Consider the following 72,089-nt stretch of genomic DNA (forward strand, 5'->3'; position numbering starts at 1 on the left):
AAATACCACACTGTTATGGCTTCTCATTAATATGTGTAAGTTCATGAGTAATTAAATGACCTCTTCTTACAAAGGATTTATCACAAATATCACAATGATATGGTTTATCTCCTGTATGAATGGATTTGTGTCTAGTAAGGTTAGATTTTTTAGAGAATGATTTACCACATATACCACACTGATATGGCCCCTCATTAGTATGGGTAACTTCATGAGAAGTTAAATCACTTCTTCCTACAAAGGATTTATCACAATATTGCAGTGATATGGTTTATCTCCTGTATGAATTGATTTGTGATAAGTAAGAATACTCTTACGAGAGAATGATTTACCACAAATATCACAATGATATGGTTTCTCTCCTGTATGAATGGATTTGTGTCTAGTAAGGTTAGATTTTTTAGAGAATGATTTACCACAAATATCACACTGATATGGCCTCTCATTAGTATGGGTAACTTCATGAGAAGTTAAGTCACTTCTTCCTACAAAGGATTTATCACAGATATTACAGTGATGTGGCTTATCTCCTGTATGAATTGATTGTGATAAGTAAGAATACTCTTACGAGAGAATGATTTACCACAAATATCACAAGAATATGGTTTCTCTCCTGTATGAGTGTATTTGTGAGTGGTAAGGTTACCTTTTAGAGAGAATGATTTACCACATATATCGCACTGATATGGCCTCTTGTTAGTATGTGTAAGTTTATGAGCAGTTAAATTACTTCTTACTACGAAGGATTTATCACAGATATCACATTGATATGGTTTCTCTCCTGTATGAATGGATTTGTGTCTAGTAAGGTTAGATTTTTTAGAGAATGATTTACCACAAATATCACACTGATATGGCCTCTCATTAGTATGGGTAACTTCATGAGAAGTTAAGTCACTTCTTCCTACAAAGGATTTATCACAGATATTACAGTGATATGGTTTCTCTCCTGTATGAGTGTATTTATGGTCAGTAAGGCTACTCCTATGAGAGAATGATTTACCACAAATATCACAAGAATATGGTTTCTCTCCTGTATGAGTGTATTTGTGAGTGGTAAGGTTACCTTTTAGAGAGAATGATTTACCACATATATCGCACTGATATGGCCTCTCATTAGTATGTGTAAGTTTATGAGCAGTTAAATTACTTCTTACTGCGAAGGATTTATCACAGATATCACACTGATATGGTTCTCTCCTGTATGAATGGATTTGTGATGAGTAAGGTGACTTTTTTGAGAGAATGATTTACCACAAATATCACAAGAATATGGTTTATCTCCTGTATGAATGGATTTGTGATAAGTAAGGCCACGCCTCTGAGAGAATGTTTTACCACAAATATCACACTGATATGGCCTCTCATTAGTATGTGTAAGTTTATGAGAAGTTAAGTCACTTCTTCCTACAAAGGATTTATCACAGATATTACAGTGATATGGTTTATCTCCTGTATGAATTGATTTGTGATAAGTAAGGCTATTCTTATGAGAGAATGATTTACCACAAATATCACAAGAATATGGTTTCTCTCCAGTATGAATGTATTTGTGATAACTTAAGCCACTCCTATGAGAGAATGATTTACCACAGATATCACAATGATATGGTTTCTCTCCTGTATGAGTGTATTTGTGAGAAGTAAGACTACTTTTCTGCATAAAAGACTTTCCACATATCTCACAGCGATATTTCTTTCCTCCTGCATGGATACGTTTGTGAGCAGCGAGATTTCCCTTACTAGATAAAGACTTTTTACAGATATCACATTGGTGTGATAATTTTTCTCTTTCTTTTGGCATCTCTTCAGGATTCATTATTGTTCTCCAGTACACAAGCACAAAATGTATTTTTTTGTTTCTTCTTTATATATTCTTGGTTGATTCAAAAAGTTCTACAGCTATAATTACAGCTGATCTGATCTTTGTGAATATCTGAAGCTAATACAAACACATTTGCAGATTTTTCCAAGTTCAAGCAGAAGGTCCGATACTTTTGTAAATATTCCTGGCAATGGAATAAAGCAAATGTTGCTATTAATTCTCAAGAAATATTTTCAGTTATTTACCAGAGATTTGTTATAGAAACAGGGTTATATATATTATTTATAATATCTTCCATTAGTCTTCAAGTGATGATCAATATTCATGATGTATCTGATGTAAAAACTCCTTTATACCACAAACATTTCATATTCTGAAATGACACAGAAACAGTAGAAGATATAGGAAAGACTTAAAAGCAGAGATTCAACAATAGAAAATATAACTACATTTTCATAATCATAAACTGTGGATATAAACTTTTACCCCAATAATTAGTCTTTAAAATTATTTTGTTATTAAAATTATATGATACAACCTTGTGTAATGTCCACATATGCACAGCCTTCAGCTCGTCCACCTTCAAGTATTATGTAAAATGCTAAACTACAAAATACTGGCCAATAACATTCTACTGTCTTAGGAAACATAAGTCACTGTTGTTTAGCCCTAGGTCACACCCGACTGAGCAGATCTATTTAGGAAATTAGTGTTCATGAGTGTCATGACCTTTAGAACAGATCAAACATAAACATCACTATAATTTAGTCACTAACTCACCACACACACACACATCTTATATACACACGCTGACATAGAACCAACATTGAACCATTTATTCGCAATATTACCGAATCTGGAACTTAACTATGGTCTGTCTATAACACTTATTCAGCATTACCTGACACCTTTGGGTCTCAATAACACCATTATCTTTTATAACCTCAACTTCTCGCTATATATATATATATATATATATACTGGGCTGCCCCTGTGACACCCTCTATGCTGATCATCTTACAGCTGAATCAATACCAGCAAGAGAAAAGAAATTTCAGGTGTGTAAACAGGGTCTGCAATTAGTGGGCCTTAGAGTTAATTTAGCAGAGACCAAAGTCTTAATAACTTAGTAAGCAGACAAATCCTACAGGGAAATGGCCCTGCTTGAAATATGGAAAAGGAATATGAAGAAACTCGATAAGGTGTATCCAGTGCAAGATATGGATACATAAGATGTGCAGCAATATTAGAGGAACGTCAACACGAAAAATAGTAGATGTACATGTGCAATAAATACAAGAAAATAGATGCTGTCAAATGTGGAGTGGAGAGCGAGTGCTAACTTAGAAATAGTTGGTAGAATGTAACAAGTTAGGGAGCAAAAGACTTGCTTAAGTGGGGTTTTGTCTCTGAAGACCTTATTTTGAGAATTTCCTACCATTGTTATATTTTAACATTTTCTCAGTGACTAGGAAATATATTTTCCACACATTCACTCTCACATGGTTACCATCTACTCAATGGCTCCATCGCATATTCACTAGATAACCACCATCATTAGCATTTAATGAACAAACTTATCCCTTCGTTTATCTCTCATCACTGTATCTTAGCATCTAACACCAAGTATTTTCTATATTAAATAATATCAACAAATTATATAACTTCAAAACAAACATTTATTGTAGATCAGTTTGGAGAAATGTGTAACTTTTATCATACATTGATCGAGTGTGAATTCTATGCTGTATCAGCAATTGTATAGGCTCATAAGGGACACGTTTGGATAGGGTTGCCAGATTAGAAAACCATATATACGGGACACTTTTAAAATATATATAAATATAAATTTATAAATGCCTACACACCCAATATATTATATAAAAGCAGAGAGATAAGTTAAAAACATAAAGCAAGTATTTTAATGGGTTCTGAGGTCAAAATTATTTAATACAAGCTAAAAAAAAATTGGTGCAGCATCATTCATTTTTCTCAAGCAGAGATAAATAAATACCTGGCCAGGTACAGGTGTAGATAGTCTGAACGAATACCCGGCTATTAAAAATCGCCTTAAATGTTCCATGTTTTTTGTGTGTATGTGTGCATGTATGCTGTCAACAAAGTTTTCTTTGTGGTTTATCATGTAATGCCGAGAACCCAATGTTTGTATATCTTTCTAAGCCGTCCAAGAATCACTGTACATAACTGAGCCAGGTTTGATGTATTTTTCAATTGGTGGAAGCAATGTCGCTTTGTCACGCTTCTGACCAGTCACAGGAACAACAAAGCAACGTTTTCTAATCCACTCAATTCCAGCGAACAACCAAACATATGGGACACTTTAATTAGAATATACAATCTATAAATGGAATTAATTGATTATATGTATGAGAGCAATCAAGACGATTGCAACGGGAAAAAAGAAAGAAAAACGCGGGAAACGAGATGGAGAAGTGTATATATATATATATATATATATAGCAACGATTTGCCTCACCACATATATATGTATATATACACATGCATACATTGGTACAGGACATAAAAAAAAACGTTGAACACAATGAAAAACGAAAACAAAAACATAGAAACGAGACATACAACATAAAGAATATTCCCCTTCTTTAGTGGTCCCTGTTCATATATATATATATATATATATATATATATATATATATAATAATATAGGGTGAAATTAATTAATTTGAAATAATCATTAATTTCACCAAGTAGATTTCGGCATGTAAAAGCCCCATTCAAGGAAGGTTTAAGTAATACTAAGTAATTAAGGTTTAGCAACGATTTGCCTCACCACACACCGAATTTAGAAATAGCAGTCAAAAGAGTTTTGGCTATTCTTTCTACTTAAAAGGGAGATCCCAGTAAAACCACAGCAAAACTCTTTTGACTGCTATTTCTAAATTCGGTGTGTGGTGAGGCAAATCGTTGCTAAACCCTTAATTACTTAGTATTACTTAAACCTTCCTTGAATGGGGCTTTTACATGCCGAAATCTACTTGGTGAAATTAATGATTATTTCAAATAATTAATTTCACCCTATATTTTTATATATATATATATATATATATATATATATATATATATATATATATATATATATATATATATATATATATATGTATATATATATATATGAAACAGGGACCACTAAAGAAGGGGAATATTCTTTATGTTGTATGTCTCGTTTCTATGTTTTTGTTTTCGTTTTTCATTGTGTTCAACGTTTTTTTTTTTATGTCCTGTACCAATGTATGCATGTGTATATATACATATATATGTAGGTATGTATATATAGGTATGTATATATCCATATATTTATATTATAATATATATATATATCATATCATATACCATACCATATATCATATCATATACCATATCATATACCATATCATATATCATATCATATCTTACCTGTTATTGCAATTATAAAGGAATCTTTTCAATTAAAAATCATTAATTGCGCCAAATTCATTTCCCGACAACGGAAACGGAAGCAAAACCTGAATTTCCCTCTCCAACAAATAAAACCACAAAACTCAGTAGCGGTTGCTATGGTGATCGTGGTCGCGGTGGATGAAAATCTTAAACCCGTTTAACAACTTAAAAGAAAATTCCTCAATAAATGACGTCAAATGTATTTACTTATTCGTTTCGCTTCCAAGGACACCCGTGCCTAGTTTTGTATCTTCCCCGGATTGTTTTGGTTTCGTCAGAAATCCAGCTCGATTTTCTCCCTCTTACGGTTTCATTTGTAGTGATGCTACTGTGTAGGGTTCGGCGCGCATGCGCAGAATGGGACTACTTCCGGGTGGCCACCGGAAGTCTTCCCCATGCGCATGTGCGGGAAAACATCTCTCGAGCCCGCGAACCTCAAATCTCTCTCTTCGGCTCAAGACGGCACTGCGATCGGTCACGGTTTTCCTGGCTCTGACAGCCACACACCAGCTTCAACCAACTCCAACCAACCTCAACGACCAACACCACCAATATATCAGAGGCTGTCTATTCCCCCATCAGACAACGTACAACCATGAATCAATAAACCAAGTTGTCTGTTCACCTTTAACCTGAGTTTCGTCTGTTTGTTTTCTACAAGAATTTTTGTATGTGACTAGAAAGGATCTCGACACCCTGCCAGTGCTTCGATGATAGATCCTTTCACGTTACACATTCATTCGTTACAGAACTGCGATCTACTGGCATTCCGTCGGTCATAATAATAATAATAATGATAATGAAATTATTGTATACAGTGCTCAGGTGCACCACAACTTGTCAAACGTGCGTATAAAGCATATGCAGTAATGTACAAATGTCTGGAAGCGAACAATGTATGAGTCAGATACATGCTTACGTGTGTGTATGGAGGGGAGAAAATTATTAACCATCTTACAAACAATAACTCTGAGCACCTTTTCAAACTCCACCCGTCTAACACCCGTGAACATGTTTACAAAGTCAGAAAACAGAACAGCTCCTTCCATGACTTTCGGAAACATTTTTTTCACGCTGAGAGTTGCTGAAGCATGGAACAAACTGCCAGCATCAGTTGTTAGTTGTCGGAGCACTGCATCCTTCAAAACTTCCATCCTTTCTGAGATTCGCCAACACTACACCTGATCTTTCTCCCCTCCATACACACACAAGCATGTATCTGACTCATACATTGTTCGCTTCCCAGACATTTGTACATTACTGCTTATGCTTTATACACACTTTTAACAAATTGTGGTGCACCTGAGACCGTATGCAATAATTTCATTATTATTATTATTACTTGGGAAATATTCCGTTTGCTGTATAGAAACGGGCAAGTGTCTTCTTCCAGTGAAAGCTATTGATATCTCTTCATGACAGACAGACAGACAAATGTGTGTGAAAAAGCCACTAATGGTAATAAGATATTTGAAACAGAAGGGCAGCTGTTTTCCATGCTAGCATGGCAAACTATATGTATGTATATATCATCATCATCATCATCATCATCATCATTTAGCGTCCGCTTTCCATGCTAGCATGGGTTGGACGGTTCAGCTGGGGTCTGTGAAGCCAGAAGGCTGCATCAGGCCCAGTCTGATCTGGCAGTGTTTCTACGGCTGGATGCCTTTCCTAACGCCAACCACTCCGTGAGTGTAGTGGGTGCTTTTTACGTGCCAGACGGAGCTGGAAAACGGCGACGGACAGATGGTGCTTTTTATGTGCCACTGGCATGGGGACCAGGCGAGGCTGGCAACGGCCACAAACGGATAGTGCTACGTGCCACCGGCATGGGGGCCAGGCGAAGCTGGCAACGGCCATCAACGGATGGTGCATTTTACGTTCCCCCGGCAAGGAGGCCAGTCGGGGCGGCGCTGGCAACGGCCACAATCGGATGGTTCGCTTACTTGTCACCGGCACTGGTATCACAGCTGCAATTTCCATTGATGTTGATTATATATATATAATAATAATATTAGGGAGTAAATCCAAACTTACAGGGAAAAATTAGATTTAGGATTAAATCTAATTTTATAGTATAAATATATATATATAATAAATTAGAGATAAAATCACTATTAGGCAAATCAAACAGTGAAAATCATAAACCAATACATGAAAATTTATAAGTATAAATTATTAATTTAAATATTTTTAAAAATTTTACTTTAAATTTAAATAATTTGAATTTTGAATTTCATATTTAATATATTTTTTATTAATTAAATTTATTTCTATGTTTTGGTTTATGATTTTCACTGTTTGATTTGCCTAATTGTGGTTTTATCTCTAATTTAATATATATATATATATATATATATATGGAATTTAACATAAAATATAAATTACTAAGTAGACAAGAACACAAGGAGACGACACAAAAAAAGTATATATATATGTATATATATACATATATATATATGTGTGTGTGTATATATATATATATGTATATATATACATATATATATATATACATATATATATATATATACATATACATATATATATATATATACATATATATATATATATATATATATATATATATATATATATATATATATATATACATATATATATGTGTGTGTGTGTGTGTATATATACATACATACTAGCAAACGCACCCGTCCTTTGCATGGTTTAAGTTGCTTTTGTGGTATTTTTTTCACCAAATAATTGAACTACCGAGAAGATTTATGTGTAGCATGGTAATCTGTTTCCGATTAACCTAGGAACGGATTAAGTATTAAGCATTTTATTGTTATCGCCCCTTCATCATATTTCGAAAAGTCCCCTTGAATCGATAAAAAATCACTCTTTTTGCCATAGCGACCACATCTGTATAGCTTGCGAATTTTAACCATCGCGGGTCACATCCTCACCATGCATTTAGTATCCCTGCCAATTTTCAGCTCGATCCTAGCCTCAGTTTGGCCGCCATTAAACGTCAAAGCAAAATGTGCATACAATTTTCGTCCAAGGACCGTTTTATAGATATAGAAAAATTATATATACACATCGATCAACATCAATAGAAATTGCAGCTGTGATACCAGTGCCCGGTGGCACATAAGAGAACCATCCGAACGTGGCCGTTGCCAGCTCCGCCCCAATTGGCCTCGTGCCGGTGGCACGTAAAAAGCACCATCCGATCATGGCCGTTGCTAGCCTCGCCTGGCACGTAAAAAGCACCCACTACACTCACAGAGTGGTTGGCGTTAGGAAGGGCATCCAGCCGTAGAAACATTGCCAGATCAGACTGGGCCTGGTGCAGCCTTCTGGCTTCCCAGACCCCTGTTGAACCGTCCAACCCATGCTAGCATGGAAAGTGGACGCTAAACAATGATGATGATGATGATACACACACAGTAAGCAAGGAGGGATAGTCAATTCAGGTGTTTGCCACAAGAAACACTCAATGGTCAGTGGCTATTTGACATAAACCTTCTCGATAGTTCAATTATTTGGTGAAAAAAATACCACAAAAGCAACTTAAACCGTGCAAAGGACAGGTGCATTTGCTAGTATGTATATATATACACACACACACACACACACATATATATATATATATCATCATCATCATCATCATCATCGTTTATATATATATATATTATATATATATATATTAGAGATAAAGCCACTATTAGGCAAATCAAACAGTGAAAATCATAAATCAATACATAGAAATAAAATTAATTAATACAAAATATATAAAATATAAAATTCAAAATTCAAATATTTAAATTTAAAGTAAAATTTTTTTTAATATTTAAATTAATAGTTTATACTTATAAATTTCTATGTTTTGGTTTATGTTTTTCACTGTTTGATTTGCCTAATAGTGGTTTTATCTCTAATTTAATATATATATATTTATACTATAAAATTAGATTTAATCCTAAATCTAATAAAGAATCTCGTGGAAACTCGGGTTTCAAACAAACAGAAAATCTGTAAAACTTTCTACCATTTGTAGAGTATAAGTGAATGGAAAATAGAATAAAACATTGCCTTGGAGAAGAGTTGAATACTGGACTGGAAGCATTCCGTCGGTTACGACGAGGGTTCCGGTTGATCCGAATCAACGGAACAGCCTGCTCGTGAAATTAACGTGCAAGTGGCTGAGCACTCCACAGACACGTGTACCCTTAACGTAGTTCTCAGGGATATTCAGCGTGACACAGAGAGTGACAAGGCCGGCCCCTTGAAATGGATGGAAGCACTCCATCGGTTACGACGACGAGGGTTCCGGTTGATCCGAATCAACGGAACAGCCTGCTCGTGAAATTGACGTGCAAGTGGCTGAGCACTCCACAGACACGTGTACCCTTAACATAGTTCTCGGGGATATTCAGCGTGACACAGAGAGTGACAAGGCCAGCCCTTTGAAATACAGGTACAACAGAAACAGGAAATAAGAGTGAGAGAAAGTTGTGGTGAAAGAGTACAGCAGGGATCACCACCATCCCCTGCCGGAGCCTCGGGTGGAAGCACTCAGTCGGTTACGACGATGAGGGTTCCGGTTGATCCGAATCAACGGAACAGCCTGCTCGTGAAATTAACGTGCAAGTGGCTGAGCACTCCACAGACACGTGTACCTTTAACATAGTTCTCGGGGATATTCAGCGTGACAAGGCCGGCCCTTTGAAATACAGGTACAACAGAAACAGGAAGTAAGAGTGAGAGAAAATTGTGGTGAAAGAGTACAGCAGTGATCACCACCATCCCCTACCGGAGCCTCGTGGAGCTTTAGGTGTTTTTGCTCAATAAACACTCACTTACAATTATACTCATTTAGTATCATCAATATCATCAGTTGGCTTCCATGTTCCATGCTAGCATGGATTGGATAGTTTGACAGGATCCAATGGGCCCAAAGACTGCGTGTCACTCCAGGGTCTACTTTGCCTTTGTTTCTGTACATCGTTGCTCTCCCTAATGTTAACAACTCTACACAGTGTGCAGTGGAGGCGCAATGGCCCAGTGGTTAGGGCAGCGGACTCGCGGTCATAGGATCGCGGTTTCGATACCATTTGTAGAGTATAAATGAATGAAAAATGGAATAAAACATTGCCTTGGAGAAGAGTTGAATACTATCAACATGCTAGGCCATCATAAGACTGGTTTTATCGAAAACGATAAACACATTGAGTGCAGTTTGTATGCTAACAAAGAAGATATGCTTATACAGATAGACAGATGAGGCTACACTTATTTATAGATGCTCACACACGTCTAATGATGCATATGCATAGACACACAATCCTCAAACACTCACCTGATACATAAATGGATGGAAGCATTCCGTCGGTTCCGACGACGAGGGTTCCGGTTGATCCAAATCAACGGAACAGCCTGCTCATGAAATTAACGTGTAAGTGGCTGAGCACTCCACAGACACGTGTACCCTTAACGTAGTTCTCGGGGATATTCAGCGTGACACAGAGAGTGACAAGGCCGGCCCCTTTGAAATACAGGTACAACAGAAACAGGAAGAAAGAGTGAGAGAAAGTTGTGGTGAAAGAGTACAGCAGGGATCACCACCATCCCCTGCCGGAGCCTCGTGGAGCCTTAGGTGTTTTCGCTCAATAAACACTCACAACGAAACCGCGAGTCTGCTGCCCTAACCACTGGGCCATTGCGCCTCCACTATGCATGAATATACTCATACACACATACATACACATAGATATATAAACATACTTTTCAAGGCGGTGATCTGGCAGAAGCGTTAGCACGCCGGGCGAAATGCTCAGTGGTATTTCGTCTGCCTTTACGTTCGGAGTTCAAATTCCACCGAGGTCGACTTTGCCTTTCATCCTTTCGGGGTCGATTAAATAACCACTGGTTCGATATAATCGACTTAATCCGTGTGTCTGTCCTTGTTTGTCCCCTCCGTATTTAGCCCCTTGTGGGTAGTAAAGAAATAGGTATTTCGTCTGCTGTTACGTTCTGAGTTCAAATTCCGCTCAGGTCGACTTTGCCTTTCATCCTTTCGGGGTCGATAAATTAAGTACCGGTTACGCACTGGGATCGATATAATCGACTTAATCCGTGTGTCTGTCCTTGTTTGTCCCCTCTATGTTTAGCCCCTTGTGGGTAGTAAAGAAATAGCTATTTCGTCTGCCTTTACGTTCGGAGTTCAAATTCCACCGAGGTCGACTTTGCCTTTCATCCTTTCGGGGTCGATAAATTAAGTACCGGTTACGCACTGGGATCGATATAATCGACTTAATCCCTTTGTCTGTCCTTGTTTGTCCCCTCTGTGTTTAGCCCCTTGTGGGTAGTAAAGAAATAGGTATTTCGTCTGCCTTTACGTTCGGAGTTCAAATTCCACCGAGGTCGACTTTGCCTTTCATCCTTTCGGGGTCGATAATTAAGTACCGGTTACGCACTGGGATCGATATAATCGACTTAATCCCTTTGTCTGTCCTTGTTTGTCCCCTCTGTGTTTAGCCCCTTGTGGGTAGTAAAGAAATAGGTATTTCGTCTGCCTTTAAGTTCGGAGTTCAAATTCCACCGAGGTCGACTTTGCCTTTCATCCTTTCGGGGTCGATAAATTAAGTACCGTTTACGCACTGGGATCGATATAATCGACTTAATCCCTTTGTCTGTCCTTGTTTGTCCCCTCTGTGTTTAGCCCCTTGTGGGTAGTAAAGAAATAGGTATTTCGTCTGCTGTTACGTTCTGAGTTCAAATTCCGCTGAGGTCGACTTTGCCTTTCATCCTTTCGGGGTCGATTAAATAACCACTGGTTCGATATAATCGACTTAATCCGTGTGTCTGTCCTTGTTTGTCCCCTCTGTGTTTAGCCCCTTGTGGGTAGTAAAGAAATAGGTATTTCGTCTGCTGTTACGTTCGGAGTTTAAATTCCGCCGAGGTCAACTTTGCCTTTCATCCATTCAGGGTCGATAAATTAAGTACCGATTACGCACTGGAGTCGATGTAATCGACTTAATCCGTTTGTCTATCCTTGTTTGTCCCCTCTATGTTTAGCCCCTTGTGGGTAGTAAAGAAATAGGTATTTCGTCTGTTGTTACGTTCTGAGTTCAAATTCCGCTGAGGTCGACTTTGCCTTTCATCCTTTCGGGGTCGATAAATTAAGTACCGGTTACGCACTGGGATCGATATAATCGACTTAATCCGTGTGTCTGTCCTTGTTTGTCCCCTCTATGTTTAGCCCCTTGTGGGTAGTAAAGAAATAGGTATTTCGTCTGCCTTTACGTTCGGAGTTCAAATTCCACCGAGGTCGACTTTGCCTTTCATCCTTTCGGGGTCGATAAATTAAGTACCGGTTACGCACTGGGATCGATATAATCGACTTAATCCCTTTGTCTGTCCTTGTTTGTCCCCTCTGTGTTTAGCCCCTTGTGGGTAGTAAAGAAATAGGTATTTCGTCTGCCTTTACGTTCGGAGTTCAAATTCCACCGAGGTCGACTTTGCCTTTCATCCTTTCGGGGTCGATAAATTAAGTACCGGTTACGCACTGGGATCGATATAATCGACTTAATCCCTTTGTCTGTCCTTGTTTGTCCCCCTTGTGTTTAGCCCCTTGTGGGTAGTAAAAAATAGGTATTTCGTCTGCCTTTACGTTCGGAGTTCAAATTCCACCGAGGTCGACTTTGCCTTTCATCCTTTCGGGGTCGATAAATTAAGTACCGGTTACGCACTGGGATCGATATAATCGACTTAATCCGTGTGTCTGTCCTTGTTTGTCCCCTCTGTGTTTAGCACCCTGTGGGTAGTAAAGAAATAGGTATTTCGTCTGCTGTACGTTCTGAGTTCAAATTCCGCTGAGGTCGACGTTGTCTTTCATCCTTTCGGGGTCGATTAAATAACCACTGGTTCGATATAATCGACTTAATCCGTGTGTCTGTCCTTGTTTGTCCCCTCTGTGTTTAGCCCCTTGTGGGTAGTAAAGAAATAGGTATTTCGTCTGCTGTTACGTTCTGAGTTCAAATTCCACCGAGGTCGACTTTGCCTTTCATCCTTTCGGGGTCGATAAATAAAGTACCAGTTTCCCACTGGAGTCGATGTAATCGACTTAATTCCTTTGTCTGCCCTTGTTTGTCCCCTCTACGTTTAGCCCCTTGTGGGAGTAAAGAAATAGGTATTTCGTCTGTCGTTACGTTCTGGAGTTCAAATTCCGCTCAGGTCGACTTTGCCTTTCATCCTTTCGGGGTCGATTAAATAACCACTGGTTCGATATAATCGACTTAATCCGTGTGTCTGTCCTTTTTGTCCCCTCTGTGTTTAGCCCCTTGTGGTAGTAAAGAAATAGGTATTTCGTCTGCTGTTACGTTCTGAGTTCAAATTCCACCGAGGTCGACTTTGCCTTTCATCCTTTCGGGGTCGATAAATTAAGTACCGGTTACGCACTGGGATCGATATAATCGACTTAATCCGTGTGTCTGTCCTTGTTTGTCCCCTCTGTGTTTAGCCCCTTGTGGGTAGTAAAGAAATAGGTATTTCGTCTGCTGTTACGTTCTGAGTTCAAATTCCGCCGAGGTCGACTTTGCCTTTCATCCTTTCGGGGTCGATTAAATAACCACTGGTTCGATATAATCGACTTAATCCGTGTGTCTGTCCTTGTTTGTCCCCTCCGTATTTAGCCCCTTGTGGGTAGTAAAGAAATAGGTATTTCGTCTGCTGTTACGTTCTGAGTTCAAATTCCGCCGAGGTCGACTTTGCCTTTCATCCTTTCGGGGTCGATAAATTAAGTACCGGTTACGCACTGGGATCGATATAATCGACTTAATCCGTTTATCTGTCCTTGTTTGTCCCCTCTGTGTTTAGCACCTTGTGGGTAGTAAAGAAATAGGTATTTCGTCTGCTGTTACGTTCTGAGTTCAAATTCCGCTCAGGTCGACTTTGCCTTTCATCCTTTCGGGGTCGATTAAATAACCACTGGTTCGATATAATCGACTTAATCCGTGTGTCTGTCCTTGTTTGTCCCCTCTGTGTTTAGCCCCTTGTGGGTAGTAAGAAATAGGTATTTCGTCTGCTGTTACGTTCTGAGTTCAAATTCCGCTGAGGTCGACTTTGCCTTTCATCCTTTCGGGGTCGATTAAATAACCACTGGTTCGATATAATCGACTTAATCCGTGTGTCTGTCCTTGTTTTCCCCTCTGTTTTTAGCCCCTTGTGGGTAGTAAAGAAATAGGTATTTCGTCTGTTGTTACGTTCTGAGTTCAAATTCCGCCGAGGTCGACTTTGCCTTTCATCCTTTCGGGGTCGATAAATTAAGTACCGGTTACGCACTGCGATCGATATAATCGACTTAATCCGTTTATCTGTCCTTGTTTGTCCCCTCTGTGTTTAGCACCTTGTGGGTAGTAAAGAAATAGGTATTTCGTCTGCTGTTACGTTCTGAGTTCAAATTCCGCTGAGGTCGACTTTGCCTTTCATCCTTTCGGGGTCGATTAAATAACCACTGGTTCGATATAATCGACTTAATCCGTGTGTCTGTCCTTGTTTGTCCCCTCTGTGTTTAGCCCCTTGTGGGTAGTAAAGAAATAGGTATTTCGTCTGTTGTTACGTTCTGAGTTCAAATTCCGCCGAGGTCGACTTTGCCTTTCATCCTTTCGGGGTCGATAAATTAAGTACCGGTTACGCACTGGGATCGATATAATCGACTTAATCCTTTGTCTGTCCTTGTTTGTCCCCTCTGTGTTTAGCCCCTTGTGGTAGTAAAGAAATAGGTATTTCGTCTGCTGTTACGTTCTGAGTTCAAATTCCGCTGAGGTCGACGTTGCCTTTCATCCTTTCGGGGTCGATTAAATAACCACTGGTTCGATATAATCGACTTAATCCGTGTGTCTGTCCTTGTTTGTCCCCTCTGTGTTTAGCCCCTTGTGGTAGTAAAGAAATAGGTATTTCGTCTGCTGTTACGTTCTGAGTTCAAATTCCACCGAGGTCGACTTTGCCTTTCATCCTTTCGGGGTCGATAAATAAAGTACCAGTTTCCCACTGGAGTCGATGTAATCGACTTAATTCCTTTGTCTGCCCTTGTTTGTCCCCTCTACGTTTAGCCCCTTGTGGGCAGTAACGAAATAGGTATTTCGTCTGTCGTTACGTTCTGAGTTCAAATTCCGCTCAGGTCGACTTTGCCTTTCATCCTTTCGGGGTCGATTAAATAACCACTGGTTCGATATAATCGACTTAATCTGTGTCTGTCCTTGTTTGTCCCCTCTGTGTTTAGCCCCTTGTGGGTAGTAAAGAAATAGGTATTTCGTCTGCTGTTACGTTCTGAGTTCAAATTCCACCGAGGTCGACTTTGCCTTTCATCCTTTCGGGGTCGATAAATTAAGTACCGGTTACGCACTGCGATCGATATAATCGACTTAATCCGTGTGTCTGTCCTTGTTTGTCCCCTCTGTGTTTAGCCCCTTGTGGGTAGTAAAGAAATAGGTATTTCGTCTGCTGTTACGTTCTGAGTTCAAATTCCGCCGAGGTCGACTTTGCCTTTCATCCTTTCGGGGTCGATTAAATAACCACTGGTTCGATATAATCGACTTAATCCGTGTGTCTGTCCTTGTTTGTCCCCTCCGTATTTAGCCCCTTGTGGGTAGTAAAGAAATAGGTATTTCGTCTGCTGTTACGTTCTGAGTTCAAATTCCGCCGAGGTCGACTTTGCCTTTCATCCTTTCGGGGTCGATAATTAAGTACCGGTTACGCACTGGGATCGATATAATCGACTTAATCCGTTTATCTGTCCTTGTTTGTCCCCTCTGTGTTTAGCACCTTGTGGGTAGTAAAGAAATAGGTATTTCGTCTGCTGTTACGTTCTGAGTTCAAATTCCGCTGAGGTCGACTTTGCCTTTCATCCTTTCGGGGTCGATTAAATAACCACTGGTTCGATATAATCGACTTAATCCGTGTGTCTGTCCTTGTTTGTCCCCTCTGTGTTTAGCCCCTTGTGGGTAGTAAAGAAATAGGTATTTCGTCTGCTGTTACGTTCTGAGTTCAAATTCCGCTGAGGTCGACTTTGCCTTTCATCCTTTCGGGGTCGATTAAATAACCACTGGTTCGATATAATCGACTTAATCCGTGTGTCTGTCCTTGTTTGTCCCCTCTGTGTTTAGCCCCTTGTGGGTTAAAGAAATAGGTATTTCGTCTGTCGTTACGTTCTGAGTTCAAATTCCGCTCAGGTCGACTTTGCCTTTCATCCTTTCGGGGTCGATTAAATAACCACTGGTTCGATATAATCGACTTAATCCGTGTGTCTGTCCTTGTTTGTCCCCTCTGTGTTTAGCCCCTTGTGGGTAGTAAAGAAATAGGTATTTCGTCTGCTGTTACGTTCTGAGTTCAAATTCCACCGAGGTCGACTTTGCCTTTCATCCTTTCGGGGTCGATAAATTAAGTACCGGTTACGCACTGGGATCGATATAATCGACTTAATCCGTGTGTCTGTCCTTGTTTGTCCCCTCTGTGTTTAGCCCCTTGTGGGTAGTAAAGAAATAGGTATTTCGTCTGCTGTTACGTTCTGAGTTCAAATTCCGCCGAGGTCGACTTTGCCTTTCATCCTTTCGGGGTCGATTAAATAACCACTGGTTCGATATAATCGACTTAATCCGTGTGTCTGTCCTTGTTTGTCCCCTCCGTATTTAGCCCCTTGTGGGTAGTAAAGAAATAGGTATTTCGTCTGCTGTTACGTTCTGAGTTCAAATTCCGCCGAGGTCGACTTTGCCTTTCATCCTTTCGGGGTCGATAAATTAAGTACCGGTTACGCACTGGGATCGATATAATCGACTTAATCCGTTTATCTGTCCTTGTTTGTCCCCTCTGTGTTTAGCCCCTTGTGGGTAGTAAAGAAATAGGTATTTCGTCTGCTGTTACGTTCTGAGTTCAAATTCCGCTGAGGTCGACTTTGCCTTTCATCCTTTCGGGGTCGATTAAATAACCACTGGTTCGATATAATCGACTTAATCCGTGTGTCTGTCCTTGTTTGTCCCCTCTGTGTTTAGCCCCTTGTGGGTAGTAAAGAAATAGGTATTTCGTCTGCTGTTACGTTCTGAGTTCAAATTCCGCTGAGGTCGACTTTGCCTTTCATCCTTTCGGGGTCGATTAAATAACCACTGGTTCGATATAATCGACTTAATCCGTGTGTCTGTCCTTGTTTGTCCCCTCTGTGTTTAGCCCCTTGTGGGTAGTAAAGAAATAGGTATTTCGTCTGTTGTTACGTTCTGAGTTCAATTCCGCCGAGGTCGACTTTGCCTTTCATCCTTTCGGGGTCGATAAATTAAGTACCGGTTACGCACTGCGATCGATATAATCGACTTAATCCCGTTATCTGTCCTTGTTTGTCCCCTCTGTGTTTAGCACCTTGTGGGTAGTAAAGAAATAGGTATTTCGTCTGCTGTTACGTTCTGAGTTCAAATTCCGCTGAGGTCGACTTTGCCTTTCATCCTTTCGGGGTCGATTAAATAACCACTGGTTCGATATAATCGACTTAATCCGTGTGTCGTCCTTGTTTGTCCCCTCTGTGTTTAGCCCCTTGTGGGTAGTAAAGAAATAGGTATTTCGTCTGTTGTTACGTTCTGAGTTCAAATTCCGCCGAGGTCGACTTTGCCTTTCATCCTTTCGGGGTCGATAAATTAAGTACCGGTTACGCACTGGGATCGATATAATCGACTTAATCCCTTTGTCTGTCCTTGTTTGTCCCCTCTGTGTTTAGCCCCTTGTGGGTAGTAAAGAAATAGGTATTTCGTCTGCTGTTACGTTCTGAGTTCAAATTCCGCTGAGGTCGACGTTGCCTTTCATCCTTTCGGGGTCGATTAAATAACCACTGGTTCGATATAATCGACTTAATCCGTGTGTCTGTCCTTGTTTGTCCCCTCTGTGTTTAGCCCCTTGTGGTAGTAAAGAAATAGGTATTTCGTCTGCTGTTACGTTCTGAGTTCAAATTCCACCGAGGTCGACTTTGCCTTTCATCCTTTCGGGGTCGATAAATAAAGTACCAGTTTCCCACTGGAGTCGATGTAATCGACTTAATTCCTTTGTCTGCCCTTGTTTGTCCCCTCTACGTTTAGCCCCTTGTGGGCAGTAACGAAATAGGTATTTCGTCTGTCGTTACGTTCTGAGTTCAAATTCCGCTCAGGTCGACTTTGCCTTTCATCCTTTCGGGGTCGATTAAATAACCACTGGTTCGATATAATCGACTTAATCCGTGTGTCTGTCCTTGTTTGTCCCCTCTGTGTTTAGCCCCTTGTGGGTAGTAAAGAAATAGGTATTTCGTCTGCTGTTACGTTCTGAGTTCAAATTCCACCGAGGTCGACTTTGCCTTTCATCCTTTCGGGGTCGATAAATTAAGTACCGGTTACGCACTGCGATCGATATAATCGACTTAATCCGTGTGTCTGTCCTTGTTTGTCCCCTCTGTGTTTAGCCCCTTGTGGGTAGTAAAGAAATAGGTATTTCGTCTGCTGTTACGTTCTGAGTTCAAATTCCGCCGAGGTCGACTTTGCCTTTCATCCTTTCGGGGTCGATTAAATAACCACTGGTTCGATATAATCGACTTAATCCGTGTGTCTGTCCTTGTTTGTCCCCTCCGTATTTAGCCCCTTGTGGGTAGTAAAGAAATAGGTATTTCGTCTGCTGTTACGTTCTGAGTTCAAATTCCGCCGAGGTCGACTTTGCCTTTCATCCTTTCGGGGTCGATAAATTAAGTACCGGTTACGCACTGGGATCGATATAATCGACTTAATCCGTTTATCTGTCCTTGTTTGTCCCCTCTGTGTTTAGCACCTTGTGGGTAGTAAAGAAATAGGTATTTCGTCTGCTGTTACGTTCTGAGTTCAAATTCCGCTGAGGTCGACTTTGCCTTTCATCCTTTCGGGGTCGATTAAATAACCACTGGTTCGATATAATCGACTTAATCCGTGTGTCTGTCCTTGTTTGTCCCCTCTGTGTTTAGCCCCTTGTGGGTAGTAAAGAAATAGGTATTTCGTCTGCTGTTACGTTCTGAGTTCAAATTCCGCTGAGGTCGACTTTGCCTTCTCATCCTTTCGGGGTCGATTAATAACCACTGGTTCGATATAATCGACTTAATCCGTGTGTCTGTCCTTGTTTGTCCCCTCTGTGTTTAGCCCCTTGTGGGTAGTAAAGAAATAGGTATTTCGTCTGTTGTTACGTTCTGAGTTCAAATTCCGCCGAGGTCGACTTTGCCTTTCATCCTTTCGGGGTCGATAAATTAAGTACCGGTTACGCACTGGGATCGATATAATCGACTTAATCCGTTTATCTGTCCTTGTTTGTCCCCTCTGTGTTTAGCACCTTGTGGGTAGTAAAGAAATAGGTATTTCGTCTGCTGTTACGTTCTGAGTTCAAATTCCGCTGAGGTCGACTTTGCCTTTCATCCTTTCGGGGTCGATTAAATAACCACTGGTTCGATATAATCGACTTAATCCGTGTGTCTGTCCTTGTTTGTCCCCTCTGTGTTTAGCCCCTTGTGGGTAGTAAAGAAATAGGTATTTCGTCTGCTGTTACGTTCTGAGTTCAAATTCCGCCGAGGTCAACTTTGCCTTTCATCCATTCAGGGTCGATAAATTAAGTACCGATTACGCACTGGAGTCGATGTAATCGACTTAATCCGTTTGTCTATCCTTGTTTGTCCCCTCTATGTTTAGCCCCTTGTGGGTAGTAAAGAAATAGGTATTTCGTCTGTTGTTACGTTCTGAGTTCAAATTCCGCCGAGGTCGACTTTGCCTTTCATCCTTTCGGGGTCGATAAATTAAGTACCGGTTACGCACTGGGATCGATATAATCGACTTAATCCGTGTGTCTGTCCTTGTTTGTCCCCTCTGTGTTTAGCACCTTGTGGGTAGTAAGAAATAGGTATTATTTCGTCTGCTGTTACGTTCTGAGTTCAAATTCCACCAAGGTCGACTTTGCCTTTCATCCTTTCGGGGTCGATTAAATAACCACTGGTTCGATATAATCGACTTAATCCGTGTGTCTGTCCTTGTTTGTCCCCTCTGTGTTTAGCCCCTTGTGGGTAGTAAAGAAATAGGTATTTCGTCTGCTGTTACGTTCTGAGTTCAAATTCCACCGAGGTCGACTTTGCCTTTCATCCTTTCGGGGTCGATAAATTAAGTACCGGTTATGCACTGGAGTCGATGTAATCGACTTAATCCGTTTGTCTATCCTTGTTTGTCCCCTCTATGTTTAGCCCCTTGTGGGTAGTAAAGAAAGAGGTATTTCGTCTGCTGTTACGTTCTGAGTTCAAATTCCACCGAGGTCGACTTTGCCTTTCATCCTTTCGGGGTCGATAAATTAAGTACTGGTTACGCACTGGAGTCGATGTAATTGACTTAATCCGTTTGTCTATCCTTGTTTGTCCCCTCTATGTTTAGCCCCTTGTGGGTAGTAAAGAAATAGGTATTTCGTCTGCTGTTACGTTCTGAGTTCAAATTCTGCCGAGGTCGACTTTGCCCTTCATCCTTTCGGGGTCGATAAATTAAGTACCGTTATGCACTGGGATCGATAAAATCAACTTAATCCGTTTGTCTGTCCTTGTTTGTCCCCTCTGTGTTTAGCCCCTTGTGGTAGTAGAGAAATATATACTTTTCAGTTAAATAAATATATATACATATATAGGTGTGTGTGTGTAGTATAAGATATGGGATTATCACATAAATCTCCTTTAACAGATCTCACAGTAATCCAAAACGAAGAAGTGTAATGCAGAGTGTCTATGCATAATATCCAGAGGATCTATTTGATGAAATTATTTCATGAGGTGTATAAAAACCATGTGGAGGCACATGGCCTAGTGGTTAGAGCAGCGGATTCGCGGTCGAGGGATCTGGGGTTCGAATCTCAGACCGGGTGATGAGTGTGTTTATGAGCGAAACACATAAGCTCCATGCGGCTCCGACAGAAGGTAATGGTGAACTTCTGCTGACTCTTTCGCCACAACTTTCTCTCGCTCTTTCCTCCGCCATCTTGCAGCTCACCTGTGACGGAGCAGCATCCCGTCCAGGTGGGGAACCTATATGCCAAGGAAACCGGGAAACCGGCCCTTATGAGCTAGGCATGGCTCGAGAAGGAACCTCCTACTCATAGATTATTTGTGGAGGCACATGGCCTAGTAGTTAAAGCAGCGGACTCATGGTCGAGGGATAGAAGGTTCTAATCTCAGACCGGACGATGTGTGTTTATGAGTGAAACACCTAAGCTCCAAGTGGCTCCGGCAGAAGGTAATGGTGAACTTCTGCTGACTCTTTTGCCACAACTTTCTCTCACTCTTTCCTCCTCCATCTTGCAGCTCACCTGTGACGGAGCAGCATCCCGTCCAGGTGGGGAACCTATATGCCAAGGAAACCGGCCTTTCTGAGCCAAGCATGGCTCGAGAAGGAACAAACAATAAAAACCATAGAAAGTCATGAGGAAGGAGAGGTGAATGTATTTATTTAACCACTTGACATCTTACGATGGATTACACTTGTTTCATAGCCTTTTTCATGTAGTAATAATTTCAGTCTGGAATAAAGTACATTTTACATATTTGCATAAATATGCATTACACAATTGTATGTACATATAAGAATGCATCATCTATGTACCACCAAAATCAAATACAGCTTGGACCAAAAGTCGTGCACCAAGGTTGAAATTCACATTATATACTTTTTTACTTTACATTTTTTGTTACTTTTTTTACTTGTTTCAGTCATTTGACTGCGGCCAAGCTGGAGCACTGCCTTTTAGTAGAGCAAATCGACCCCAGGTCTTATTCTTTGTAAGTCTATTACTTATTCTATCGGTCTCTTTTGCTGAACCGCTAAGTAACGGGGGCGTAAACACACCAGTATCAGTTGTCAAGCGATGCTGGGAGGACAAACACAGACACACAAACATACATGCACACATATATATACACATATATATATATATATATATATACGACAGGCTTCTTTCAGTTTCCATCTACCAAATCCACTCACAAGGCTTTGGTCGGTCCAAGGCTATAGTAGAAGACACCTTCCCAAGGTGCCACGCAGTGGGACTGAACTCAGAACTGTGTGGTTGGTAAGCAGGCTACTTACCACACAGCCACTCCTGCGCCTATGTATGTATATATATATATTATACATTTCAAAAACAACACTTTATAAAGAGACTCGCGGAAACTCAGGTTTCAAGTAAACAGAAAATCTGTAAAGCTTACTTCCGTTCATAGAGTATAAATGAAAAGTGGAATAAAATATTACCTTAGAGAACAGTTGAATACTATCAACATGCTAATTAAAAATTACTTTATACTTAATTTTTAAATGTCATATGTTCTGGTGCATGACTTTTGGCCCACCCTGTAATATCAGTAGTACCTTTTTTTTTATAACTGGTAATAGCTGAGATGGAAATAATATTCTGAAGGAATGGCTTTTTTTTTTTTTCCATTAAAACAAAACCCAGAATAGTAAGCAATGTCGCCAAAGTATTGGGTTGGCAACTAAATTCCCACCATTTTTTTAAATTTTGGAATTTATTGTTTTTAAATTCTGGAATCTATTTTTTGCAAGAATTCTATTTTTGAATCATTTTGGAATCTATTTTGCTTTCTTTCCCAGATTAATCTTAGTTAATTTTAGTTAATTTCAGATCATTAAAATGGAAAGTCAAGTTAAGAAAAACAAGCATTTTCGACACCTCCTTGTTTTTGCTTTTAATCAAGGTTCTAAGGCCACGAAAGCTGCTCACGACATTTTTGCTGTGTATGGAGAGGGTGCCATGGCTGAAAGAACCGCTCGTGATTGGTATGCCAAGTTCAAAAATGGAAATTTTGACCTCAAAGATGCACCTCGTTCTGGCCGTCCAGTTGGGTTCAACGAAGAGCAATTAAACCAACTTTTACATGAAAATTCTCATCAAATGACAAGGGAATTGGCAGAGAAAATGGAATGCTCCCATACTGCTATAGAGAAGCATCTTCACTCGATGGGAAAGGTTCAGAAGTATGGAGCATGGTTTCTGCATGCTTTAAGTGACAACAACAAAAATCAACAAACCACAATCTTCGCTTGTTTGCTTACTCGTCACCACTCAACTCATGGACACAAGCAATGATTTCTTTACCGAATATAGTTACTAGCGACAAAAAATGGTACCTGTACATCAATATGAAGCAGCGTAAGGAATGGCTTAGCCCCGGTAAACAGGCGACACTGCTCGTAAAACAAGATCTTCATCCGCATGAAACGATGTTGTGCATATGGCGGGACTAGGAAGGGATTATCCATTACAAATTGCTTGAACGGAACCAAACGGTTAACACGGAACTCTATGTTCAACAGATGAAACGACCAAGGAAGCCATTCAAACACATGGTTGGAAAGTGCTGCCACACCCAACGTTCTCCTGATTTGGCACCAACGAATTTCCACCTCTTTCAAATGCTATGCACAGAGTTTCATTCAATTCTGATGCAGAATTGAGAGCTTGGTTGGATCAATTTTTCGAGTCGAAATCAGGTGATTTCTACCAACGAGGTATTGAAAATTTTGTTGAACGTTGGGAAGAAGTTGTAAATAACAAGGGTGTATACATTATTGATTAATTAGTTGTTATTTTTTATTAAACTTTTAAAAAAATTAAATTTAAAAACACTGTGGGAACTTAGTTGCCAACCCAATAGATAATGATGTAGTTAGATAATTTATGTTAGCAAGTTAGGCGCAGGAGTGGCTGTGTGGTAAGTAGCTTGCTAACCAACCACATGGTTCCGGGTTCAGTCCCACTGCGTGGCATCTTGGGCAAGTGTCTTCTGCTATAGCCCCGGGCCGACCAATGCCTTGTGAGTGGATTTGGTAGACGGAAACTGAAAGAAGCCCGTCGTATATATGTGTGTATGTGTATGTGTTTGTGTGTGTGTGTTTGTACCCCTAGCATTGCTTGACAACCGATGCTGGTGTGTTTACGTCCCCGTCACTTAGCGGTTCGGCAAAACAGACCGATAGAATAAGTACTAGGCTTACAAAGAATAAGTCCCGGGGTCGATTTGCTCGCTTAAAGGCGGTGCTCCAGCATGGCCGCAGTCAAATGACTGAAACAAGTAAAAGAGTAAAAGAGAGTAAGAGTAAGTTGTCATTACACACTGTTATGTCTTTTTTTCCCCTCTGTGGAAGCATTTAATTTTATACTAGCAGTATCGCCTGGCGTTGCTCAGGTTTGTTTCGACCCTTTAGAATTGGAATTTTTGAAAAGTAAATATTTTGCATTATGTAGATTGTTATTCTCTTTAAGTGAACATTTTTCTGGTTGAAATACACCGAAAAATGATGACACAACAGTAAAAAAAGCGTAAAAAAAAGGGATTTTCATAGAAAAAAAGCACCTTTTTGATGTAAATAATTTTTGGTGTTAACATGGTCCGATTAAAATTTTTTCTTCTACGGAATGAAAAGCAAGCCTTCTTCTATCATACTCTCAATTTTGGTCAACTTGCACCGCAGGGTCTCGGAGGAGATAGTGTTAGTTGAAGGCTACCAAACCTGCTATACACAGACAACTTCAGCTTTATATGTAGAGATAAGACATTTCTTTCAAAAAATTACTTTCAATATTGATACAATCAATCATCATCATTTAACATCCGCCTCCATTGCTGGCATGGGTTGGACAGTTTGACAGGAGCTGGCCAGGAGGAAGACTGCACCTGACTACTGTGTCTGTTTTGGCATGGTTTTTACACCTGGATGCCCTTCTGTAAAAACCATGCCTAAACTGACCTCACCTGTGCCGGTACTACATAAAAAACACTCAGGGTGGGCTTAGGAAGGGCATCCAACTATAAAAACCATGGCAAAACAAACACACAGGTGTGGTACAGTCTTCTGCCTGGTTTCATCACAATGATATGGTTTCTCACCTGTATGAATATTTACATGTCACTCTTCTGTATAATTATGTATGTGGATATATCTCTTTACTGCCCACAAGGGGCTAAACATAGAGGGGACAAACAAAGACAGACAAAGGGATTAAGTCGATTACATCGATCCCAGTAAGAAACTGGTACTTTATTTATCGACCCTGAAAGGATGAAAGACAAAGTCGACCTCGGCGGAATTTGAACTCAGAACGTAGCGACAGGCGAAATACCACTGAGCATCTCGCCCGGTGCGCTAATGTTTCTGCCAACTCACTGCCCTGCTTATTCTTTATTCTACAATATTCAATGCATGCATCAGTCTAGCGAGCTTGCAGAAACCGTTAGTACGCTGGTTCAAGTGCTTAGTGGATTTTGTCTGTCTTCACGTTCTAATTCCGCGGAGGTCGACTTTGCTTATATAATTATGCATGTGGATTATATCTCTTTACTGCCCACAAGGGGCTAAACATAGAGGGGACAAACAAGGACAGACAAACGGATTAAGTCGATTACATCGACCCCAGTGCGTAACTGGTACTTGATTTATCGACCCCGAAAGGATGAAAGGCAAAGTCGACCTCGGCGGAATTTGAACTCAAAACATAAAGGTAGACGAAATACCTATCTCTTTACTGCCCACAAGGGGCTAAACATAGAGGGGACAAACAAGGACAGACAAAGGGATTAAGTCGATTACATCGACCCCAGAGCGTAACTGGTACTTGATTTATCGACCCCGAAAGGATGAAAGGCAAAGTCGACCTCGGCGAAATTTGAACTCAGAACGTAGCGACAGGCGAAATACCGCTGAGCATTACGCCCGGTGTGCTAACGTTTCTGCCAGCTCGCCGCCAATTATGTATTGTGGATAGTAGGTTGTTGCTTTTGAGAGGATAATATACCACAGTTATCAGTCACAAGGTTTATCCTCTGTATGAATGAGTCTGTGTTTCGTTAAGAGACCTATTTGAGGGAATGACTCACCACAGGTACCACAGTGATGTGGTTTCTCTCCTGTATGAATGAGTTTGTGAGTAGCTAGGTGATCGACTTGGGAGAATGACTTATCACAGATATCACAGTGATGTGGTCTCTCTTCTGTATGAATGCGTTTGTGTCTAGTCAGCCCACTGCTTCCAGAGAAAGATTTACCACAGATATCACAGTGATATGGTTTATCTCCTGTATAAAGACGTTTATGCATAGTTAAGTTGTCCGTACGAGAGAAGGATTTATCATTCACATCACAGTGATATGGTTTCTCTTCTGTATGAATATAAACATGTATAGTCAGATTATCATTCTCAGGGAATGGTTGCTCAGAGGTATCACACTGATGTGGTTTCTCTCCCGAATGAATACGTTTATGCGTAGTTAAGTTACCCTTATGAGAGAAATATTTACCACAGATCTCACAACGATAAGGTTTTTCTCCTGTATGAATGCGTTTGTGTGTAGTTAAGATACCATTCTGAGAAAATGATTTCCCACAGACATCACAATGAAATGGTTTCTCCCCTGTATGAATGGATTTGTGTCTAATTAAGTGGCTTCCGACAGAGAATGATTTCCCACAGATATTGCAATCATATGGTTTTTCCCCTGTATGAATGTGTTTGTGTTCAGTCAGGCTGTTCCTTTGAGAGAATGATTTACCACAGATATCACAGAGAAACGGCTTCTCTCCAGTATGAATATGCTTGTGAATTATTAAGCTTTCTTTCTGGGAGAAAGACTTACCACAGATATCACAAGGGTACGGTCTCTCTCCTGTATGAATACGTTTGTGTATAGCTAAGTTGCCGTGGCCTGAAAACGATTTATCACAGATGTCACAGTGATACGGTTTGTCTCCTGTATGAATTCGTTTATGTATTGTTAAGCCACCTGTCTCTGAGAATGATTTATCACAGATATCACAGCGATATGGTTTCTCTCCTGTATGAATGCGTTTGTGTATAGTCAAGCTGCCTTTCTGAGAAAACGATTTACCACAGACATCACAGTGATATGGTTTCTCTCCTGTATGAATATATTTGTGAATATTGAAGTTACCCTTTTGAGAAAACGATTTTCCACAGATATCACAGTGATATGGCTTCTGTCCTGTATGAATGTATTTGTGTGTATTCAGGTTACCTTTTTGAGAAAATGACTTTCCACAGATATCACAAAAGTACAGCGGTTTTCCTATATCTTTTGGTATTTCATCAAGAGACTCATTGCCGTCAAACTGTGATTCACACTTAATATTGTCAACACACAATTTGTTTTCCATAATTTTTCTGATATTTTTCTTCCTTATGTTCATAAACTTTATTCCTAACAAATATTTGCTTTATTATATCTCCATCAATTGTGAACAAAGTCAGCATCTGAAAATGCTGCAAACCTCTTTGTAATCCAAGTTTATATATCCCAGGCATTGAAGTAACAACATTTTGTTAATAATCTCAGCCAGAGAAAGCAGTTCACAGTAGTCTCTCTCACAGAGATTTATAGAAACAGGATTATATCCATTTCTTTAATCTTGGTAAATGATGGCAAATCCATGGTTAAAACACTCTGTAAATTCTGATGACATTTGGTATTCTGAAATAAGAGAGAAACAATAATAAACTAAAGAATAGAGAAAAACATAGAAAAGATAAACAATAGATATAAACCTTTGCTTGAAAACCTAAAATTTACTTTTTAGTTTGTAAATAAAATTACATCATATAATCTTTATCTGTAGGTGCAGGAGTGGCTGTGTGGTTAGTAGCTTGCTTACCGACCACATGGTTCTGGGTTCAGTCCCACTGTGTGGCACCTTGGGCAAGTGTCTTTTGCTATAACCTTGTGAGTGGATATGGCAGACGAAAACTGAAAGAAGCCTGTCGTATGTGTGTTTGTCCCCCCCCCCCAACATAGCTTGACAACCGATGTTGGTGTGCTTACATCCCTGTAACTTAGTGGTTCGAACAAAGGGACAAATAGAATAAGTACTAGGCTTACAAAGAATAAGTCAATTTGTTCAACTAAAGGTGGTGCTCCAGCATGGCCTCAGTCAAATGACTGAAACAAATAAAAGTACATATATATATATATACATACACATACATATATATGTGTATATATATATATATATATAAATAGAGTAACTGGTAACATTATCTATTTTTTCCCCGTTAATTGTAAACAAGGGAAAAATACAAATATCTATTTATATATCGGGACCACTCTTCTTAAATAGAACCCTGGTTCTTATTCTATCAGTCCCTTTTAGTCGGCCACTAACTTAAGGGATGTAAGCAAGACAACACCCGTTGTCCAGCAAGACAGGAGAACAAAGACACACACAAACATATAAATGATGGACTTGCACGGTTTCTGTCTACCAAATTCACTCACAAGTGAGCTATGGCAGATGACACTTGGCCAAAGTGCCATGCGCCGGGATTGAACATGAAGCAACATGGTTGCAAAGCCAGCTTCTTAACCACACAGACAGGCCAGTCAAACTTTTAAAGCTAGCACTTCATTTATTGAATATCATCATCATCGTTTAACGTCCGCTTTCCATGCTAGCATGGGTTGGACGGTTCAACTGGGGTCTGGGAAGCCCGAAGGCTGCACCAGGCCAGTCAGATCTGGCAATGTTTCTACAGCTGGATGCCCTTCCTAACGCCAACCACTCCGTGAGTGTAGTGGGTGCTTTTTATGTGCCACCGACACAGGTGCCTGACGAGGCTGGCGAACAGCCACACTCGGATGGTGTTTGTTACGTGCCACCAGCACGGAGGCCAGTCGATGCAGTACTGGCGACGGCCACGTTCGGATGGTTTTCTTATGTACTTAAAATTCAATTTAGACGTTTAAAAGAATAAAATAAAATCGACAGGAAATAACCTGTGATATCCCATAATTTCTTAAAGCGACCAGATGAGATCCCTTAATTTTATTAATAGATCTCCCTCATTATGTTGCATCCACAGATACCTACTTGGGATCTTTTCGGTTTGAACGGCTGTTTTTTCTAGCAGTGTCATATGAAACTGTCACCCATAATTATGACCCTAGTATCGATCCATTGCATTTCAATCTGTTTTAGGGTTAGGGTTAGGGGTGGGGGAAGGATATCTTTTTTCTTCACAAATGTAAATAAACCCAATCTGTTTCTTAAACGAGGGACATATTCGTACGGCACAGAATGTTTTCACCTCAATAGACGTCATTGATTGGTTGAAATTGCAGAAATTGAAGAAAAAACAACAACAAATATCTTACAAACATATAGAATTTTCTCAATAAAGCCCGAGAGAAAAAGATGTTTTATAAACACATTCTACCAGTATACGAAGTTTAAAAGTGTTTAGTTACGTGGAAATTATTTTAAAAAACTGCCGGTCAAACCGAAAAGATCCAAATATCTTACAAACTATAGAATTTTCTAAATAAAGCCAAGAGAAAAAGATGTTTTATAAACATATTCTACCAGTATACGAAGTTTAAAAGTGTTTAGTTACGTGGAAATTATTTTAAAAAACTGCCGGTCAAACCGAAAAGGTCCAAAATATAAAATAAAATCAACAGGAAATAACGACAGTGATATCCCATAATTTCTCAAAGCGACCTGGTGAGATCCTTTAATTTTATTAATAGATCTCCCTCATTATGTTGTATCCACAGATACCTACTTGTAGCAGTATAGTACATTCTAGTGATAACTTATTTCAGAAATAGCTGTAACAGGATGAGAGTTCAGGAACCCTGGAGGGGTGTCCGATCTCTCATCATGTTACAATTGGTACCGTGTGACATAGCTAAGCCTCGCGGTCGCATCCCTAACGGAATAGGATAAGCCATAATACAATTTATACAAAACAGAATATAAATGAATGACGAACAAGCCGTACCAGTGTTTTGTATAAATTGTATTATGTATTTCTTTACTGCCCACAAGGGGCTAAACATAGAGGGGACAAACAAGGACAGAAAAAGGAATTAAGTCGATTACATCGACTCCAGTGGGAAACTGGTACTTTATTTATCGACCCCGAAAGGATGAAAGGCAAAGTCGACCTCGGCGGAATTTGAACTCAGAACGTAACGACAGACGAAATACCTATTTCTTTACTGCCCACAAGGGGCTAAACACAGAGGGGACAAACAAGGGCAGACAAAGGAATTAAGTCGATTACATCGACCCCAGTGGGAAACTGGTACTTTATTTATCGACCCCGAAAGGATGAAAGGCAAAGTCGACCTCGGCGGAATTTGAACTCAGAACGTAACGACAGACGAAATACCTATTTCTTTACTACCCACAAGGGGCTAAACATAGAGGGGACAAACAAAGACAGACAAAGGAATTAAGTCGATTACATCGACTCCAGTGGGAAACTGGTACTTCGTTTATCGACCCCGAAAGGATGAAAGGCAAAGTCGACCTCGGCGGAATTTGAACTCAGGACGTAACGACAGACGAAATACGGCTACGCATTTCGCCCGGCGTGCTAACGCTTCTGCCAGTTCGCCGCCCTAAACTGTATAAACTGTATTATGGCTTATCCTATTTCGTTAGGGATGTGACCGTGAGGATTAATTACCTATGTCACCAGCCTCCTCGCATACGGTCATATTCCTACATAGCCTAGCGACGAACATTACTGTAAAGGCAATTCCGTGGCTCGTATATCGATGCTTCATAGCCACTATGATTACATATGAGCAAGGTAATAACCCCGCAGGACTAATTAATTAATCAAATTATAATTCACTTATTACTATACTTCAGTGAAGACAGTAAAGGTTACATACAGTAAAGATTACATTATTCTCTGCAATCAAACTAATTAATTAAGTGAGTGGTTAATTACCCAGAACTGGATAAAGGACTTGCATTTCTCCATAAATTCCTGATTTCTGTTTCACGTCTCCAAGTCTTTGTCTAGCCATCATTTCAATGTACGAAGTATGTTAATAAAAAAACCGACGCGAAAGAACGAAACGTACTAAGAAAGAACCCGGTAGCTGTCTTTTATAGAATCCACATTCTTTGTATATTTCCTTTTGAGAAATGCGTTTAAACTAAGATGTTACATTTTTTTTGTGTGTGTGCGTGTGTCCGAAAATATTTGTAACCAGATCAATATTTCGTTCGTCTTCACTGTAAAACCATATGCGAGTTACGCAAATTTTTGTTGTACCTTCCGAAGAAGTAAAAATGCTAAACAGTCCTTGAAAATTTCAAAATTCCATTATTTTTTACATTTCAAGCAAAACTTGGGCATTTCTGCTACATTTAACAGTGTGTTCTTATGTTTCAGATATTTCCATGAATATAAGACATATAAACATTTATCTAGTAGCGTAGATACGAAGACGCTAATTAAATTTCGTTCTTTGTATTTCCGAGTCGTTTTTTATAGCTTTCTGTTGTCAAATTTTAGCCCAACTCGATTAGATGGAATTTAGTGTAATTAAAGATATTTCACTGAAAACACTGGTTTATATAGCAATAACAGGTAAGATATATGACACATATTATTTAGTAAAACTAAGATGTACTTTGGGAATTGAAAACCTTTTGATGTTGCTAATCAGAGATCGATATTAATTCTATTGTCCAAAACTGTCTGAAATTAATAATTAAACAAATTTAATCAAATACAAGACAATCAACAACATATATTTATTATTCTAGATCATTCTCTTAATTACCAGGTATGAATAATAATCCAAAAGGTACACATGGAAATATAGTTAAGAAAAAGTAACTAAAATAAAATTACATAGGCGCAGGAGTGGCTGTGTGGTAAGTAGCTTGCTAGCCAACCACATGGTTCCGGGTTCAGTCCCACTGCGTGGCATCTTGGGCGAGTGTCTTCTGCTATAGCCCCGGGCCGACCAATGCCTTGTGAGTGGATTTGGTAGACGGAAACTGAAAGAAGCCTGTCGTATATATGTATATATATATATATGCGTGTGTGTTTGTCCCCCTAGCATTGCTTGACAACCGATGCTGGTGTGTTTATGTCCCCGTCACTTAGCGGTTCGGCAAAAGAGACCGATAGAATAAGTACTAGGCTTACAAAGATTGGGGTCGATTTGCTCGACTAAAGGCGGTACTCCAGCATGGCCGCAGTTAAATGACTGAAACAAGTAAAAGAGTAAGGAGTATATATAAAATATTTTCTACTCTATGCACAAGGCCCGAAATTTGGGGAAGGGAGCCAGTCGATTAGATCGACCCAGTACGCAGCTGGTACTTAATTTACTGAGCCCGAAAAGAGATGAAAGGCGAAGTCGATCTCGGCCGAATTTGAACTCAGAACGTAACGGCAGACGAGATACTGCTAAGCATTTCACCCGGTATGCTAACGTTTCTTATTTCTTTATGGTCCACAAGGGGCTAAACATAGAGGGGACAAACAAGGACAGACAGACAGATGGATTAAGTCGATTATATCGACCCCAGTGGGTTACTGGTACTTAATTTGTCAACCTGAAAGGATGAAAGGCAAAGTCGACCTTGGCGGAATTTGAACTCAGAACGTAGCGGCAGACGAGATACTTATTTCTTTACTACCCACAAGGGGTTAAACACAGAGGGGACAAACAAGGACAGACAAACGGATTAAGTTGATTATATCGATCCCAGTGCGTAACTGGTACTTATTTAATCGACCCCGAAAGGATGAAAGGCAAAGTCGACCTCGGCGGAATTTGAACTCACAACGTAACGGCAGACGAGATACCACTAAGCATTTCACCCGGCGTGCTAACGTTTCTTATTCTTTACTACCCAAAAGGGGCTAAACATAGAGGGGACAAACAAGGACAGACAGACGAATTAAGTCGATTATATCGACCCCAGTGCGTAACTGGTACTTATTTAATCGACCCCGAAAGGATGAAAGGCAAAGTTGACCTCTAAACATTTCGCCGTGTGTGCTAACGTTTCTTATTTCTTTACTACCCAAAAGGGGCTAAACATAGAGGGGACAAACAAGGACAGACAGAGAATAAGTCGATTATATCGACCCCAGTGCGTAACTGGTACTTATTAATCGACCCGAAAGGATGAAAGGCAAAGTTGACCTCTAAACATTTCGCCCGGTGTGCTAACGTTTCTTATTCTTTACTACCCAAAAGGGGCTAAACATAGAGGGGACAAACAAGGACAGACAGACGAATTAAGTCGATTATATCGACCCCAGTGCGTAACTGGTACTTATTTAATCGACCCCGAAAGGATGAAAGGCAAGTTGACCTCTAAACATTTCGCCCGGTGTGCTAAGTTTCTTATTTCTTTACTACCCAAAAGGGGCTAAACATAGAGGGGACAAACAAGGACAGACAGACGAATTAAGTCGATTATATCGACCCCAGTGCGTAACTGGTACTTATTTAATCGACCCCGAAAGGATGAAAGGCAAAGTTGACCTCTAAACATTTCGCCCGGTGTGCTAACGTTTCTTATTTCTTTACTACCCAAAAGGGGCTAAACATAGAGGGGACAAACAAGGACAGACAGACGAATTAAGTCGATTATATCGACCCCAGTGCGTAACTGGTACTTATTTAATCGACCCCGAAAGGATGAAAGGCAAAGTTGACCTCTAAACATTTCGCCCGGTGTGCTAACGTTTCTTATTTCTTTACTACCCAAAAGGGGCTAAACATAGAGGGGACAAACAAGGACAGACAGACGAATTAAGTCGATTATATCGACCCCAGTGCGTAACTGGTACTTATTTAATCGACCCCGAAAGGATGAAAGGCAAAGTTGACCTCTACATTTCGCCCGGTATGCTAACGTTTGTGTGTTGTGCTCTTGAGCAAGACACTTTATTTCACGTTGCTTCAGTTCACTCAGCTGTAGAAATGAGTTATGTCACTGGTACCAAGCTGTATTGGCCTTTGTCTGTCCCACGGATAACATCAGTGGCATGGAGAGTGGGAAGGGTGGTATGCATGGGCAATAAAACAACTTTGCCTGGACTTGTGCCTTGGACGGTGACTTTCTAGGTACAACTCCATGACTGAATGGTGTTTTTTCCTCTTCACTTTAATAAACACACACACACATCTTCAAAAATGCCAAAATGTAAAGAGCGTTGGGTAAGTTCATTTATTCAAGTAAAGTGCTTATATCTGTAGTTTTTCTTTATCGAAATGCTGCAAAATTTCCTCTGTTGTATCTTTGCATTTTAAGTATACTCTTTTTTTTTTCATTTTTATTCTTTTACTTGTTCCTGCCATTTCACTGTGGACATGCTGGAGCACCGCCTTTAGTCAATCAAATCGACCCCAGGACTTATTCTTTTGTAAGCCAAGTTCTTATTCTATCGGTCTCTTTTGCCGAACCGCTAAGTGACGGGGACGTAAACACACCAGCATCAGTTGTCAAGAGATGTTGGGGGGACAAACACACACACACACACACATATATATATATACATATATACGACGGGCTTCTTTCAGTTTCCGTCTACCAAATCCACTCACAAGGCATTGGTCGGCCCGAGGCTATAGTAGAAGACACTTGCCCAAGGTGCCATGCAGTGGGACTGAACCCGGAACCATGTGGTTGGTAAGCAAGCTACTTACCACACAGCCACTCCTACGCCTATGTATCCTCAATATCTTATATTCTTGTTTCTCTATCATTTCAGAACATCAGAAACAGCAAAGAATTGTTTCCGTCAGAGACATTGTCAACATCCATCTTCTTAGAAGAACCAAAGAAAAATCTTTATAAAGACCATATATAGAACAACACTGTTTATCTAAATCCATGGTGACTTCCTGGTAACATCTCTTTAGAACTGAGATAAATATCAGCAATTGTCTTCAATTCCTGAAAAGTTCACAAACTGATTTTGGATCCTAATTTCTCTTTTCCATTTCATATGATTTATACGAAATCATTTCTCATACTTATTTTGAAATTGGAAGAATTTATAAAAAGGTTTGCAGCATCTTCAGATATCACCAAAGGTCAGAGTTGAGGGAGATTTAATATCGAGAAGATTTGGGGAGGAATCTTTATATATAAAAGTGAAGTTGTGTGTCTGTCTCCTACGATTTAGATTCCTAACTACTCCCAAAATTTGCGGTGCAGTTTAACCAAATATCTTATAGTCGTGATTCATATCGAGCCCTTCTGGGTATTAGCGCGTGTCTACGATGAGTCTACGATTTTAAAAATAATTTACCATCATTTTTTTCCATTTTTAATGCATTTTTTTTTGCTATTTTTTGGCTATAACTCTCTAAAAATGCTTATATAGTTATTTCCCTTACAAACCCGAGCAACGCCAGGCGATACTGCTAGTAAAATATAAAACCAAAAAGAGAATCGTTTGTATGTTGTTGTAGGAAAAGGAAAATTATGGAAAATGAGTCAAGTGAGAATGAGGTTAAAAGTGAAATACTGAAGACAGACTTTTCTGAGGATGTAAAGAATGAAAAGGGTAAAAAAGCACACCATTGTGACATCTGTGGTAAATCCTTTTCTACAAGTAGCAGCCTTACTAAACATAAGGTTGTACACACAGGGGAAAAACCATATCAGTGTGATATCTGTGGTAAATCATTCTCTCACAGTAGCAACTTGTCTAAACACAAATCCATTCATACAGGAGAGAAGCCGTATCACTGTGATGTCTGTGGTAAATCATTTAATCAAAGTGATAAATTAACTTACCACATACGAATTCATACAGGAGAAAAGCCATATGTCTGTGATGTCTGCGGTAAATCATTCGCTGTTAATAGTTCCTTAACTAGACACAAACTTATTCATACAATGGAAGACTCATACCATTCTGATAAACCATTCTCCCGCGGTGACAGTTTTGCTAAACTCATGCACATTCGTGCAGGAGAAAAACAACATCACTGTGATATCTGCGGTAAATCGTTCTTTAAAGGTAACGACTTAAAAAGACACAAATGCGTCCATACAGGGGAGAAGCCTTATCAATGTGACATCTGTGAGAAATCATTCTCTCAAAAAATTTGCTTAACTTAGCACGAATATCTTCATACAGGAGAGAAGCCATATCACTGTGATATCTGTGGGAAATCATTCTCTCAAAATACTGGTTTAACTATACACAAACGCACTCATACAGGGGAAAAACCATATCATTGTGATATCTGTGGTAAGTCTTTCTCAAAAGTGCCCTAACTTCTCATAAAAATACTCATACAAAAGATCAATATTATTTGACTGTGGCCATGCATGTGGTAAAGCATTGTCTAATGTCTGTTGCTTGACCCAACACAAGGGCCTCCATGCTGTTGAGAAACCATATCGCTGTGATATCTGTGATAAATCATTCTCTCAAAGTAGCGGTTTGAGTAAACACAAGCACATTCATACAGGATGAAAGTTATATCACTACAATGTCTGTGGTTGGTCTTTCTCTGAAAATGGTGACTTAACTAGACCCAAACTTATTCATAAAGGAGGGCCATTACGTCACTGCAATATTAGATTAATTAATCTTTAACCCTTTTGATACCAACCCGGCTGAAACCACCTCTGGCTCTGAGTACAAATGTCTTGTTTTCATAAGTTTTGAATTAAAATCTCCCACCAAACCTTAGTCACAATTTATGTTCCTAACACTAGCTTAATGATAACTAAGTTATTTTACTAAATTCTTTGTTATATTTAAAATTAATTGAAAGAAATACAGAGCATCTCAAAATAAATACAGTAACGAAAGGTTTAATGGAAGCCAATTAACTTAACACAAATACATTGAAACAGGAGTAAAACCTTATCACACTGACATTTGTGGTAGATCTATAAGGACACAGGAAATGTGTCAAGGCCGACAGGAAGCGTCGGTGCTTCCTAGAGCTAAACAGCGGTAGTGTAATTCCCTTACAGGACTGTCACGTACAGTTGACAGTACACATCCACTCTATCGCCCAACCACCGTACATATCTCTATGAGATATTTAGAAATTTAATATTTCTGGTTTCTTTCATGCATATATATTAACTATTCATACAAGGAACCAAACTTTATCACTGTGATGTCTATGGTGAATCATCTGCTGGACCTGGTCACTTAACTAAACTCAAGCATATTCATACAGGGGTGAAAGAATATTGTGACATCCGTGGTGTTCATGAGATAAATCTTTATCTCATGAATTACATTAACTACTCACAAACACTCACACAAGGGAAAAACGTTATCACTGAGATCTGTGATGAATCCTTCACTGAAACTGATCAATTACTAAAGTAAAGCTCATTTATATAGGACTGAAGCTACATCATTGTGATATCTGTGATAAATCATTCTGTCAAAGGAGTCACTTGACTCAACACAAACCTACACATACAGGAGAAAAGCCATATCATTGTGATATCTGTGGTACATCATTCTCTCAAAGTAGTAGCTTAACAACACTCAATCAACAGAACGGCCTGCTTGTCTAATTAACATGCAACTGACTGAGTACTCCACAGACACACATACCCTTCATATAGTTTTATTTTTATTTATTTATGCACCCTTTTCAAGCCTAGCCAAGCTCATGGGCCCTGTTTCCATGGCATATGTGTTCCCCTCAGCTGGACGGGATGCCAGTCCATCGCAGCATTATTCAAGAAACAGGAAGAAAGAGTGAGTGAAAGTTGGTCATCACAGGAATACAAAACACAAAATGGCTGACCGTTAGTAAGGAGAGACACACAAATAAGAAAGATGAAAGCAAAGGACCACTGATGCGGTCACAGAAGTGTGACGAAAGAACTCTGGCCGAAATAAGATTAGGATTAATGTAAAAAATAAATAACACTGAAGCAAAGAAACACCAAATATATGGTGCATGTGTTTTTATTGGCTAAACTGGCAAAATGACCATTCTGAAATACAACAATATCTGTTTCAACACACGATTTCACATCAAAAATCTTGCAAAACAAATATATAAACGTATATATATATATATGTATATATATATATATATATTATATATATATATATTATATATATATATACATATATATATATATATATATCACGTGACCGACCAGTCCATCAGATGTAGTTACACATCGCTGGTCACAATGCGTTCACATTGTTTTAGCCTTTGAATGACACCACCCCGCTGGCTAAGCGAGCAGGCCAACAGAAGAAAGAGTGGTGAAAGAGTACAGCAGGGATCACCACCCCCTGCCGGAGCCTCGTGGAGCTTTTAGGTGTTTTCGCTCAATAAACATACACAACTGGGAATCAAAACTGCGAGTCTGCTGCCCTAATCACTGGTTATATTAATCTCTCTCTATATAAACGGCAGTTTGTCTGTGCGTGTTTCTGTGTGTCTGTTTGCTTGTACCCTCACCCTAACCATGGCTTTCAACCGATTCTGATGAAACTTGACACACGCATAGCCCAATGTCATAATTCAAAACTAACGCAGCGAAAATTTTGAAAAGTTCCCCCAGTTCTGAAAAAAATCGATAAATTCGACATGGGGTCGAGAATCAGGAATACGAACCACAAACTGTCTAGGGGACGCAACTCTACCTTTTTTAAATCTCAAAAACAAATTTACCATCATTTTTTTCCATTTTTTTGCTATTTTTTGGCTATAACTCTCTAAAAATGCTTTATAGTTATTTCCCTTACAACCCGAGCAACGCCGGGCGATACTGCTAGTACATACATATATTCATGTGTGTGTGTGTGTGTTTTATGTTGTATGTCTCGTTTCTCTGGGGTTTTTTCGTTGTTCAAAAAAAGTTTGTTTTTATGTTTTCGTTTCTCATTGTGTTCAAGGTATTTTTTTATGTCCTGTACCCATATAAGCATGTCTGTATATAACGGGAAGCTTTATGAAAATAGACAAAAGACGAAGGCAGGTGGAAAACAAACGAACAATTGTATTAGTATGGCGCTCAGGAAATATAAATAAAACAAGTCTTTAACGTTTCGAGCCTACGCTCTTCAACAGAAAGATACACAGAGAGAAAAAAAACACAGAAAGAAGGAGAGAAAAAAAATGCATGCAGTAGCTAACGAATCAACATGGCGGTACATATATGTCTGTATATATGCATATATTATATATTACTAGCAGTATCGCCCGGCGTTGCTCAGGTTTGTAAGGGAAATAACTATAAAGCATTTTTAGAGAGTTATAGCCAAAAAATAGCAAAAAAATGGAAAAAAAATTATGGTAAATTTTTTTGAGTTAAAAAAGGTGGAGTTGCGTCCCCTAGACGGTCTGTGGTTTTTGTTTCTGATTCTCGACCCCATGTCGAATTTATCGATTTTTTTCAGAACTGGGGGAACTTTTCAAAATTTTCGCTGCGTTAGTTTTGAATTATGACATTGGGCTATGTGTGTGTCAAGTTTCATCAGAATCGGTTGAAAGCTGTGGTTAGGGTGAGGGTACAACCTGACAGACACACAGAAACACGCAGACAGACAAACTGCCGTTTATATAGAGAGAGATTTATATTATATGATTGAATGCCACGCGTTCCAAGTAAGTATATATATATATATATATATATTATATATATATATTAAATTAGAGATAAAACCACTATTAGGCAAATCAAACAGTGAAAAACATAAACCAAAACATAGAAATAAAATTAATTAATATAATATACAAAATATATTAAATATAAAATTCAAAATTTAAATTTAAAGTTAAAATTAAAAATTTTTTTTAATCATTAATTCATACTTATAAACTTTTATATATATATATATATATATATATATATATTGATAAAACGGTAAGATAACAAAAGAAAGAAAGAGACCTCAATATTATGTAAATAGAGGAAATTTATCTATACAATATGTTACTTTACTCGGTAGTCAAGATAAAACTCTGAGTTTCAGATGCCGAAGTGGAAATCCACAACACCATCTCTTCGGTTATCTGGCTATTTTCTAAATAGCCAGATAACCGAAGAGATGGTGTTGTGGATTTCCACTTCGGCATCTGAAACTCAGAGTTAGCCAGATAACCGAAGAGATGGTGTTGTGGATTTCCACTTCGGCATCTGAAACTCAGAGTTTTATCTTGACTACCGAGTAATGTAACATATTGTATAGATATATATATATATATATATATATATATATATATAATAAAAAATAAGAGTGAAAAAATTGGATATTAATTTAATAATAACATCAATTTAACACCAAGTGGTTTAGCGCATAAAAACCTGGGATACAGTAAAAATTAATACACAAATATAAGAGAGTGTCCACTATGTGGTCGCTCTAGCGCTAGAAATAGATCCGCAATGGTCTCAACCACCAAGAATTGTTCCCAAGGAGAATTAGCACAACTATATATATATATATTTTATTATTATTATTATTATCATTATCATCATATTATTACATGATCAAACGCCAAGCGTTCCAAGTAAATATATATATATATATATATATATATAGAGAGAGAGAGAGAGAATGATGCTTATAAACAAACAAAACTGTTTGGGTTTGATATACAAAATATAAATGCATGCATATATGTAAATAGTGGGAAAGAAAGAACTGGAAAATTTCAGACAATGAATATTTAAGTATAAACATTTAGATATTTCTGTACCAACAGAGCAAACTTACAGTACAAAGATAGAAAATTAAAGGGGAGAAGGTACAGTGTTATAAGTTCAATTGCCCTTTCTGGGGGCTTGGAGTTACTCCACTGCGTTCACCAAAATATGCAATCAGTAATGGAAGTAAATAAACTTTGGACAGATCCAGCCTCCATCTTCAGAGATGAGAGATAAAAGTCTAATCTAGATCTGGCTTGTTTTTGTTTTGTTTTTTTGTTTTTTTGTTTTTGGTTGTTGTTTTTTTTTGTTTTTTCTTTAATTGCTAGTAATTAGCTGAATATTGTTAATCAAACTGAAAAAGATGCTCAAAGGTGTTCTCAGTCACTGCTGTGGGAAGAATGATACAATATCTCGGTCTAGATAATATCTTTTATTTATTTTTTTTTGTACTTTCACTATCATTATCATCATCATCCTCATCATTCAGCATCCGCTTTCCATACTGCCATGGGCTGGATACGGTTTGACATGGAGCTGTTTACACTCCAAATGTTTGTTATGACATGGGTGTATGACGTTCGTTGAAGAGAGAAGACGTGTTTCAACGTGTTATAAGCCTATTCTCCTGTCTCAGACACTTGGGATGTGACCGGCTCTGTTGCTGCTGGAGTTTTTGTGAGGTTTATCTTTACAAATATTTAACTTCAGTCTTGCTGTACCTACACCAAGTGGTTACCAATTTACCAATGTGTCTTCTTTATGTAAATAACGAAATAAAGTGTCATATTTTCTAAGGTTGCTTTCTTGTTCCTGACGCCGGTAGTTTTTGGAAACAAAGAAGGAAATTGTGTTGCACCCAAACAGGGCAAAAGACCCAACCTGTTCCAGACAGTTCCTTTACAGTGGTGACCCCGAGTCTCGTGTTTCAACGTGTTATCAGCCTATTCTCCTGTCCCCGACACTTGGGATGTGACCGGCTCTGTTGCTGCTGGAGTTGTGAGGTTTATCTTTACAAATGTTCAACTTCAGTCTTGCTGTACCTACACCAAGTGGTTACCAATTTACCAACGTGTCTTCTTTATGTAAATAACGAAATAAAGTGTCATATTTTCTAAGGTTGCTTCTTGTTCCTGACGCCGGTAGTTTTTGGAAACAAAGAAGGAAATTGTGTTGCACCCAAACAGGGCAAAAGACCCAACCTGTTCCAGACAGTTCCTTTACAGGTGTGTTTACACAGCACCAGCTCAGGTGCTTTCTATGTGGCACTTACACCTGAAAGGACACACCTGTATGGTGGAAAACAAAGATTTTACTTAGCTTGTTACATCTTATGAAGTATACTTCTGAAAAAAATCATTTACCAGAAGTCGGGCATGGCTGTGTGGTTAGGGAGCTTGCATCCTAGCTATGTGGTTTCGGGTTCAGTCCCACTGCGTGGCACTTTGGGCAAGTGTCTTCTACTGTAGCCCCGAGTCGACCGAAGCTTTGTGATTGAATTCGGCAGGCGGAAGTTACTGCCGTGTGTGTATATGTGCGTGTAGGTGCTTGTGCCTCTCCGAAAGAGAGAGAGGGATCACAGTGGTGTGAGGGCGCAATGGCCCAATGGTTAGGGTAGCAGACTCGCAGTTGTAGGATCATGGTTTCAATTCCCAGACCGGTCGTTGTGAGTGTTTATTGAGCAAAAACACCTAAAAACACTGAAGGCGATGAGCTGGCAGAAACGTTAGCACGCCGGGCGAAATGCTTAGTGGTATTTCGTCTGTCGTTACGTTCCGAGTTCAAATTCCGCCAAGGTCGACTTTGCCTTTCATCCTTTCGGGGTCGATAAATCAAGTACCAGTTACGCACTGGGGTCGATGTAATCAACTTAATCACTCTGTCTGTCCTTGTTTGTCCCCTCTATGTTTAGCCCCTTGTGGGTAGTAACGAAATATATATATAGCCCAGTGATTAGGGCAGTGGACTCACGGTTGTAGGATCGCGATTTCGATTCCCAGACCGGGCGTTGTGAGTGTTTATTGAGCGAAAACACCTAAAGCTCCACAAGGCTCCGGCAGGTGGGGGTGGCGATCCCTACTGTACTCTTTTGCCGCAACTTTCTCTCTCTCTTTCTTCTGTTGGCCTGCTCACTTAGCCACGGGGTGGTGGCGTCATTTGAAGGCTAAAACAATGCGAAGCGCATTGTGACCAGCGATGTGTAGCAACATCTGATAGCCTGGTCGGTCACGTGAAGATGATGATGATATATATATAGCCCAGTGGTTAGGGCAGCAGACTCGTGGTTGTAGGATTGCGGTTTCAATTCCCAGACCGGTCGTTGTGAGTGTTTATTGAGCGAAAACACCTAAAGCTCCATGAGGCTCCTGCAGGTGGGGGTGGCGATCCCTGCTGTACTCTTTCACCACAACTTTCTCTCTCTCTTTCTTCTGTTGGCCTGCTCACTTAGCCAGCGGGGTGGCGTCATTTGAAGGCTAAAACAATGCGAAGCGCATTGTGACAGCGATGTGTAGCAACATCTGATAGCCTGGTCGGTCACAGTGATATTTGCGATGAAGTTTCCTGTATGTGACGATATTCGTGTCCTGTCAACTGATATTTATATAAGAATGATTCACCACAGGTATTGCAATGATATGTCTTCTCCCCTGTATGAATCCGTTTGTGTACATGTAAGTTACCTTTTTGAGAGAATGATTTTCCACAGACATCACAGTAATATGGCCTCTCAAATGTATGATCTGATTTCTGAAATTTTAAACTTTTCAAAGAGAATGGCTTATCACAGATATCACAATGAAACGGTTTCTCTTCTGGGTGGGTATCTTTGTGTCTTCTTAAATCACTTGCTTGAAAAAATGATTCATAACAGATATTGCATTGGTATGGCATCTCTCCACTATGAGTGGATTCGTGAATTTTGAAATGATGTTCCTGAGAAAACAATAAACCACAAATATCACAATGAAATGGCTTCTCTCCTGTATGAATACATTTGTGACTAATTAATAGGCGAGAATCAGAAAACGATCTGTCACAGATGTCACAACGATATGGTTTTTCTGTATCAGTACACTGGTGTTCATTTAGAAGGCCAATTTCACAGAATGATTTACCACAGGTAACACAGCCGTAGGGTTTCTCTTTTGAGTGAGTTTCTATGTGACTCCTTAATTGATAACTTTGAGAGAATGATATACCACAGATATCACAGACATATGGCTTCTCTCCTGTATGAATATGTTTGTGACTAATTAATAGGCAAGAATCAGAAAACGATCTGTCACAGATGTCACAACGATATGGTTTTTCTGTATCAGTACACTGGTGTTCATTAGAAGGCCAATTTCACAGAATGATTTACCACAGGTAACACAGCCGTAGGGTTCTCTTTTGAGTGAGTTCTATGTGACTCCTTAATTGATAACTTTGAGAGAATGACATACCACAGATATCACAGACATATGGCTTCTCTCCTGTATGAATACGCTTATGAGTTCGTAAGTGTTGCCTTTGAGAGAACTCTGCCCGACAGATGTTACAACAATATCGCTTCTCCCCTTTATGAATGGGTCTGTGTTTAGTTAATTGGACAGAATTGGAGAAGGATTTACCACAGATATCACAACAAAGTCGTTTGTGTCTAGCTAAGGCACCTTTCAGAGAGAACGACTTTCCACATGTGTCGCAATGGTATGGCTTCTCTCCTGAATGAATACGGCTGTGAGAAACTAAGTTCTCTTCCTGGACGAATGATATGCCACAGATTTTGCAGAGAAACGGTTTCTGTGTTGCATGAATAATTTTATGGATAGTTAACTCCTGTTGATGAGAGAATACTTTATTACAAATGTCACACAGAAATGGTGAATCTGTTATCGCATTCAGCATCTCTTCCATTATAATTTACCCTTTTTATGACCTTCACATTAATTTCTCATCACAATATTCACATAGCTTTCTTGTTTTTGCTTATATGTTATATTTGTTACAAATATCGGATCTGTTCTGTTTGAACGGCAGTTTTTTCTAGCCGTGTCATATGAAATTGTCACCCATAATTATGACCCTAGTATCGATAAAGGGCCTGATGGAGAAATGATCATTATGCCAATGTCATCTGATATTCTGAAATAAAAGAGAAAGAAAATGGTAAGATATAGAAGATACTTAAACAGCAGAGACACAACAGTGGACATTATATTACTTTTCTATAATAATAATATAGACACAGAAATGGTTATGTGGTTAAGAAGTTCCCTTTCTGGTCACGTGGTTTCAGGTTCAGTCCCACTGCATGGCACCTTGAGTGTCTTCTAATTTAGACCCAGAACAACCAGAACCTTGTGAGTGGATTTGTTAGATCAAAACTGAAAGCAGCTTGTGGGATATTTTCCTTTTGAAGGCCAGATTTCAACACAATTTCTAGTTAACTAAACACTTTAAAACTTCATATACTGGTAGACTGTGTCAAAAGAAAACATTATTTCTACTTGGCTTTCTTGATAAATTTGTAATTCGCTTGTTTAACGCAGTTTCATTTTTCGAATTTTAACCAATGAATCGCCTCTATTTGAGCTGAAATCATTTGCTGCGTCTAAAAACTGAGACAACATCCTGTAACTAACCCTAACCCTCACCCTCCCCCAAAACCTAACCCTAAATTTTTTTTTCTTAATTGTTAAATTAATTTAATTGTTACGCGTGTAAAAAAAACTAAAGCAATGGAAAATAATTTAAACAATTAACATACAAAATAATTCTATAATTTTTATACACACGCTTTCCGTACATATACAGAAAGCGTGTGTTACAGAAAGCGTGTGTATAAAATTATAGAATTATTTTGTATGTTAATTGTTTAAATTATTTTCCATTGCTTTAGTTTTTTTTACACGCGTAACAATTAAATTAATTAACAATTAAGAAAAAAAAATTTAGGGTTAGGGTTAGGGGGAGGGAGAGGGTTAGTTACAGGATGTTGTCTCAGTTTTAGACGCAGCAAATGATTTTAGCTCAAAAGAGAGCATAGGATTGGTTAAAATTCGAAAAATTAAACTATGTTGAACAAACGAATTACAAATTTATCAAGAAAGCCAAGAGAAAAAAATGTTTTATTTTGACACATTCTACCAGTATACGAAGTTTAAACGTGTTTAGTTAACTAGAAATTGTGTTGAAAACTGCCGTTCAAAAGGAAAAGATCCAAAAAATGTTTTATTTTGACACATTCTACCCAGTAAACGATGTTTAAAAGTGTTTAGTTAACTAGAAATTGTGTTGAAATCTGGCCTTCAAAAGGAAAAGATCCCAGCTTGTTCTGCCTAGGCCATGTAAGAGTACCCATGTGGTGTAACATAAAGGCACCTGTGTGATATCATGTAAAAGTACTTGAGCAGTGCCATATATAAAGTGCCCTAAAAAGGTAAACTGTATGACGCATGTGTGTGAACAGCCATGCTACATGGCAGTGAAACATGGGCCATGACTGCTAAGGACATGCGTTGGCTTGCAAGAAATGAAGCTAATATGCTCTGCTGGATGTGTAATGCCAGTGTGCATAATGTCAGAGTGTAAGCGCCCTGAGAGAAAAGTTGGACATAAGAAGCATCAAATGTGGTGTGCAAGAGAGACGACTGCACTGGTATGGTTATGTGTTGTGTATGGATGAGGACAGCTATGTGAAAAAGTGTCACACCCTAGCAGTAGAGGGAACCTGTGGAAGAGGTAGACCCAGGAAGACCTGAGATGAGGTGGTGAAGCACGACCTTTGAATATTGGGTCTCATGCACGTAAAAAGCACCATCTGAATGTGGCTGATGCCAGCGCCGCCTTGACTGGCTTCTGTGCCAGTGGCACGTAAAAAGCACCATCCGTCCATGGCCGTTGCCAGCCTCGCCTGGCACCTGTGCCGGTGGCACATAAAAAGCACCATCCGAATTGTGGCCGATGCCAGCGCTACCTTGAGTGGCCTCCGTGCCGGTGGCACGTAAAATGCACCAATCCGATCATGGCCGTTGCCAGCCTCGCCTTGCACCTGTGCAAGTGGCACGTAAAAAGCACCCACTACACTCATGGAGTGGTTGGCGTTAGGAAGGGCATCCAGCTGTAGAAACACTGCCAGATCAGACTGGAGCCTGGTGCAGCCTTCTGGCTTCCCAGACCCCGATTGAACCATCCAACCCATGCTAGCATGGAAAACGGACGTTAAACGATGATGATGATGATGATGATGCAGGTGATGATGAGTTTCCAAGACCTTTGGAGATAAGTTGTGCTTGAGAAGACCCAGCAAGCCAAGTGAAACCATAGCTGTGGCCTATGCCAGTGTACAATAACTGGCCCTTTAAGGGTACCCTTCAATCATTGGGCAATAAACTGTGCTTCTGAAGACCTGTTGAGTCAAGTGAAGTCGTTGTTGTGGCCAATGCGTGTCACCTTGGGCAAGTGTCTTCTGCTATAGCCCCAGGCCGACCAAAGCCTTGTGAGTGGATTTGGTAGACGGAAACTGAAAGAAGCCCGTCGTATATATGTATATATATATATATATGTATGTGTGTGTATATGTTTGTGTGTTTGTGTTTGTCCCCCCAACATTGCTTGATAACCGATGGTGGTGTGTTTGCATCCCTGTAACTTAGCGGTTCATCAAAAGAGACCGAGGCTTACAAAGAATAAGTCCTGGGGTCGATTTGCTCGACTAAAGGCGGTGCTCCAGCATGGCAACAGTCAAATGACTGAAACAAGTGGATGGAAGCACTCTGTCGGTTACGATGATGAGGGTTCCGGTTGATCCGAATCAACGGAACAGCCTGCTCGGGAAATTAACGTGTAAGTGGCTGAGCACTCCACAGACACATGCACCCTTAACGTAGTTCTCGGGGATATTCAGCGTGACACAGAGAGTGACAAGGCCGGCCCTTTGAAATACAGGTACAACAGAAACAGGAAGTAAGAGTGAGAGAAAGTTGTGGTGAAAGAGTACAGCAGGGATCACCACCATCCCCTGCCGGAGCCTCATAGAGCTTTTAGGTGTTTTCGCTTAATAAACACTCACAACGCCCGGTCTGGGAATCGAAACCGCGATCCTATGACTGCAAGTCCGCTGCCCTAACCACTGGGCCATTGCACCTTCACACTGAAACAAGTAAGTAAAGTAAAGTAAAGAGTAGCCAAAGACACTTGTTGTCAGGTATTGTCATGTTGGAAAACTACCCCTTTCCTGTTGGCAATCTCTGGCCTTGATTCTTTGAATTTTTTGTTCAAATTAGCCAGCTGACGACACTACACACCAGAATTAATGGTCTGGTTTTGTGAGAGAAGCTCATAAAAAATAATGCCTTTATGATCCCACCAAACACAAAGCGTAGCTTTTTTTAGCATGGATACTCTCTTTTACTCTTTTACTTGTTTCAGTCATGTGACTGTGGCCATGCTGGAGCACCACCTTTAGTCAATCAAATCAACCCCAGGACTTATTCTTTGTAAGCCCAGTACTTATTTTATTGGTCTCTTTTATTGGACATAAACACACCAGCATCGGTTGTCAAACAATGCTAGGGGGACAAACACAGACACACACACACACACATATATATATATATATATATATATATACATATATACGACGGGCTTTTTTTTAGTTTCCGTCTACCAAATCCACTCACAAGGCTTTGGTCAGCCCGAGGCTATAGTAGAAGACACTTACCCAAGGTGCTATGCAGTGGAACTGAACCCGGCACCATGTGGTTCGTAAACAAGCTAATTACTACACAGCCACTATTCATCTTTGGTTGCTGTTTTGGGAAATCCTTATGCAAACTTCAGAATTTTTATTACACTATAATAATAATGAAATTATTGTATACAGTGACACAGGAGTGGCTGTGTGGTAAGTAGCTTGTTTACCAACCACATGGTTCTGGGTTCAGTCCCACTGCGTGGCACCTTGGGCAAGTGTCTTCTACATATAGCCTCAGGCCGACTAAAGCCTTGTGAGTGGATTTGGTAGATGGAAACTGAAAGAAGCCTCTCGTATATATGTATATATATATATATATTGATGTATGTGTATGAGTTTGTCCACCTAGCATTGCTTGACAACCGATACTGGTGTGTTTATGTCCCCGTTAATTAGCGGTTCGGCAAAAGAGACTGATAGAATAAGTACTGGGCTTACAAAGAATAAGTCGGGGTCGAGTTGCTCAATTAAAGGCGGTGATCCATCATGGCCGCAGTCAAATGACTGAAACAAGTAAAAGATTACTTAGTTTAAAAAATTATTTACTTTGCATTTTATTTACTCTGTTTGAAAAATATTTAATTCGTTGATCCTACAAGTTGTTGGATCAACTACTTACGACCAGCTAGCGCGGATGCGCTAGTACACGCACCGGGACCACCATTCGCTAGTAGTACCTGAAACTGCATTAGCCCCCTCTGGAGCAACTGTTAAATCTCTCGTTTCTGGCTCGAATCCAACCCCAGAAAACGGAAATGTTCTTTAGCGGTTCGGCAAAAGAGACCGATAGAATAAGTACTGGGCTTACAAAGAATAAGTCCTGGGGTCGATTTGATTCGACTAAAGGCAGTGCTCCAGCTTGGCCGCAGTCAAAATGACTGAAACAAGTAAAAGAGAAAGAGAAAGAGTGCTCAAGTGCACCAGAACATGTTTTTGTACACAGTCCATTTTTCATCTCCGGTCACCGGTTGTTTCAAAAAGGCATGCTTTCATCCCTTTTCAAGAGTATATCACAAACAGAATCCCAGTCCAAGCAATTCTTTTCCGAGAGATTGTGGGGGACCCATACATTATTATAGTGAGAATGAGTTTTCTGCAATTTTTGCCTTCAAAACATCTTCATCCAATTTTGAAGGTCTTCCACTGCGACTGTCATCTTCCAAGCTAAACTCTCTCTCTTACTCTTTTTAATTGTTTCAGTCATTTGACTGCGGCCATGCTGGAGCACCGCCTTTAATCGAGCAACTCGACCCCCGGGACTTATTCTTTTGTAAACCCAGTACTTATTCTAACGGTCTCTTTTGCCGAACTGCTTAGTGACGGGGACATAAACACACCAGCATCGGTTGTCAAGCGATGCTAGGGGACAAACACAGACACACAAACACACACACACACACACGCATATATATATATATATATGGGCTTCTTTCAGTTTCCGTCTACCAAATCCACTCACAAAGCTTTGGTTGGCCCGAGGCTATAGCAGAAGACACTTGCCCAAGGTGCCACGCAGTGGGACTGAACCTGGAACCATGTGGTTGGTAAACAAGCTACTTACCACACAGCCACTCCTGCGCCTAGGCTTTAAATTTTGCAAACTACCTTTGAACAGTTGATTCCCTACACCATAAACTTCACAAATGTTTTTGCAAGTCTTTGCATGGGAATTCTTATGATTATGCAAAAAAAAAGGGCGATTTAGCTGTTATTTTTAGCAATCCCACGACCACCTGATACATTCTTAGTTTCTTTGTCACCCTGACATGTATTGATTTTTGACAAGACTTCCGCCCATCCCTGCCATAAACCACCCTTAAAAAAATTTTCGTCACTACCCCCCACTTTTCGGGGAATACGAATCTGCAAAACAATTGGCAAAAATCAACATTTCTAAATCCCCCCCCCCCCCCATTTCCTTCGTTTTTAACCTTTTTCACAATTTTTTTTTCAAAATATGCAAAACAATACGGAGATTATAATTCTGAAAAAATTTTCCAAAAATCGTTGTAAAATTTTTTTTAGAATTTTTTTTTTTTCTAAGTATGCGGAAAAATACGGACATCATGATTCGGACAAAAATTTCAAAACATTCTGTACTTACGGGTACGCTTTTAGGGTTACGGTTAGGGTTTTAGGGTTAGGGTTAGGGTTTTAGGGTTAGGGTGTTAGGGTTTTAGGGTTAGGGTTTTAGGGTTAGGTTTGGGTTTAGGGTTAGGGTTTTAGGGTTTTAGGGTTAGGTTTTAGGGTTAGGGTTTTAGGGTTGGGTTTTAGGGTTAGTGTTGGGAAAAAAGTCAAAATTGAAGATGTTGGTGGGGAAAGGCAGGGAAATTTTTCCCAATGTCGAACCTCCATATCCGAAAACAGGGATTTTTGGCAAAAATAATTACTAAAATAAAAAAATTAGGGAGAAAATGGGGGGACGGGCATAAGTCTTTCCAGATTTTTTGGCAGATTTTTCTCCCTATAATTATTTAATGGAATGATCATGCCCCGCCAAGGGTGGTCCAGCGCTGGGATTCAAGCAATAAAGTCTGACTGATTTTTAAAAAACTTTGAAAAACAGTAGATTTATTGGGTGGGGTAAGCGATGTTGGGGGGACAAACACAGACACACAAACACACACACACACACATATATATATACATATATACGACGGGCTTCTTTCAGTTTCCGTCTACCAAATCCACTCACAAGGCTTTGGTCGGCCCGAGGCTATAGTAGAAGACACTTGCTCAAGGTGCCACGCAGTGGGACTGAACCCGGAACTTTTACTCCTTTACTTGTTTCAGTCATTTGACTGAGGCCATGCTGGAGCACAGCCTTTAATCGACCCCGGTTTATGGTGTAGGGAATCAACTGTTCAAAGGTGGTTTGCAAAATTTAAAGCTTGAGGTGCAGGAGTGGCTGTGTGGTAAGTAGCTTGTTTACCAACCACATGGTTCCAGTTCAGTCCCACTGCATGGCACCTTGGGCAAGTGTCTTCTACTATAGCCTCAGGCCGACCAAAGCCTTGTGAGTGGATTTGGTAGACGGAAACTGAAAGAAGCCTGCCGTATATAGGCAAAGGAGTGGCTGTGTGTGGTAAGTAGCTTGTTTACCAACCACATGGTTCCGGATTCAGTCCCACTGCGTGGCACCTTGGGCAAGTGTCTTCTACTATAGCCTCAGGCCGACCAAAGCCTTGTGAGTGGATTTGGTAGACGGAAACTGAAAGAAGCCTGTCGTATATAGGCAAAGGAGTGGCTGTGTGGTAAGTAGCTTGTTTACCAACCACAAGTCTGACTGATTTTTAAAAAATTGAAAAACAGTAGAACTAATAGGATTTATTGGGTGGGGTAAACAATTTTTTTTTTCTAATTTCTCATAATCGTATAAATACCCATGTGTAGAACATAAATTCACAAAAGTTTTCTGAAAACTCCAGAAACCTTTTCAAAAAATTAAGTGAGACTTATAAGGAGTACTTAAAGCAGAACTTTTCGCCAATTTCAGAAAATGGGATAGAATAAAAATAAGAGGGGAATTAATGTTTTTGTTTATTTGTTAGTTTTTTTTTGGGGGGGGGGATGTCGTGAAAAGTTTGAGTTATTTTTTAGGGCGTTGTGCAAAAAAAAAAATAAAAGTGGGTGAGATATTCTGAAAATCATTAATTACCCAAAACTGAATAAATAATTTTTTTTTTAATTTTTTAAAATTAAAAAAAAAAAAAACTTACTCGTATTTCAGAAAATGGGATAGAATAAAAATAAGAGGGAGGGGAATTAGTGTTTTTGTTTATTTGGGGGGGGAGGGAGGGGGAGGGGGGGTCGTGAAAAGTTTGAGTTATTTTTTAGGGCGTTGTGCAAAAAAAAAAGTAAAAGTGATTGAGATATTCTGAAACTCCGTCAAATCATTAATTACCCACAGCTGAATAAATAATTAATTTTTTTCTTTTTTAATTAAAAAAAAAAAAACTTACTCGTATTCCTCTACAATTTTCTCATCTCTGTTTTTCATCGCCAATGTTTCTCTACTCGTGTTAACTCTTTCATTTCCTGGTTTAATTTGGTTCAAACGCAACTCAAGATTCACAAAAGATATTAAAAAACCTGACTAGGAGTTAAACGAAACGTAGAAACATCCAGTAGTTGTTACCTGGGTTTCCCCGACCCTATTTTTATTTACTTTTATATTTCCTTTCGAGAAATAAGTTGAAAAATGAATAAATATTATTTGTTCTTCAAAGAAAATCAGAAAAAGTTCATATGTGAGAACACCAAATTGTATTTTACGGTCCGACATTGTGCCAAGTCTATCAAATATAGAAGATATAAAAAAAATATTTACACAACTCCGAGTATAAAAACAATGTTTGTTTTTATACTTAAGATAATTTTTTTGTATTTAAATACTACTTTCATACACCACATCACGCAGTTTACGATGTACGGAGGAAAAATTGCATTCCGCTTGTCGTATTTCCGAGTCGACATTTCTAGATTTCTATTGTCAATTTGTGACCTGGTTGGATGGGCATTTAGCGTAATTAATACGGCAAATTTAATACGGTTTGTGCAGCAATAACAGGTAAGATATATATTATATATCATTTCGTAAAAGTAAGGTGAACATCGGCAATTGTAAACCTTTTGATGTTGCTGATCAAAGATCGATATTAATTGCGTTGTCCTGCACTGATTGTCTGAAGTTGGTAATTAAACGGATTTAATTAATTACAAAGCAAATTAACAATATATTTATTATTCTAGATCGTTCTCTGAACTACCATCCATGATTGTATCGTAATCTCTTAATGAACAGACAATAATAAAACAGTAAACACTTTCCATTGTTACACCATCAAAACATTAATTATTATTTAATTATTTGGATATTAATTAATATAGACAAGGTGTCGTCGAAAATCCCGGTTCCCTCGTTACATATCGCTCTTTGACATTCCATATATGCCCAACAGTAGTGAATTATAGTTAATACAACAGGTACTCGTGAAAATATATTGAAGAAAAATATATTTAAAATAAAACTACACACAAATAATATTATTACGATCGTTAGAACATGGTAGTAATCTTGTAGAATGGAGTCGGAAATTATCTTGGGGGTAGGGCCTTGAAGAATTTTTAGTCGAATGAATAGACCTCGCTACTTTTTCTTTTCTTTTTTTTTTTTTTATGCTGGTATTTATACTATCGGTTTTCTTTTGCCGAACCGTTAAGTTACGGGGATGTAAACACACCATCTCCAGTTGTCAAGCGGTGGTTGGGGGACAAACAAAGACATGATAGATGGATGGACGGACAGACAGACAGACAGACAGATAGATAGATAGATAGATAGATAGATAGGTAAATAGATAGATAGGTAAATAGATAGATAGGTAAATAGATAGATAGATAGATAGATAGGTAGATAGATAGATAAAGATATAGATAGATAGATATAGATAGATAGGTAGATAGATAGATTGACAGATATAGATAGATAGATAGATAGATAGGTAGGTAAATAGATAGACAGATAGATAGATAGACAGATAGATAGACAGATAGATAGATAGACAGATAGATAGACAGATAGATAGATAGACAGATAGATAGATAGACAGATAGATAGATAGATAGATAGATAGATAGATAGAAAGAAAGAAAGAAACACACACCGGACTTCTTTCGGTTTCTGTCGTTCAAATCCATTTACAAGGCTTTTGGTCGACCTGGGGCTATAGTAGAAGACATTTACTAAAGGTGCCGTGCAGCGAGACTGAACCTGGAACCAAGTGATTGGGAAGCAAGCATCTTACAACACAGCCACTCCTCCAAAATCCGTAATTTCTTCAGATTTGGGCGGAATTCTACTTTAAGCACGCCTTATAACAACTCTCTTTTACTCTTTTACTTGTTTCAGTCATTTGACTGCGGCCATGCTGGAGCACCGCCTTTAATCGAGCAACTCGACCCCGGGACTTATTCTTTTGTTAGCCCAGTACTTATTCCATCGGTCTCTTTTGCCGAACCGCTAAGTGACGGGGACGTAAACACACCAGCATCGGTTGTCAAGCAATGCTAGAGGGACAAACACAGACACACAAACACACACACACATACATATATACGACAGGCTTCTTTCAGTTTCCATCTACCAAATCCACTCACAAGGCATTGGTCGGCCCGGGGCTATAGTAGAAGACACTTGCCCAAGATGCCACGCAGTGGGATTGAACCCGGAACCATGTGGTTGGTTAGCAAGCTACTTACCACACAGCCACTCATAACTTTTTTTTTTTTATTGTTTGGAATTTTCTGAAATTTTTTCTGAATTTGTGTGCTACTCACAGGAACTGTTACTTTTTTTTTTTTTAAATTAGAAAAACTTTAATTTTTTTTTCTTTGAATATCGTAAAAATGTTTTTTTTTTACTGTTTTCATACTCCTGTGAAGGATCTTTTCGTTTTGAACGGCAGTTTTTTCTAGGTGTGTCATATGAAATTGTCACCCATAATTATGACCCTAGTATCGATCCATTGCATTTCAATCTGTCTTAGGGTTAGGGTTAGGGGTGGGAGAAGGATATCTTTTTTTCTTCACAAATGTAAATAAACCCAATCTGTTTCTTAAACGAGTGACATATTCATACGGCACAGAATGTTTTCACCTCAATAGACGTCATTGATTGGTTGAAATTGCAGAAACTGAAGAAAAACAACAACAAATATCTTACAAACTATAGAATTTTCTCAATAAAGCCAAGAGAAAAAGATGTTTTATAAACACATTCTACCAGTATACGAAGTTTAAAAGTGTTTAGTTTCGTGGAAATTATTTTTAAAAAACTGCCGTTCAAACCGAAAAGATTCCTGTGAATCCTCTCGCGAGTAAAATACAATTCGTGAAAAAATTTCTGAAATTTCCAAAACATAGAAAAAGTAAGGAGGTGTTTATCTGATGTGCTTAAATCAGAATTCTGCCCAAATTTCTCTTATTTTAAACGCCGGAGGTTATGGTTATGCATAACAATATTGTTACGAGTTTTAGCTTCTAAATAATTACTGTAACCTCGAAGGTTTCACATACTTATATAATTTCCACAAATTATTTACAGCTTAAAAGTGAATCTTAGATCTTTTCCTTTTGAACGGCAGACATTTCTAGTTAACTAAACACTTTAAAACTCCGTATACTGGTAGAATGTGTCAAATAAAACATTTTTTCTCTTGGCTTTCTTGAGAAAATTGTAATTTGTTAGTTTAACGTAGTTTAATTTTTCGAATTTTAACCAATCCTATGCTCTCTTTTGAGCTAAAATCATTTGCTTCGTCTAAAACTGAGACAACATCCTGTAACTAACCCTCACCCTCCCCCTAACCCTAACCCTAAATTTTTTTTTTCTTAATTGTTAAATTATTTTATTGTTACGCATGTAAAAAAAACTAAAGAAATGGAATTTAATTAATTTAACAATTAGAAAAAAAAAAGTTAGGGTTAGGGGGAGGTTTAGGGTTAGTGACAGGATGTTGTCTCAGTTTTAGACGCAGCAAATGATTTTAGTTGAATGGAGGTAATCGATTGGTTAAAATTGCCGAAATGCTTGGATTTTCAGATGAAATATCTTACAAACTATAGAATTTTCTCAATAAAGCCAAGAGAAAAAGATGTTTTATAAACACATTCTACCAGTATACGAAGTTTAAAAGTGTTTAGTTACATGGAAATTATTTTTAAAAAACTGCCGTTCAAACCGAAAGGATCCCAATCTGTTCTTAAACGAGGGACATATTCATACGGCACAGAATGTTTTCACCTCAATAGACGTCATTGATTGGTTGAAATTGCAGAAACTGAAGAAAAACAACAACAAATATCTTACAAACTATAGAATTTTTCAATAAAACCAAGAGAAAAAGATGTTTTATAAACACATTCTACCAGTATACGAAGTTTAAAAGTGTTTAGTTTCGTGGAAATTATTTTTAAAAAACTGCCGTTCAAACCGAAAAGATTCCTGTGAATCCTCTCGCGAGTAAAATACAAATTCGTGAAAAAATTTCTGAAATTTCCAAAACATAGAAAAAGTAAGGAGGTGTTTATCTGATGTGCTTAAATCAGAATTCTGCCCAAATTTCTCTTATTTTAAACGCCGGAGGTTATGGTTATGCATAACAATATTGTTACGAGTTTTAGCTTCTAAATAATACTGTAACCTCGAAGGTTTCACATACTTATATAATTTCCACAAATTATTTACAGCTTAAAAGTGAATCTTAGATCTTTTCCTTTTGAACGGCAGACAATTTCTAGTTAACTAAACACTTTAAAACTCCGTATACTGGTAGAATGTGTCAAAATAAAACATTTTTTCTCTTGGCTTTCTTGAGAAAATTGTAATTTGTTAGTTTAACGTAGTTTAATTTTTCGAATTTTAACCAATCCTATGCTCTCTTTTGAGCTTAAAATCATTTGCTTCGTCTAAAACTGAGACAACATCCTGTAACTAACCCTCACCCTCCCCCTAACCCTAACCCTAAATTTTTTTTTTCTTAATTGTTAAATTAATTTTATTGTTACGCATGTAAAAAAAACTAAAGAAATGGAATTTAATTAATTTAACAATTAAGAAAAAAAAGTTAGGGTTAGGGGGAGGTTTAGGGTTAGTGACAGGATGTTGTCTCAGTTTTAGACGCAGCAAATGATTTTAGTTGAATGGAGGTAATCGATTGGTTAAAATTGCCGAAATGCTTGGATTTTCAGATGAAATATCTTACAAACTATAGAATTTTCTCAATAAAGCCAGAGAAAAAGATGTTTTATAAACACATTCTACCAGTATACGAAGTTTAAAAGTGTTTAGTTACATGGAAATTATTTTTAAAAAACTGCCGTTCAAACCGAAAGGATCCCAATCTGTTTCTTAAACGAGGGACATATTCATACGGCACAGAATGTTTTCACCTCAATAGACGTCATTGATTGGTTGAAATTGCAGAAACTGAAGAAAAACAACAACAAATATCTTACAAACTATAGAATTTTCTCAATAAAGCCAAGAGAAAAAGATGTTTTATAAACACATTCTACCAGTATACGAAGTTTAAAAGTGTTTAGTTACGTGGAAATTATTTTAAAAAACTGCCGGTCAAACCGAAAAGATTCCGAATATCTTACAAACTATAGAATTTTCTCAATAAAGCCAAGAGAAAAAGATGTTTTATAAACACATTCTACCAGTATACGAAGTTTAAAAGTGTTTAGTTACGTGGAAATTATTTTTAAAAACTGCCGGTCAAATCGAAAAGATCCCAAATATCTTACAAACTATAGAATTTTCTCAATAAAACCAAGAGAAAAAGATGTTTTATAAACACATTCTACCAGTATACGAAGTTTAAAAGTGTTTAGTTACGTGGAAATTATTTTTAAAAACTGCCTTTCAAACCGAAAAGATCCCAAATATCTTACAAACTATAGAATTTTCTCAATAAAGCCAAGAGAAAAAGATGTTTTATAAACACATTCTACCAGTATACGAAGTTTAAAAGTGTTTAGTTACGTGGAAATTATTTTTAAAAACTGCCGTTCAAACCGAAAAGATCCCAAATATCTTACAAACCATAGAATTTTCGGTTTGACCAAGAGAAAAAAATGTTTTATTTTGACACATTCTACCAGTATACAAAGTTTAAAAGTGTTTAGTTACGTGGAAATTATTTTAAAAAACTGCCGTTCAAACCGAAAAGATCCCAAATATCTTACAAACTATAGAATTTTCTCAATAAAGCCAAGAGAAAAAGATATTTTATAAACACATTCTACCAGTATACGAAGTTTAAAAGTGTTTAGTTACGTGGAAATTATTTTAAAAAACTGCCGTTCAAACCGAAAAGATCCCAAATATCTTACAAACTATAGAATTTTCTCAATAAAGCCAAGAGAAAAAGATGTTTTATAAACACATTCTACCAATATACGAAGTTTAAAAGTGTTTAGTTACGTGGAAATTATTTTAAAAAACTGCCGTTCAAACCGAAAAGATCCCAAATATCTTACAAACTATAGAATTTTCTCAATAAAGCCAAGCGAAAAAGATGTTTTATAAACACATTCTACCAGTATACGAAGTTTTAAAGTGTTTAGTTACGTGGAATTATTTTTAAAAAACTGCCGTTCAAACCGAAAAGATCCCAAATATCTTACAACTATAGAATTTTCTCAATAAAGCCAAGAGAAAAAGATGTTTTATAAACATATTCTACCAATATACGAAGTTTAAAAGTGTTTAGTTACGTGGAAATTATTTTTAAAAAACTGCCGTTCAAACCGAAAAGATCCCAAATATCTTACAAACTATAGAATTTTCTCAATAAAGCCAAGAGAAAAAGATTTTTATAAACACATTCTACCAGTATACGAAGTTTAAAAGTGTTTAGTTACCTAGAAATTGTGTTGACATCCGCAGTTCAAAAGGAAAAGATCCTGTATCTTTATTAAATGTTCATCACAACGTTTCCAGATGTAAACAGTGAATCGGTGTTGTGCCTTTTTACCAAACTTCAAAAGAATTGTCTCATTGTTAGATTCGAGGTTTTCAAAGGTTTTATTCACTTTATTCTCTGACATAAGCATCCATCTTTGACACTAATTCGTATCTCATCAAAATTAAGCCGACTTTAAAGCTACAGACACAAAGATACAATATATGTATGTCTTAGGCCCCCTAAGACTTAGGGCAGTGCTTTTCAAACTTTTTGCTGGAGCAGAACCCCAAAGAAACATTCCACTGGCTCGAGGAACCCCTGTGCAATATTTAATTGTCTTATGCACAGGAGACTTAAAAATTACTGCCGATTTTAGCAGTTTTGTAACTTCTTGCGGAACCCGTGCACTGTACGGTGGAACCCTAAGGTTCCGTGGAACCCTGGTTGAAAAACCACTGACTTAGGGTATCACAAGCAACACTCATTCTAATATATATGTATATATATATATATATGTATGTATATATGTATATATATATATATATATATATATATATATATATATATATATATAATAATAATAATAAATATTAGGGAATGAATCAAAATTACAGGAAAAATCAGATTTAGGGTTAAATCCAATTTTATAGTAAAATATTATATAATATAATTCGAGACAAAACCACTATTTTAAAACCAAACAAGGAAAGACTTAATCAATACATAAAATTTTAATATAAATTAAATCAACCGCCACTATAATTGTTTCATGTCTGCTACCGACAATCTTCAGGGGATTTTCGATCTTCTAATCAGTATCAAATTTTGATACTGATTAGAAGATCGAAAATCCACCTGAAGATTGTCGGTAGCAGATATGAAACAATTATAGTGGCGGTTTATTTAATTTATATTAAAATTTTATGTATTGATTAAGTCTTTCCTTGTTTGGTTTTAAAATAGTGGTTTTGTCTCGAATTATATTATATATATATATATATGTATGTTTGTATATATATATATACTTTATAATTACGGTTCAGCAACGATTTGCTTCATCACATACCGAAGTTTAGAAATAGCAGTCAAAAAACCTTAGCTATTCCTTCTACTTTAAAAGGGACCCAGAAAAACCAAAGTACTTGAAAACAATCCACGCAGGCAAAAGGTAAAAATATCAAGTACTTTGGTTTTTCTGGGAGCCCCTTTTAAAGTAGAAGAAATAGCTAAGGTTTTTTTGACTGCTATTTCTAAACTTCTGTATGTGGTAAGGCAAATCTTTGCTGAACCCTAATTATAAAGTATTACTTAAGCTTCCCATGAAATGGTCTTTTTCATGCCGAATTCTACTTGGTGAAATTACTGATTACTTCTTAATTAATTAATTTTACCCGTTGTTATTATACATATATATATATATAATATATATAATATATATATATATATATATATATATATATGTGTGTGTGTGTGTGTGTGTGTGTGTGTATGTATATATATGTGTGTATATTTCTTTTATCTTTTACGGGTTTCACCAGAGGCTAGCATGGAAAGCAGACATTAAATGATGATGATGATGACGACATATCACATCGTCATCAGAAGCTGGAAGGCTTCATCAGGCCCAGTCAGATCTGGCAGTGTTTCTACAGCTGGATGCCCTTCCTAACGCCAACCACTCCGTGAGTGTAGTGGGTGCTTTTTACGTGCCACCCGCACAGGTGCCAGACAGAGCTGGCAAACGGCCACGAACGGATGGTGCTTTTACGTGTCACCAGCACGGGGGCCAGGCGAGGCTGGCAACGGACACGAACGGATGGTGCTTTTACATGCCACCAACACGGGGGCCAGCCAGGGCTGGCAAACGGCCATGAAACGGATGGTGCTTTTACGTGTCACCGGCACGGGGGCCAGGCGAGGCTGGCAACGGACACGAACGGATGGTGCTTTTTACGTGCCACCGACATAATGTATATATTTCTTTATTGCCCACAGGAGGCTAACATAGAGGGGACAAACAAGGACAGACAAAGGGATTAAGTCGATTATATCGATCCCAGTGTGTAACTGGTACTTATTTAATCAACCCCGAAAGGATGAAAGGCAAAGTCGACCTCGGCAGAATTTGAACTCAGAATGTAGCAGCAGACAAAATACCGCTAAGCATTTCGCCCGGCTTGCTAACGATTTTGCCACCTTCTCGAGCCACCCCTGGCTCATAAGGGCCGGTTTCCTGGTTTCCTTGGCATATAGGTTCCCCACCTGGACGGGACGCCAGTCCATTGCATGTGAGCTGCAAGATGCAGGAGGAAAGAGTGAAAGAAAGTTTTGGCGAAAGAGTCAGCAGAAGTTTTGTCATTACCTTCTGCTGGAGCCACGTGGAGCTTAGGTGTTTCGCTCATAAACACACACATTGCCCGGTCTGAGATTCGAACCTGCGATCCCTCGACCGCGAGTCCGCTGCTCTAACCACTAGGCCATGTGCCTCCACACATCATAATGTATGGATTTATCATCACAATGACAGCAGTGTTTATTACAATATGCATACATCTGCAAAAACTGAAGGAAACACAAAGTCCAATTATTCCAGTAAAGCGTTAGTATCTATTGGTTTTCTCTATAAAAATGTAAAATTTCCATTGTTCTACCTTTACTTTGTGAGTATCCTCTATATCTCACGTTCTCGTTTCTCTATTATCATTTCAGAATATCAGAAACAGCGAAGAACCGTTCACTTCTGATACATCATCAATATTTATCATTTTGAAAGATTGAAGGAATTTATTGCACAGAACAGAAATAATTCTGTTTATATGAATCCATGGTGACTTCCGGATAAATATTTCTTTAGAACTCAGATAAATATCAATGTTTGTTTTTTTCGCTGCCTAAAAAGGTGTATAAACTGATTTTGCGTTCAAATTTCTATTTTTCCATTGCATACCCATAAAATTATCAACCATCGTACAAACAATAACTCTGAGCACCTTTTCAAACTCCACCCGTCTAACACCCGTGGACATATTACAAAGTCAGAAAACAGCACAGCTCCCATGACTTCAGGAAACATTTTTTCACGCTGAGAGTTGTTGAAGCATGGAACAAACTGCCAGCATCAGTTGTTAGTTGTCGGAGCAATGTATCCTTCAAAACTTCCATGCTTCCTGAGATTCGCCAACACTCCACCTGATTTTCTCCCCTCCATACACACGCAAACATGTATCTGACTCATACACTGTTCGTTTTCCAGACATTTCTACACTACTGCATGTACTTTATATGCACTTTCTGACAAGTTGTGGTGCACCTGAGCACTGTATACAATAATTTCATTATATCTACAAGATTATTTCACAAACTTCTTAAAAGTGGAAAAATTTACTGAAGTGTTTGTAGCATCTTCAATGAACTTTTTGTTCACCATTGATGAAAATATAACAGCAGTAATATTTACTAGGAATAAACGAATAAAAACAAAAAGAAAATCGCCTGTATATTGTGGTAAGGAAAAGAAAAATGATGGAAAATGAGTTAAGTGAGAAGATGGTTACACATGGAACACCAGCTGAAAAGATTGTCTTTTCTGATGATTTAAAGAATGTGAAAAGCAAAAAGTCATATCATTGTGATACCTGTGGTAAATCATTCTCTCAGAATAGCAAACTAACTAAACATAAATCTATTCATACAGGAGAAAAACCATATCATTGCGATGTCTGTGATAAATCATTTTCACAAAAAGACTATTTAACCACTCACCTGCGTATTCACACAGGTGAGAAGCCGTATCAGTGTGACATCTGTGATAAGTCGTTCTCCCAAAGTGTTCACTTAACTAAACACAAACGCATTCATACAGGGGAAAAGCCATATTTCTGTGAAGTCTGTTGTAAATCATTTGCTGAGAATGGTACCTTAACCAGACATAAACGTATTCACACAGGGGAAAGGCCATACGAATGTGATATCTGTAATAAATCATTTACTCAAAAGGATAACCTAACCACTCACCAACGCATTCATACAGGTGAAAAACCGTATTGTTGTGATGTCTGCGGTGAATCATTCTCACAAAACGTACACTTAACTAAACACAAAACCATTCATACAGGAGGGAAACTTTATTTCTGTGATATTTGTGATAAATCGTTCACTGAAAAAAGTTCCTTAAAACGACACATCCGCATTCATACAGGTGATAAACCATATCATTGTGATATCTGTTTTAGATCGTTCTCCGAGAATCATACCTTGACTATTCACAAACGCAGCCATACAGGAGAAAAGCCATATCATTGTGACAGTTGTGGTAAATCGTTCTCGGACACTGGTCATTTAGCTCGGCATGTACGGATTCATACCGGGGACAAACCGCATCACTGCGATATCTGTGGAAAATCATTCTCGGAAAATGGAGATTTAACGAGACACATCCGGATTCATACAGGTGAGAAACCGTATCAGTGTGACGTTTGTAGTAAATCATTCTCTCATGGACATGCCTTGACCACTCACAAACGCACTCATACAGGAGAGAAACCATATCACTGCGATGTCTGCGGTAAATCCTTCTCTGAAACTGGTCACTTGAGTAGACACAAACGCATTCATTCAGGACTGAAACTACATCACTGTGATATCTGTGGTAAATCTTTCTCCGAAATAAGTCATTTAACTGAACATATTGCTATTCATACAGGACAGTAACAATATCGAAATATGGGGTCAAAATACATACATATTTCTTTTTCTCTACTACCCACAAGGGGCTAAACATAGAGGGGACAAACAAGGACAGACAAACGGATTAAGTGAATTACATCGACCCCAGTGCATAACTGGTACTTATTTAATCGACCCTGAAAGGATGAAAGCCAAAGTCGACTCAGCAGAATTTGAAACCAGAACATAAAGACAGACGAAATACCTATTTCCTTACTACCCACAAGGGGCTAAACAGAGAGGGGACAAACAAGGACAGACAAATGGATTAAGTCGATTACATCGACTCCAGTGCGTAACTGGTACTTATTTAATCGATCCCGAAAGGATGAAAGCCAAAGTCGACCTCAGCGGAATTTGAACCAGAACGTAAAGACAGACGAAATACCTATTTCTTTACTACCCACAAGGAACTAAACAGGGAGGGGACAAACAAGGACAGACAAACGGATTAAGTCGATTACATCGACCCTAGTGCGTAACTGGTACTTATTTAATCGACCCCGAAAGGATGAAAGCCAAAGTCGACCTCAGCGGAATTTGAACCCAGAACGTAAAGACAGACGAAATACTATTTCTTTACTACCCACAAGGAACTAAACAGGGAGGGGACAAACAAGGACAGACAAACGGATTAAGTCGATTACATCGACCCTAGTGCGTAACTGGTACTTATTTAATCGACCCTGAAAGGATGAAAGCCAAGTCGACCTCAGCGGAATTTGAACCCAGAACGTAAAGACAGACGAAATACCTATTCTTTACTGCTCACAAGGAGCTAAACAGGGAGGGGACAAACAAGGACAGACAAACGGATTAGTCGATTACATCGACCCTAGTGCGTAACTGGTACTTATTTAATCGACCCTGAAAGGATGAAAGCCAAAGTCGACCTCAGCGGAATTTGAACCCAGAACGTAAAGACAGACGAAATACCTATTTCTTTACTACCCACAAGGAACTAAACAGGGAGGGGACAAACAAGGACAGACAAACGGATTAAGTCGATTACATCGACCCTAGTGCGTAACTGGTACTTATTTAATCGACCCTGAAAGGATGAAAGCCAAAGTCGACCTCAGCGGAATTTGAACCCAGAACGTAAAGACAGACGAAATACCTATTTCTTTACTACCCACAAGGAACTAAACAGGGAGGGGACAGACAAGGACAGACAAACGGATTAAGTCGATTACATCGACCCTAGTGCGTAACGGTACTTATTTAATCGACCCTGAAAGGATGAAAGCCAAAGTCGACCTCAGCGGAATTTGAACCCAGAACGTAAAGACAGACGAAATACCTATTTCTTTACTGCTCACAAGGAGCTAAACAGAGAGGGGACAAACAAAGACAGACAAATGGATTAAGTCGATTACATCGACCCTAGTGCGTAACTGGTACATATTTAATCGACCCCGAAAGGATGAAAGGCAAAGTCAACCTCTGCAGAATTTGAACTCAGATCGTAACGGCAGACGAAATACCATTATGTGGCCTCCAGCCTTACCAGCTCCTGTCAAACTGTCCAACCCATGCCAGCATGGAAAGTAATCATTAAATGATGTTGATGATGATTTTGTTCATTAAAGTGTTTCCTTTTACTCATTAGTGAAAGCATGTGGCTTAGTGGTTCAGATATTCAGCTCACAACCATAAGGCCATGAGTTCGGTTCCTGGTGGTTTACTGTGGCCTTGAGCAAGACACTTTGTCACATTGTTCCAGTTCACTCAGCTGACAAAAGTGAGTGGTACCTGTAATTCAAAAGGGCCAACCTTATCCCCTCCTGCGTCACACTGGATCTCCCTGAGAACTACATTAAGTATATGCATGTCTGAGGAATACTCAGCCACTTACAAATTAATTTCATGAGCAAGTGATTTCATGTTCCAGTGGTTGCCGGAATGCCAGCTCAGCCATAGCAGTGATTCCCAAAGTGGGTGGTACTGCCCCTAAGGGGGCAGTGGAAATATCTTTGAGGTATTGAAGAAAAGTGGGGCAATATTAAAGTGTCCAAAAGGGAGCAATGGATGTAACAAAATAAAAACCCTAAAATAATGGTTTAACTCTCTTTTTACTCTTTTACCCTTTTACTTGTTCAGTCATTTGACTGCGGCCATGCTGGAGCACCGCCTTTTTAATCGAGCAACTCAACCTCGGGACTTATTCTTTTGTAAGCCCAGTACTTATTCTGTCGGTCTTTTTTGCCGAACTGCTAAGTAACGGGGACATAAACACATCAGCATCGGTTGTCAAGCAATGCTAGGGGGACAAACACAGACACACAAACACACACACGCATATATATATATACATATATACGATGGGCTTCTTTCAGTTTCCGTCTACCAAATCCACTCACAAGGCTTTGGTCAGCTCGAGGCTATAGTAGAAGACACTTGCCCAAGGTGCCACGCAGTGGGACTGAACCTGGAACCATGTGGTTGGTAAACAAGCTACTTACCACACAGCCACTCACTGGGTTAAATTTTGCAAATTCTCATTAAGAGTACCCTGCATGAGAAAAGTACCCCTATTTAGATCGATGTTGACAGGAGTGGCTGTTTGGTAAGTAGTTTGCTTACCAACCACATGGTTCCAGGTTCAGTCCCACTGCGTGGCATCTTGGGCAAGTGTCTTCTGCTATAGCCTCAGGCCAACCAATGCCTGGTGAGTGGATTTGGTAGACGGAAACTGAAAGAAGCCCATCATATATAGGCGCAGGAGTGGCTGTGTGGTAAGTAGCTTGCTTACCAACCACATGGTTCCGGGTTCAGTCCCACTGCGTGGCACATTGGGCAAGTGTCTTCTACTATAGCCTCAGGCCAACCAATGCCTGGTGAGTGGATTTGGTAGATGGAAACTGAAAGAAGCCTGTCGTATATATGTATGTATATATATATATATATATATATGTATGTATGTGTGTGTATATGTTTGTGTTTCTGTGTTTGTCCCTCTAGTATTGCTTGACAACCGTCACTTAGCGGTTCAGCAAAACAGACCGATAGAATAAGTACTAGGCTTACAAAGAATAAGTCCCGGGGTCGATTTGCTCGACTAAAGGCGGTGCTCCAGCAGGGCCGCAGTCAAATGACTGAAACAAGTGAAAGAGAGAGACATCGGGACAGAGAGGTCAGATATATATACCCCATAGGCCTTTTAGCTTTTTAATTTTTTGGTTCATAGCTCACTTTGCAATCCTGTAGTTTGGGTTCAAATCCACTGCACAACACATTGGGGAAGTGTCTTCTACAACTTAAAACCATCCAATGTCTTGTGAATGATTTTGTTAGATGTGTGTGTGTCTATATATAAAAAGCACCAACCGATCGTGGCCGCTGCCAGCCCCCCCTGGCACCTGTGCCGGTGGTACGTAAAAAGCACCCACTACACTCACGGAGTGGTTGGCATTAGGAAGGGCATCCAGCTGTAGAAACACTGCCAGATCAGACTGGAGCCTGGTGCAGCCTCCTGGCTTCCCAGACCCCGGTCGAACCGTCCAACCCATGCTAGCATGGAAAACGGACGTTAAACGATGATGATGATATATATATTGCTTGTTCCTTCTCATAAGGGCCGGTTTCCTTGGCGTATAGGTTCCCCACCTGAACGAGACGCTGGTCCATCGCAGCTGAGCTGCAAGATGGAAGAGGAAAGAGTGAGAGAAAGTTGTGGCAAAAGAGTCAGCAGAAGTTCACCATTACCTTCTGGCAGAGATACGTGGAGCTTAGGTGTTTCGCTCATAAACATACACATCGCCCGGTCTGAGATTCAAACCCTCGATCCCTCAACTGTGAGTCCGCTGCCCTAACCACTAGGCCTGTACGTATATATATATGTGTGTGTGTATATATATATATATATATATATATAATATATATATATATATATATACATATATATATATATATATTATATATATAATATATATATATATATATATATAAAGATATATATATAAAGATATATATATCTTTATATATATATATAAAGATATATTTAAAATTAAGAATAAAATCTTTATAAGAAATTATCAGTAGTTAGCGTAAAAAACCTCATAAGAGAAAAAATCTGTAAATTTTTCCACTTTGAAAATATTTATTTATATTATATAGAGGGTACTATTATTCATAGGTACCGCACGCTAGGAGGGACTTTTGCAGTCAAAACTACTAAAATAAACAAATGCATTCGGTACAATTTGTTTATTTTAGTAGTAATATATAAAGATATATATATATATATCTTTATATATATATGTGTGTGTGTGTATATAATATATATGTGTATGTATATTCATATTTATGTATATATATATATATTTGTATGTATGTATTCTGTGTGTATATATATATACATATATATATATATATATATATATTGTTGTATTTTGAGATGGTCATTTTTTTTGCTCGTTTTTGTTTTTGCCTAATAAATGCATGCACTCTATATTCGTTCTTCACTCTTTTATTACTGCTCTTATTTCAACTCGTGTTAATTGTCCGGAAATCTTTCATCACACATCTGTGACCTCTTCGGTGACACTTTCTGTCCTCGTGTGTGCTCCTGCTCTGCGTAATCTATTCTCTCTGAGAATCCTGAAATATAAGAATGTCTATTTCAACACAAGGTTTCACATCAGGAATCTTGCAACACGATTCAAACTCCACCTGTCTAACACCCGTGGACATATTTACAAAGTCAGAAAACAGCACAGCTCCCATGACTTTCGGAAACATTTTTTCACGCTGAGAGTTGCTGAAGCATGGAACAAACTGCCGGCATCAGTTGTTAGTTGTTGGAGTACTGCATCCTTCAAAACTTCCATGCTTTCTGGGATTCGCCAACACAACACCTGATTTTCTCCTCTCCATACACACACAAGCATGTATCTGACTCATACATTGTTCGCTTTCCAGACATTTTTACATTACTGCATGTACTTTATATGCACTTAGTGACAAGTTGTGGTGCACCTGAGCACTGTATACAATAATTTCATTATTATTATTATTATTATAAATGTGTATATACATATATATATTTATAATAAGTTAGGTACAAAAAATTCAGGGTGAATACTTGATAACTGTAAGCACCTGTATATGCCAGCTAGTGGTGTAGGTGATAGGATAAATTTATCAACAGAAAAACAGGATGCAAAGGATTTTGCGGTACATATGTTTCTGGCTTTATTGGACAATTTATTTCAATGCATAATTGATATAACATGTAGGTCAACATCCTTCTTCTGCCGCGTTCAATTACCACACCAAAACATGTATTACATTATAGCAGGTTAACAATTACCACACCAAAGACATGTATTACATTATAGCAGGTTAACCTGCTATAATGTAATACATGTTTTGGTGTGGTAATTGTACGCGGCTGAAGAAGGCTGTTGACCTACATGTTATATCAATTATGCATTGATATAAATTGTTCAATAAAGCCAGAAACATATGTACCGCAAAATCCTTTGCATCCTGTTTTTCTTTTGATATATTTACAAAAATGTAAGTGGCATAATGAGTGGGTATATATTTATAAAAAAAGAAGTTTGAAAACGCCACTATGTAAGATAAATTTTAATTTTCTTAGAGATTTTACATGTTTCAGTTCTTCTTGAAAAAACGAACCTTATCAAAAATATTTTTAAAAGTCAGGTATAATAAAAATGTTCATAATTGTTTCTTACTGATCTCAACAGAGTCCACGTGGTGGTGTTTTGTTGGGGGGGGGGAGCATAATGGTTGTCTCGTGCGTTGACTAGATTTGTTGGCTGTAATTGTGGAAATGACCAGCAGCCGAAATAGCAGTAGTAGCAGTGACTGTCAGTCATAGTAGTAGTGACCAAACTTCTTTTTATAAATACATACATATATATATACTCTTTTACTTGTTTCAGTCATTTGACTGCAGCCATGCTGGAGCACCGCCTTTAATCGAGCAACTCGACCCCAGGACTTATTCTTTTGTAAGCCCAGTACTTATTCTATCGGTCTCTTTTGCCGAACCGCTAAGTAACGGGGACATAAACACACCAGCATCAGTTGTCAAGCAATGCTAGGGGGACAAACACAGACACACACATATATATACATATATACGACAGGCTTCTTTCAGTTTCCGTCTACCAAATCCACTCACAAGGCTTTGGTCGACCCGAGGCTATAGTAGAAGACACTTGCCCAAGGTGCCACGCTGTGGGACTGAACCTGGGATCATGTGGTTGATAAACAAGCTACTTACCACACAGCCACTCCTACGCCTATATATATATATATATATATATAGATATATATATATATAATATATATATACTTCTTTCAGTTTCCATTTACCAAATCCACTCACAAGGCTTTGGTCGACCGAGGCTATAGTAGAAGACACTTGCCCAAGGTGCCACGCAGTGGGACTGAACCCGGAACCATGTGGTTGGTAAACAAGCTACTTACCACATAGCCACTCGTGTATGTATATATTTGTATGTATTATATACATGTCTAGATGTCTAGTTTTGTAATTTTCTTATTTTATAAACACCAGTATAGGAACAAGGCTCATACAGCCATAAGCTGCAAATTTCTGTCTCACCATAGCGCAAGCACAACCAGCAACAGAACATATGAGAAGGGGTAACAACACAATTGATTCCATCACTTCAGGGTCAAAGAGTCCAGAAGCTGGCTACCCGCATGGTTCTTGGTCTCAAGCATTTGTCTTATGAAGAAAGGCTGAAGACGCTCGACCTTTATTCTCTCGAAAAACGACGACACCGTGGTGATCTCATTCTTGCTCACAACATCATAAGCGGAAAGTGTAACCTCTCGAAAGAGCTGTTCTTCACTCCTGCTTCAGAGCGTCGGCTGCGGGTCACTCCGAAAAGCTCTATCTGCGACGATTTCATCTCAATCGAAGGAGAGGGGCTTTCTCCATCCGGGTTGCGGATCCGTGGAATAAGCTGCCGGACAAGATAGTGAAGATGCCAACGACTGCTCGGTTCAAAGTCTCTCTTGACCACAAATGGCCTGGACTCTTTGCATGAACACCCTCCCTGTACATAACTCCATGTCCCCCTACACGGCCTTGCTTTTTGCTTTTTGAGCCAAAAAATTAACTTAACTTAACTATATTTTTTCTTTATTTCTTTTTGTATTGGGTTTGAACCCTTTGCCTAAAGGAAATTTTGAGACGGGTAGTCGCCCATACAATAACAAATGCTGCACGTTCAATATTTGACCAGTTAGATTCTGCAGGTGTTAATTTTCTTGACACAACACGACCATTTTGTGAAAGTATTGTTGCAACACAGTTCATTGAGGTATCTATTGTCAGCTCAGTAGGTAACTGAGTGTGGAGGCGCAATGGCCCAGTGGTAAGGGCAGGGGACTCGCGGTCTTAGGATCGCAGTTTCGATACCCAAACCGAGCATTGTGAGTGTTTATTGAGCGAAAACACCTAAAGCTCCAGCAGGGGCTGGTAGTGAACCCTGCTGTACTCTTTCATCGCAACTTTCTCTCTTTCTTACTTCCTGTTTCTGTTGTACCTGTATTTCTGAAGGGCCAGCCTTGTCACACTCTATGTCACGCTGAATCTCCTCGAGAACTACATTAAGGGTACATGTGTCTGTGGAGTGCTCAGCCACTTGTACCTTAATTTCACTAGCAGGCTGTTCCATTGATCGGATCAACTGGAACCCTCGTCGTCGTAACCAACGGAGCGCCATCAGGAAACTGAGGATCAAATGGCTGCAACACTGGTTCTTTGCATAGCTTATCTCTATAATGCTGAAGTTGTCTGCGTGCGTGTGGCAGGTTTGGTAGCTTTCAACTAACACTATCTCCTCCAAGACTCTGCAGCGCACGTTGACCAAAATTGAGAGTATGATAGAAGGTTTGCTCTTCCTTCCGTAGAAGAAAAAATTCAAATCAGACCATGTTAACACCAAAAATTATTTACATCAAAAAGTTGCTTTTTTTCTATGGAAATCCCTATTTTTTACGATTTTTTGACTGCTATGTCACCATTTTTCTGTGTATTTCAACCAGAAAAATGTTCACTTAAAGAGAATAACAAGCTACATAATGCAAAATTTTTACTTTTCAAAAATTCCAATTCTAAAGGGTCCAAACAAACCCGATGATCTAGCTGTATCTGAGACCGTGGGGAGCTTGTCCTCCTTGTCAACTCGTTAAGATAGTGCTTTTGTTGGCTATTGAGTTGTTTTGACTCCTATTTCTAGCAATACTGGTACTGATTAGTGCCTTATACATATACATATATATATATATATATATATACATATATATATACATATATATATATATATATATATATAATATATATACATATATATATCACACATAATATACATTGTGCAAGG

At 38.8% G+C, this 72,089-nt stretch overlaps 3 protein-coding genes and 1 long non-coding RNA gene across 7 annotated transcripts in view; 2 read left to right on the plus strand and 2 right to left on the minus strand.

The window, feature by feature from the left end:
• Window positions 1–1,857, minus strand: part of LOC118768200 (zinc finger protein 737-like) — a 26,665-nt gene extending 24,808 nt beyond the window's left edge. The window contains exon 1 of the mRNA XM_036514259.1: window positions 1,570–1,857. The gene's annotated coding sequence lies outside the window, so the exon portion shown is untranslated. The remainder of the gene's footprint in view (window positions 1–1,569) is intronic.
• Window positions 1,858–25,942: 24,085 nt separating this feature from the next.
• LOC118768194 (zinc finger protein 271-like) lies at window positions 25,943–44,742 on the minus strand. 3 transcript variants are annotated; one of them, XM_036514236.1, is made up of 2 exons: window positions 44,541–44,742; window positions 25,943–27,218 (listed from the first exon to the last, which is right to left on the minus strand). In XM_036514236.1, exons 1-2 carry the CDS (start codon window positions 44,653–44,655, stop codon window positions 26,113–26,115), a joined length of 1,221 nt encoding a protein of 406 aa, XP_036370129.1. In that variant the 5' UTR covers window positions 44,656–44,742; the 3' UTR covers window positions 25,943–26,112. The 3 variants fall into 3 exon arrangements, with proteins under 3 accessions (XP_036370129.1, XP_036370127.1, XP_036370128.1); XM_036514234.1 differs by lacking the exon at window positions 44,541–44,742 and adding an exon at window positions 31,064–31,301 and having other exon boundaries at window positions 25,943–27,776; XM_036514235.1 differs by lacking the exon at window positions 44,541–44,742 and adding an exon at window positions 31,064–31,301 and having other exon boundaries at window positions 25,943–27,794.
• LOC118768240 lies at window positions 31,639–35,235 on the plus strand. Its single transcript, XR_005004069.1, has 2 exons — window positions 31,639–31,711; window positions 34,865–35,235. It is a non-coding gene; the product is annotated as an uncharacterized LOC118768240 (long non-coding RNA).
• A 17,564-nt stretch (window positions 44,743–62,306) lies between the features above and the next one.
• LOC115224966 (zinc finger protein OZF-like) lies at window positions 62,307–66,475 on the plus strand. Of its 2 annotated transcripts, none has more exons than XM_036514252.1 (2): window positions 62,307–63,710; window positions 66,420–66,475. In XM_036514252.1, exon 1 carries the CDS (start codon window positions 62,491–62,493, stop codon window positions 63,679–63,681), a length of 1,191 nt encoding a protein of 396 aa, XP_036370145.1. In that variant the 5' UTR covers window positions 62,307–62,490; the 3' UTR covers window positions 63,682–63,710; window positions 66,420–66,475. The 2 variants fall into 2 exon arrangements, with proteins under 2 accessions (XP_036370145.1, XP_036370146.1); XM_036514253.1 differs by lacking the exon at window positions 66,420–66,475 and adding an exon at window positions 66,023–66,090.
• Window positions 66,476–72,089: the final 5,614 nt, after the last annotated feature.

The sequence above is a fragment of the Octopus sinensis genome, linkage group LG27, assembly GCF_006345805.1.
Source record: "Octopus sinensis linkage group LG27, ASM634580v1, whole genome shotgun sequence".
NCBI lineage: Eukaryota > Metazoa > Mollusca > Cephalopoda > Octopoda > Octopodidae > Octopus > Octopus sinensis.

Coding starts and splice junctions, on each gene's coding strand:
- LOC118768194 (XM_036514234.1), bottom strand. CDS start 27,513: ATGAACATAAGGAAGAAAAATATCAGAAAAATTATGGAAAACAAATTG.
- LOC115224966 (XM_036514252.1), top strand. CDS start 62,491: ATGATGGAAAATGAGTTAAGTGAGAAGATGGTTACACATGGAACACCA.